Source organism: Megalops cyprinoides, chromosome 1, assembly GCF_013368585.1.
Source record: "Megalops cyprinoides isolate fMegCyp1 chromosome 1, fMegCyp1.pri, whole genome shotgun sequence".
Lineage (NCBI taxonomy): Eukaryota > Metazoa > Chordata > Actinopteri > Elopiformes > Megalopidae > Megalops > Megalops cyprinoides.
Window position 1 is genome coordinate 63,188,089 of NC_050583.1, and position 72,089 is coordinate 63,260,177.

Sequence of the window (72,089 nt, forward strand, 5' to 3'; positions counted from 1 at the left end):
TAATGAGGGATGTGTGTTCACAAGAAAGAAATCATGATTGAGTGTGTGTGTGTGTGTATATATATATATATATATATATATATTCTGCAGCTTATTATGAAAATTTGGCTTCACTACAGTAACAACAATACTATGCTAAGAGACATTGTTGTCATTCCTTTTCCTCTTCCAGGCCCTTGCAAACACACACACACACACGCACACGCACACGCACACGCACACGCACACACACCAACATGCATGCATGGACACACACAGACACACACACAAGCACACTATTCACCCCACTACAGGTTAAGTGTCTTAGGTGAATAAAAGTTCTTGTTTTCTTTGTTTTAAAGGCCGGGAGGCGGGGTTGGTTGTTTTGGGGGTTTGTGTGTGACGGTAAATTTAAGTGCCTCTGCTCACAAGAGAGAACCAGCTTGATCTTCAATTGGCAAGCCATGGCAGAAAAAAAACACAAAATTCAAACTTCAAAGAAAAAAAAAAAAGATGCCCACATCGACCACACGCAACATTGAAAAAAAAAATTCAAGTTCTTAAAACAAATCAGTGTAAAAATATAAAGTACCTGTTATATATATAAATGAATAATCATTGGTTAGTCTTTCTGACGCACAACATGGAGGCTGCGATTCACCCCGACAGGGAGGGGGGGGGGGGGTGGGGGGAGGGAGAGGGAGGTTTCTTCCACTAGGAACTGAGAGAAACATCTGAACAGAGGGGAAAAAAAAAGTACAAAGTCAAGCCACTGAACAGCTTGTATAGTCCCCCCCACCCCCCAATCTGGAATTTGAAGAGACAAAACAAAAGGAAAGGAAAGCAAAGGGCCCGCCCCCTCCTCGTCCCCGTCCCCCGTTCCCCGTCCCCCGTTCCCCGACCTCAGCCCACGGCCTTGTGCTTGCCCCCGCAGCAGCGGCAGGCCACCCCGCAGCGGTAGCAGGCGCGGAGCGGGGCGTAGCAGCACATGCAGGGGGCGAGCACCGACAGGCTGACCAGCGCCAGCCAGCGCAGGCAGAATCGCTCGTCGCTGGTGTCGCACGAGCAGGGGTCCGAGTAGTCCCCCTCGGGGTCCGACATGCAGTGGTACAGCAGGCTGTCCGCGCACCACATGAAGCTGACCCGGTGGATGCAGGTCCGGATGGGGTCGGGCGCGTCCTGGCACTGGCCGCGCCGGTTCTCCTCGTGGTTGAACATGTCCCGGCAGTAGACGCAGCGCGAGCGCTCGCCGTCCTCCTTCCGCCGCTTCCACTTGGGCTGGAGGGCGCGGGGCTGGGTGCTGACCACGCCCCCGCCCGGGCCCCCGACCCCCGCCTTCAGGTCCCTGTGGCCGAAGTCCGAGTTGGGCACGTAGGGGTAGCTGTAGTCGTGCTTGGGGGGCTCGCTCTTGGCGAAGTGCACGTAGGAGTCCGCGTCCTCGGGCCGGATGAACTTGTCGCGGGCGGCGGCATGGCGGTAGTCCTCGTAGCCCGTCAGCCAGGTCCGCTCCCGCGGGTTGATGCGCACGATCTCCTCCTCCTCGTCCTGGAAGCTGACGTGACGGGGGAACTTGGGCACCGGCTGCGAGGGAGAGGGCAGGGATGAGGACGTGACACGGAGCACCGCGGCACAATTAGATGGTGATGATACGAGATTGACTGGAAAGCCCTCATTGTGCGTTTCTGGCAATTCAATTTCAATTCAACGGGGGAATGAGAAGGGCGACTATTACTGTTGCATAAGTCCTGCAAATACAACACAATCACAGCAAATGAGCTAATGCTATAGACAAAACAGGCAAAAAAAATGCAGGACTGGGCAAAGATTAGCATGGAGGCATATGAGGTTTCCTTGAGCCTATTCATGGCCCTCATCCATATTTAGAATGATACTGGATATTAACCCAGACAGCTTTTTGCGGCCAACAGAACATTCGAAATGGCTCAAATCCACATTTTTAAGTCCTAACCATTGCATGTGGCCTCTGGAAACATATTCATGCCAAAATGAACAAACACTGGCACAGATTAAGGCAGAATATTTGCCAAAAAACACATTACCAATATATGTGACCTTTGACCCAATGAAGTAGTATAATAGCGTCAAGGCCTGTGTGTGCTGTTTATAGGAGGTTATCTTTTAATACCAGTGTATGCGTAACTTAGTATCTACGTAGAAAAAAAAAGTATAAATAGATGTCTCACCTTTTACCCAATAATGTTTTTCTCATTTGGCAGACTACAAATACTGTCCAACAGAGAGCTGAACAGCACTATGAAACTGTTCTCAAGCTGTTTCTCCACACCCCCCCGCCCCTGCCACCCACCTGTTCCAGGAAGTAGTGATCCGAGGACCGGTACTGGTCGTGGAGGTGGCCCAGGATGCAGTGGTGCCTGCGTGGCTCACAAAGGCTGGGGGAGGCCAGCGGCTGCATAGAGTGCTCCTTCCTCTGGGAGGAGTTGGACGAGCTGTCGGTGGCATTCTGAGGAGGGGGGGGGGGTAAAGACACAAAACCGAATCAGTACTGCGCAAGTCCACGCTGGTGAGCGGAGGCAACTACAGTATGACCCAAAACCCCTCTCCCCACGGGAGGATGCAGCCCGAGTCTGTGCGCCTGCACTCATTAATGGACCACAGAACGCTGGCCGAGACCGGCCTCTGCAGTCTTCTCCAGGGTGTGGCAGACAAGTCGCCGGGAAATCACACAGAGATATGGGGGCTGTTGAGCTAGCTAGGCAAATTCTGATGGAAGGGTGAACTTGAGGAAAGCCTGTCCACATTAACCATTAAATGTGAGAGGGTGGGATACCCACAGGATGGTAAGAAAGGGATGAGTCACTCTCGCAAGCACTGGGGACATACAGCAGCTCTGGTCAAGATAAGGCAGCCAGTTAAAGCCCGGGTCTGTGGAGTGGCATTTTTCCACTGACTCATTGTCAGCTTGCGCTGTGCATACTGGCCCCTGCTCTGAAGGTACAAGCGCAATGTGGCTCTGACTCAACGCAGCCCTCCCGCCCCCTCCTGCGCTCAATTAAAAAATTTAAGACCAAAAGATTTGTAAAGCTGTTCTGAAGTCTCACAGTTATTAACAGGGGGGGGGGGGGGGGGGGTTAAATTAATCCAGCATGACTTACAACTGGCTATGGTTACAGACGACTTAGAAATGCGGTTGATGACATCACCAGGAAAGCGGCCACAGAACATCTCTGTAGTCAAGCGCTTGCAGCGCACCGGGTTCAAATGAGTTTAAGCAGTTTTATAAGAACTCCATCACGGCGTTTTTCTGGGAATCAATCAAAACGTTACAATAGGGTTACAACCGTTGTGATGATACTTTTTTTTAAGGCAGACGCAAGACCTTGAAATTATTTGCACTTTTTACAAGTTGCTCTAAGTACAATCACCTGCCACATGAGTAAATGTAAATATAAATTTGAAATCCAGATGCAAACCTCTCCCATTACTCTTACCCCTAACCAGGCACCAGGGCTGACACCAGCCCTGCTTCATGGCTGTGTGATAATTACCATATTAATTAATCCTTCTTTCTCTATCCACAGAGCTGCCAAACGGCACCGCCTTCCTCTGATTCGGCTCAAAGGCAGTGCGGACGCTGTGCGACGGTGCGGGTTTGTGGTGTGCTGGTGCCAGGTGAGGCCTGACACGGCCGTATTTAAGCCCGGGGTGAGATCGCGCCGAGACCAGCCACTCCACAGCTCGCAAAAGGCCTCCACGGTCATCATCACGGACCTTATTATCATCTGGGCCTGGCTCAACTCTCAGTACAAGGGCTGTGCTAGTGAGCGCTCGCCTCAGGTGCAGATTTTACATTTTCCTGTCTGTCCTCTGTGTCTGTGCTCAGCCGACACACAGCGGTGCACATACACGTGTAGTCACACGTATCCAGAGTGACTTACAGGAAAAAGAGAACAAAGTGCATCTAATGAGGCTGGGCCGGTGCTGGGCGATACAGCTGCGCTCTGGACTGCGTGTGATAAGGGAACAATAGCCCGCGTAGGGTTAACACGTCTGACTCGCAGACCCCAGATCAGTGACAGCGCCGCGCCCGTTTGCCCCCTGTTGGCTCCAGCGGCTTGGGAAGGTGCAGCTGGGGTTGCGTGGGCGGGAGCAGGCGCCGCGTCCTCCCGAGGAGAGCGCCCGGGGCCTGGGTGGTAGCAGTGCTACGGGGGGGGGGGGGGGGGGGTGCTGCCCGTGATGCTCCCCTTTCATGCGCCCGCTGAGGCTTCGGAGGGACCGGCCAAAAATAATACGGTCGTCCCCCCGAGCGCAGCCAAGAGCCCCGGCCAATATGATTCAAAAATATGTTTAGGGAGGCTGGTCGGGCCCTGTCTGCTGGAGATAATTAAAAACACAGACCCTTTTGAATGTTTACACTGCAGGCCTCTTAAAGAACTGGCCCCCGAAAGCTCTGAAAGCACGGCTGACCACGGCATGAAGGACCCCCCCCCCTTTCCCCCCCCCCCCCCGCCAAAAAAAAAATAAAAAGAACAAAATTGCACACTATCAAAAACTTCTGAAGTTTACAGCATGGAGATAAGGAACCTTTGTAGCCGTTTGGCCAATTCTGCATCTTAAATGACTCCGAATTTGCTTCTGAATCAAGGAAGGTAATTTAGGATAATGAGGGAGGAAAGCAGTGGGGGTGGTAATTACCCAAATAGCCACCCCCCCCCCCCCCCCTTCCTCCTTCATCAGACCCACTGGCCACACCGCACAGCACTCAGAGGTAATGGAGCACCGTGGCTGGAGAGACTCTGGGACCGATGGTGACCAACTAAGCTGCTCAAACCCTCTTGTGTAGGAGTCCCCTCCCTCAGGACTGCACATGGGTGCAAGAACATCGTCCCTCATGTCCTTAGCGTACCAACGTAGCCCCCCCACCTACCCTGGCTCACTGAAATACTGCGCTTGTGGACTTAGAACCAACAAAAAGGAAATTAGATGCTGGCTAAATCTGACTGGTCCCGCAAATAGTCCCACAGCATCAGTTAATCCACTCCGAAATCAAACGGAGCTGCAGATGAAAAGTTTCCAAAATGGAACAAAGGACCAGGCTGCTCCCCTCCCACCCCCCCCCCCCCTTTTGGAGACATCTGAGAGACAGAGTCATGTGCGTGCCTTTGTGTCTGAGTGTGGGGGATCTCAGTAATTATCGGTATTACTTTGGCCACCGCACCAGATGTAAGTGTGGTGCTCGCAGCAGCTATCGGTTCCGAGAAGGGTGCCTCGCCTAGTGGTCCCCCCCGAATCTGCCCCCGCCCCTCTGCTGACGGGAGGGTGGTGTGAGAGGGGTAGAGTGGACCCCAGGGCCTTGTCGCTGTCGGCTTTGAGGAAGCGGAGGCGGGGGTTTGGGGGGGGGGGGGGGGGGGGGCAGCACTGTGGGATGGGCTGCAGCTGGACTGTGTGGAGTCCAGAGACCAAGGGAATCGCCCCTCCCCGCACCCCCACCCCGCCTCCCCCCTGAAAGGCAGACGCTAAAGCCGTCCAAAGAAGCGGAAGCGTTGCAACACCGCAGGGAATACAAGAAAATGATTAAAAAAGTGAGCCAACCAGGAATTTGCCAATCCACAACTGGGCTTCTTCTAAGCCCGGCCAGCTATGTAAACACTGAGGCAGCAACGGATTTGTGTCGGCCCTGTTCTCAGTACAGAATATCCTGTGGAAATGACTCGCTAACCCTTCCTTTTCCTCCGTGAGGCTGAGAGAAGAGCCGGGGGGTGGGGGGTACGATGGCATGCCAGGTTGCGATCAGAGTTGGGTTCCATCACCCGTGGGACAGCTGGCAGGTGGCAGGGGTGCCTGATCCTGTTTGCCGGAGGGCTGCGGTCCAGGAAGTTCCCGTTCCACCTGGAAGACCCGATTCGATAAAGCAGGGGCAGCCTTAATTGAACTGACTGCATCGCTCCTCCTGGTCTGAAGTTATCAGTCATTTAAAGAGGGCTGGAAGGGCTAGAGGGGGCTGCTGGTAAGCCCTCTATAGAGCATAGAGGGGTGTGCATTTCCCCTACCTGCTCCCCCCCTCTCTCTTTCTTTCTCTCTCTCTCTCTCCCTCCTCCCCTGAGGGCTGTTCATCTCTTACATCCCTCTCCCCTCTGACGTGCTCCTGGGTCCAAGCTGCGAGCTCTGCAAGGCCCTTCACTGCATCCTTCTTCAGATTTGTACAGGAAGTTGTCAATCATCCACCCTCACCCCTCCCCCCTCCTGTCAGTCAGCCAGCAACGCTGCTCTCTCTCTCTCTCTCTCTCAAACAACATAATGTTTCCAAGCTGAGCCTGGCCCGCTCCGTGTGCGAGGGCTGGGGAGAGAGCCTCATGCGCACATGTGCGCAGGCACACACAGCTCCACCGTGCAGACGGAGGCGCACACACACAGTTCAAGCGCACAGCTCACACACACACACGCAAACAAGCACACACAGGTCGTGCACACGCAGAACCAAAAAAAAAAGGAACGTACACACGTGCACGCACAATCATATTTCGACAGTCCGACCTAGTTTCTCGCAGGCCCACATGAACAAAGCCAAAGGCGCTACAATGCGCTAGAAGGCCCTTCTTACACTTTTCCGTGAGTAAACATATTAAACATATGTTAACCGCATTCCCATTCACTGACAACTAGATTAGCCTAATTGAATAGGGTCTGGGTCATAACAGACAGAAACGCCGAAAAGGGTGAAAGGTGCAGTGCATGACCACAGTACTCGGGCAAAGGTGGGGGCGGACCTTCCTGTCAGACATGAGCAGCAAGACTGCACCTCCATCAGTGAAAGGGGTTTATCCTGGGAGAATGGTGAGGCACAGCCAGTCCTCACTGAGGGAGTGCTGCGGTGGGTGGGGATGATTTTAAAGGAAGTGGGCAGCTGCTTTCACTTTGTAGTGTTTCCCAAAATGTGACCCTACAAACTGAGCTGCAGTGTACTGTAATCCAACACTCTAAACTCTTCTGTGATCCAGCACACTGTGAGCTACACTGTGCTCTGTGATACAGCACACTGTGAGCTACACTGTGCTCTGTGATACAGCACACTGTGAGCTACACTGTGCTCTGTATGATCCAGCACACTGTGAGCTACACTGTGCTCTGTGATACAGCACACTGTGAGCTACACTGTGCTCTGTATGATCCAGTATACTGTGAGCTACACTGTGCTCTGTGATACAACACACTGTGAGCTACACTGTGCTCTGTATGATCCAGCACACTGTGAGCTACACTGTGCTCTGTATGATCCAGCACACTGTGAGCTACACTGTGCTCTGTGATCCAGCACACTGTGAACTACACTGTGCTCTGTGATACAGCACACTGTGAGCTACACTGTGCTCTGTGATCCAGCACACTGTGAGCTACAGCATTCTCTCTCTCTGCCGCAGTCGTGGTGCTGGGCTGAGTCTCCACCGCAGATGCACCAGGATGACTCATGGAGAGCTCTCTCCTCTGTGAAATTAGGCCTATTTAAATGTGTGATGTAACAGCCCCACACAGTACAGTCATGTCTGTGAATCTGGAGGAACATGCTGTATATATCTGAGGACAGAACTCTCCCTGAGAAATTTCAACAGCGTGAGAGGAATAAAATGCCTCCCCTTCTCTCAGGTGACAAATAAACAGGCGTAACCCTTGTCCCAATACATGACAGTATTTGTCTTTAAAAAAAAAAAAAACAGGATTCATTGTTCATCAAAGTATTACCTTGCAGTCGAATTTTCAATGCCCCATACGAGGCTTTCCCTCACTGCCCGTCAGAAGTGCAATATGAGAAACACCCCTTCTCTCCTCCATATATTAACGCAGGGCGTAGATTTTTAATGACAGCCCCCTCCAGGAGGCTGAATGCAACGGAGTGTTTGCTGGGGTTAAGTATAGGGAAGGTTGTGTGGAATAATTTGGGAGGAATGCACCTCCCCTCTCTGCTCTCCCGGGTTGTAAATCCGCTCCGGCGTTTTGGCTGTCTGCGGCTGCCCGCCTTGCACGGGCGGATTCTGGAAAGGTCACTCCCGCGAGCGTGGGGCAGACTGCAGCCGGCGGCGGCTGTGCCCGCGCCCGCCGTGTCCCCTGGCCTTCTGTGCGCGTCTGCGAGAGAGTGTGCGTGTGAGTGTGAGTGTGTGCGTGTGCGTGTGTGTGTGAGAGAGTCTGTAGGACTCTCAGGAGGTTCACCGGAACAGCAGCTGAATTTCCTCCGCAGTCCTATGTGTGAGAGTATGACACTCGCCTGTTTCTGGCCTGTATCCGTTTGCTTACAGAGGCCACCACCTTGGCAACGCCGGGCTGTGTCTCCCGCTGCAACAGTGCAAGGGGTAGCGCCACGATTCCCTTTACCAGCCAAGTCAAACCCACAGCAATCTGTGGGTAACTTCTCCACTACACTGTTACTTCAAGCCTTCAAAAGTTCCATATTTCAATACATACATGGCTATTAAAAACCAAATATTATGTGGTATTTTTTATTTTTTTACTCCAAAGCTTATTTTCCCATTTTCCACACCAGTCTAGTGATAGAAATCTATCTGCAAAACCCATCATCAAAAAAAAAAAAACAACAAAAAAAACACAAGCCGTTCAAAACACAACTGGCGCATCAATTCAGACACACATGGGCCCCCTTCCCCATTGGCTCAAAGCATGGCTCGCTCCCACTTTGGGTGAGGGGCCAGCAGGACCGGCCGAGTGCCCAGCTCTCCAGACAGTTTGTGGAGAGCCATGAGGCTTCCCCCACGCCCCCCCCCCCCCTCCCCAACCCTCCCTGCAGCCGTAAATCACAGTGGCGGTTAGCTAGGAAGCAGCTGCTAATGATAGCTTTACTGAGGAGCGCAGGAAGTCACCTCTCGACCCCGCCTGCTGCTCCTCATCTCCTGTGACTGTGACAAAAGGACGGAAACCGACCAAATGCCAAGTGTCGGAGGAGTCTGGTCAAAACACTGCAGGAAACCTGCCCCCCCCCTCCTCGCCCCCTGCCATTATCATGCTGGCCATCCCCGCCAAACAAAGGCCCATCACTTCCAGACCCCCAGCCAAACAAAAACAACACAGCCTGCCTGCTTTCTCAGTGACGTTCACACACACTTAGGAAAAAAAAGACGAAAAGACACAGTATGACTCAAAAGAATAATAAAAAAAAAAGAAACCACACAACTATAATGAGAGAGGGATTCCCATAAGGAAACATCCAACATCCAAGATGCAGGGTGACCAGGATACGTCTGGAGCCTCTGCTTGCATGGCACCCAGTCTGACGTTAGCAGTCTTAAACTGTCACAGGCTATGTTTTCGTGCTTTGTGTAGCCGTACTGGAATGGTGTAACGATGCAAGCGATTTCACAACGGTGAGGGGCAGTGTTCACACGGATGGTTTTCCACCATACTCTAAAGTACGCAGAAAGTCGCCAACCAGTATGACAAAAAAGAAAATCAAACTAATCTTTGCCATTATGACACTGGAAAAAAGTCAGGTACCAACAACTGAGACAATGTGGTGAAACTCCACTGCCTGCAAAGGTCCCCTTAACGGAATGGGATTTTTTTTTTTTAAACTTTTTTATTACCACCAACTGAAAATTACCTGTTGATGTGGGAGTCCTGTTAACAGCTCATTCACGACGGCATTTGCTGCAGCGACTTGTTTATATAGATATCTGATAAACATACTGAGAAGCGACATTAAATTCCACTTTAAGAAATACACGCGCTTTTTACTTCGAATCTTGAATTCCTTCAGTTAAGAGCTGCAGCTGGTTCGGGGAGGCATCCAAAATTCTGTAGCTCATTAATGCTTTATTTAGTAATCACGTACTCAGTCTCACAAACGAACTCATTGACCTACAACCGGTGCCATTCAGACCTGCTGTGATGTAAGCATGACAGAGTACTGTGGGAGCCCATATCGGACCAATAAAAACAGGACTTACTGTGAAGACGTCATCGTCACCCAGCTCAGCTTCGTTCTGGATTGTGGAAGAGGAAGTCGTGGATCCTAGAAAACAGAACAATTAGAATACTCCGCCCGGTTCTGTTCAGAGTCATTACACTCACACCGTTCAGCGCTGTTCGGAGAATAGAGATGCGAATAGGCCGTTGGAGGTGCGATTGGAGGGTGTGGCGTAAGGGGGAGGGCTCAGGCGTGGGCTGGGGCTTGGCCTCAGGTGTAAAGGGTTTGGGTCTGGTCCTTTTGGGCTTGGTTCGCATGATTCTGGCAACAGATGGATGAATCTGGGCCCCAGGCTGACTTTCTGCTACAAGATATTTTAAACGAGTGGCTTCCATGCTTGTACAATGATGATCCGCCGCAAGAAATCACATCCCAAAGGCGTTACATCTGGCGACAATGGGGGGGGGGGGGGTCTTCTAAAAGACACATTTAAACACTACAGTATTTGTTCAACCCCTTGCTTATGAGAACCTGAGCAACTGAGCTGCGATTTGGGCAGGGAGGGGACGGGTCTGCCGGTTTTTGAGGCCTCTGCATTTCCACTTGGGGGGGGGGGGGGGGGGGGGGGGTGACACACCCCCAAACTAGGAACAGAGCAGCCGCAGGAGCCTGCATGGTACCCGACACGCTCCAAACAGGTCAGAAGAAAAGAAGCGGTAATGGAATTAAATCCACTAATGATCCTCTGGTGGCGGAACACATACTAACGCTCTGATGATTATGTGCCGGGGAGAATCGAAAACAGATTGGAGCGAAGGGCCTCGCCTTTACTGCAGACCCAAACGGTAGTGATGGTGCAGATGTGCGCCTGAGAGGACTTAGGGAGATGGCTGCGGGACTTCCCGCTGGACAAGGCTTTCGGGAACTGGCCACCGGGAGAAGCAAAGCGCTAATTGCAAGAGACTCCAGTTGCCCTCAGCTGTATTGGGTGTTAATGCTGAATAAGCAAAAAGGAAGCAGTCCAGGTTCACAAGACTCTGCTGAAGGAACCAATAAAGTGCAAATGTGAGTCACCATGGCTGCAAAGAGACCTGCCATTGCCTACAGGGGCTAGGCTCAAACAGTCTTCCAAGTCAGCCATGGGGGAAAAGGAAAAAATTAAAGAAAAATAAGCTTTTCTGGATAGCAACCACGGCTAACCACCCAGTGTATAGCACCAAGGGCTGCTTTGAAAAAAATATCAATAATTTACCTTACAATTATCATTTGAAATGTACATATAACCTCAGTTCAAAGTTAGTCTAAACTTTTCAAGTAAATTTCAACAGTTTAAAATTCACCTCATGGGCAGGGTACACCACAAAATACTGGCCAGTGAGGGTCAAATTTAGTTCATCCAACCAACCACTTTGCTTTATCTTGTAATTGCCCTTGATGCACTTTAACAGCTAGCAGGGTGCTTTGTGCACCGTGTACGGTTAAAAACATCCTGCGTCTGTTTGGTGCTGCAGGATTACCTTCTGTCAGGTCCTCGATGGCTTTCCTCACGCCCCTGTCAAAGGCGCGGGCGTCAGCCGGGCTCTGGAACGTCAGGCCGCACTTCTTGTTGTCGACCTTCCAGTGGTGAAATGTGGGCGTGGCCTTGGTGTAGATGAGGTCTTTCTTCAGGTAACATTCCAGAATCACCTGCAATGGCACGCAGTCGCAAACTGGAGCATTAATGAAAAACGCCACCTTGTCTTTTCTTCCTATTTTGTGTTTTCTGGAATCCATTTACTCAACTGGATATCCTGTACAGGAGGACCTCAGTTCAGGACACAATGTTCAGGAATGCCGCCTTTGTTATATCTTGGGATCTGAATCTAGAACTCATGGACCTGGTGCCCTGAACTGCTTCCCTGATTGGAAATGCCAGTGCATGTGTGGCAACACAAATTTTATTCATATCAATTAAGCAAAGAACTGCCAAGCAATGTTATTATTACATCAGACAGGTCCTACAAGTGATGTTTAACAGCACACTTGCTAAATATTGTTCAGATTTAATATAATTCCTTGCTAACAAATACTTGGACAGATCAATTTGCCAGATTATATATAAAAAAAAAAACAAACAAAAAACTGTTATAACCGCACAAGCTTAGACCTTAATGATGCAAGACCTAAAAGGGAGATGTTCCATGTTTCTCCAGTGATACAGCAAAAAAAGATAATGGACTGTATGCCAACAAAAGTTTAAAATAAGTTATAAGTATGACCTTAAGACACCCGTGGCTCAGTAACACTGCGCACTTTAACACTAATCAGTCCTGTCAACCGCTCACCAGCGGAGTGGTTGTACAAAAACACACACAACCTTTAGTGTTGCATCCATAAGTACCCGGCTTCCTGTTTTCAGCCAGAAGAAAGAGGTGTTCAACAATGCCTCACCACATGGAAAAAAACCCCCCAAAACACCAACAACACATGTGGAAGTTACAAAAGTTACATACACGACTTATGAAATGAAATGGAAGCTATGATCAGGCAAAAATTAAGACGAAAGAAAATTAATTGGAGGGCTGCTGCCAGGGAATACCCTATCACAAATAGCCAAGTGGAGTTCTCCTGATTATCAGCTTACCTGACTGGGAAAAGACACAAGCGATGACCACACTTAACAGGGAGACATGTAGAAGTAGACTGCGTGTTCTGACTGCACGATTTTGGGGTGGGGGCCTCACCTGTTTGTCTTTCAGCCTCTCCCCGTGGATGAGGAAGTCGCTTCGCCCCATCAGCTCGTTGGGCAGCACCTTGCAGACGCCCACCCTGCTCAGCCCCCCGCCCTCCTGGGCCAGCCAGCCCCCGCTCGAGTCATCTCGGGTCATGACCACCGCTTTGACGCGCACAATGTAGCTGTCACTGTGAGAGAGAGAGAGAGAGAGGGAGAGGGGGAGAGAGAGAAGACAGAGGAGAGAGAGGGAGAGGGGAAGAGAGAGAGAGAGAGAGGGAGAGAGAGGGAGAGGGAGAGAGAGGGAGAGGGAGAGAGAGGGAGAGGGAGAGAGAGGGGGGGGAGAGGGGAGAGGGAGAGAGAGAGGGAGAGAGGGGGAGAGAGAGAGAGGGAGAGAGAGAGAGGGGGAGGGGGAGAGAGAGAGAGGGAGGGGGAGAAAGAGAGAGAGCAGGAGAGAGAGAGAGAGGGGGAGAGAGAGAGAGAGAGGGGGAGAGAAAGAGAGAGAGGGGGAGAGAGAGAGAGGGGGAGAGAAAGAGAGAGAGAGAGAAGGGGAGAGAGACAGAGAGAGAGCAGGAGAGACAGAGAGAGAGAGGAGGGGAGAGAGAGAGAGAGAGAGAGAGAGAGAGAGGGAGGAGTTAGGATGGAGGGTGCAGGTTCATAGTGACTCAGCATTCCTTAAAACAATCTTTCATTCGGTGTTATTTACCTGACATTGCTTGCTTGGTAGCCCATGACAGAGACAGAAAGAAAGAAAGAAAGAAAGAAAAAGAACGAAGAAAGGAAGAGAAAGAAAGAACAAACTTTTTTGGTCTAATGTATGGTAAGCGTAAGAATTGTCTCCAAACAATCACTTCCAACAAAGGATAAAAATTTACCGAAGCTGGGTGAGTCACTGCAGGTTTTCCCCAGCTGCAGGCCTTTCGAGAAGCCCCCCCCCCCACCCCCCTGCTGGGATGCAGGGTCTTCCCTGAAGTCGCCCTCAGACCACTCAAAGGAACACAGTCGGAGCATGACACAGAAACCTCCACTCATCAGCACATTCACATGCCGGCAGACTCCACCTCGGGAAACCCCCGCCACACTTTCGGAAGTTTTCTTCCCATTCATACAAGACCATCATCCCATGATTTCACACTTAAATATTAAATAAAATATTTTTTTTACACTGTGAGTCAAAGGTTCAGAAAGAATTACATTTAACGTACAATACCCCACTCGGTATTCTTACATCTATCAATGCATTTGTGAACGGTGATTTAAATCGATGCATTGACACAAAACGATGAGACTGCTGTTTCAATGTTGCGGGTGAGAACCTGATCCTACCGTTGATTTTTTTTAAATGTATTGATTTTTATTTGTATTAATGCAGCAATCTGTATTAAACTAGAGCTCTTGCAACTCTCTACATGCCTTTACTCCTAAACGCACGGGATGATTTTATGATTAGACTGAATCATATTGTCCTGTATTGTACCAACTCGTATCTCATCGTATCAAAGAGAATTCTTAGATATAATCTGATACAATGGATACCTACACAACAGGTACAGGGTATAATGTAGTTGTTAAGCCAGAGGTTTACATCCCTGTGCATGACCCGGTATTTCATCATCTATCAAAAGACTAGCGTGCGAACAAAGGCACAATGTCCTTGGTGAGAGTATTTGCACACGCAGGTCACAAGCTGAAGAGTGGTTTCCCCCTGAATTTGCTTTACACTGCTATACTAACACCTTTTCTGTTTTTTTTCTTCCTCTGTGGTGCCTACTAAGCAGGAAGTCAGCCATATAAAGTAACCTGATTTTCGTGATAAATAATTAACCAAGGAGGGGACGGGCGAGGTGCTGTCTCAGGACAGGACCGTCACTAAATCGATTGGCCCACCGTCGCCAGGAGAGGGCTGCCCTTTGGCTCAGGTCCCTTGTCCTTCTGGGTCACACAGAGGTGTCCAAGGCTGAGGGACGGGCCGAGAAAATTGCGCTTGCATTCGACCAGCCACGTAGCTCGAGACAGCTGAGAGGAGTTTTAACCATGGACTGTTAGAAACAGTTGAAACAGCCAGGGAGACAGCCCGGTTGAAATGCTAGTGTGGGTTTTTGGGGTGTGACAAACCCTGGTGCTTCAGAGACAAACAAAACATGACAGTTAGCCACAGACCAGGCAACAGACCGGAAGCCAATCAGCCACTCTTCACTCTCCTGCCCTGGTCCCTGGGCAGGTATTGTGACTAATCAAGCATTTTATGACATGTGCGATTAACATACAGGAGGACAATATTCACAGAGGGGCTGCTATCCAGTGCTTATAGGCTGCCTTGGCGTGGTGGTGACTGAGCTTGTGGGAGAGATCAGCGTGCTGTTGCATGCACTGGTGTTTTTGAAGGCGCAGGACAACCTACCAAATTCTCATTGGACTCAGGGGGGGGGGTTCGTCTGAATGCTGACCTCATCTGATGTTGATCCCAGATTTAAACGGGGGGGAGGGGGGCAGAAACAAAAGTACCTCTTCTTCCCCTAATTCCGTGAGGACTTACGAGAGCCCATCTGTGCTGGAGTGGGATGCTTCTACTGCAGCTGACAGTGCATTTAACCATGACATCATGCACCCCCCGTCCCACAGGAGCGTACTCTGATTTGGGAGGTGGGAAGGCGGTTCAGGTGTGTGCTGACTGCTGACTGACCGACAGGTGACCTCTCGGCTTCACGTCAGTCAAGCACGCCTAACCTCGCTTCTACTAGCCTTTAATGCCAGCTGTGTCGGGCCTGCCTCCTTTGGTCGGGCTTAAGTACGTCCGGTGACAACCAAGTGCCAAGCATAGTGCACAGAGGGGAGCGTCCCTTCATGGAATAAGAAACACTGTGTGCTGATTGGTGGAGGTGAAACACCCACTGTGTGCTCATTGGTGGAGCTGAAACACCCACTGTGTGCTCATTGGTGGAGGTGAAACACCAACTGCTTTGGATTGCTCAGCATTTGTGCATACATTACCTCAGTTTGCAGCACGGTTGTCACCAGATGTGCTGTTAAGCCTGACAAATGTCTGGTAAGCCAGGTCGTGCTCCTTCATGACAATATGCGCAAACGCCGCTGGCACCGGAAGTTCACTCCTCAGCTAGGCTTTCACACAGATGCAGGATAACCGCAGAACGACCGCTGACCTTCATACCAGCCACATACACACATTCCCCCCACCCTCCTACATGACCATACACCAGCATACTGCTAGGGTTCCAGCACATAAAGCATTACATTCAAAGCCTAATAAAATAACTGTGCAGCCATGAGTCACAGGAAGGAGACATTTCGGTTGTGGATGCTGTCCATCTTCCACAGCAAAAGTGACTAAATAAATCTTAGCAAATCCTCTTGACAATATGAACATTTGAAGCCCATGAAAGAGAGCGTGTTCTGTGCGTCCAAACTACACGTGCACACCCATGGCCTGTGAGGCCAAAATGGACAGGTCAGAAACCTATTGCTGTGATGGATAATCAAGAGAACACCTTGCACTGAAAAGCAGCAAACCTACACAGTCTTAAGCTCCTATGTAGCATATCCTGCTGCATGTGCTCCTGGTTGGATATGCATTTTTCCCCCCTTCAGAATTTTTTTTTTTTAGTGAGTCACTTCATCCATCTGTGACACGAAAATGCACCAAAGCTCTCTCTTCGTTTTGAGAAAGCTCACCCCCTCACCTTCTGCCGTCTGCAAACGCGCGCGGCCAACACAAGCTACCGGCTGGGAGGACTCGCTTTCCCCTCTGCGAAAGCGGTGTGTCCGTGCCGGAATTAATTCTCAAACAGTCCTGACAGCTAAAACATCGGGAGCACCTGCAAAGCCGGAGACATTCCCCGCGTGACTTTAATCGCTGAGCTTCTCGCACAGGTGACGTTAAGAAAATGGGTGTGACCACTAAGGCGGCTGCTTTATAGAGCCGCATTATAATGGCACGGATTGGGTGTTGAACCCCTGTCATGGCTACTTTGCCCAGGTTGGATCACCACCAAACTGGGGGAAACACAGGTCTGTTTTTAGGTGGATGCACAAACATGTCTTCAGCTCGTCTCAACATGTGCAATAGGCAAAGCGGAGATGTATGGACTAGAGATGTATCCACAGCATGGTGACAAATGAATAAAATAAAACGCAAAAATAAAAAGCAGGCTTCCATAGGGGGACGTGACTCCCTCGTAACAGATTATGAGAAACAGAAGACAAGGATCTTTCTCACGGTCTGCCCTGCAGTACGTATTCGAGGGCCAACTTCGCGATGAATTCGGTCCAAGCCCCAACAATCAACATGTGATAAATCAAACGCGCTCACTGTGGAATGCAACAGAGGGCCTGCTGCACTCTCTTTAATAACAGCGTGTGACAATGGCCTGTTCAGCACGACAGCGGCGTGTGTGTGTGTGTGTGTGTGTGTGTGTGTGTGTGTGTTGCCGGCTAGTGTCCACCGTCGGGAGAGCAGACACGCCACTGCATGGTGGAGCTGGCTGCTGGAGTTACATAAACGATCCAGGGCCGGAATCACAGCAGCGGAAGTGCTGCGGCAAAGCTGATGATTCATATGCTGGAGCAGAGCCGTCCGTCACAGCATCCACTACCTGCACACCCTGCCTACCTCACACTGTGATATGCACAGCATCCGCTGCCTGCACACCCTGCCTACCTCACACTGTGATATACACAGCATCTTTTACCCAGCAATACCGTCTACCTCACACGATGATATACACAGCACCTTTTACCAGAAATACCATCTACCTCACACGATGATATAGACAGCACCTTTTACCAGAAATACCGTCTACCTCACACTGTGATATACCCAGCATCTTTTACCAGCAATACCGTCTACCTCACACGATGATATAGACAGCACCTTTTACCAGCAATACCGTCTACCTCACACGATGATATACACAGCACCTTTTACCAGAAATACCGTCTACCTCACACGATGATATACACAGCACCTTTTACCAGAAATACCGTCTACCTCACACTATGATATAGACAGCATCTTTTACCAGCAATACCGTCTACCTCACACAGTGAAATACAAAGCATCTTTTACCAGAATTACCGTCTACCTCACACTATGATATACACAGCACCTTTTACCAGCAATATCACCCATCTCACTCTAGGATTCAGGATCTTTTACCAGAAATACGGTCTACCTTACACTATGACACATACAGCACATATCATCTACCTCACACTAAGATGGAACACAGGAAGTGCACAGTCTGGACACACTTTCTACTTCAGACTGTGATACACTCAGCATCTTTTACCTGTACACAGCACTTACCAAAAACTTTGTGATTTGCACAGTATCTATTACCTGCACAGTCTACTGCAAACTAGGCTACACACAACATTCACCATCTACTCACAGCATTTTTACCTGCACACAACAACTTTACAGACTAACACACCACGCCATCATGACCAAAGCACAGAACTCAAACACAGAGATCACAGAGATCACACACACACACACACACACACACACACACACACACACACACACACGCAATAACTCAGGTTTGCAAACACTCTGCTTTCTCTACATTCTCTGGCCTAATAGTGCAGTCCCGGCCTACACTCCCTCTCCACCCCCACAATGCTGTGCCTTCCTCTGTGCCTGGCCATGATTAAAACAGAGGCATTCACTCTTTCTCTTCTGATCTGTTGGGAGGAATTCTGAAGTTATAGGCCCGTTTCCTTATGTACAGCACATTTTTGCGTTCGGTCCACGAGGACCGCCGACTTCAAAGCGAACCGAGAGATTTGAAATTAAAATTTTTATGTATCCCCTCAGCATATTAGGCCGGCCATCTGGCTTGCGCGGGGAGGAGGAGGAGGAGGGGAAAAAAAACAAAAAAAAAAAAAAAAAACAACAAGAGTGATAGTTCCAGGCTTTTGGCAGAGTTTTGACTTCCACATAAATAACATACAAAACGAACGACAGAATGTACAAAGGCGTCTGAAGCCACCGGTCCTTCTGCCACCTCGGTCTGGCTGGGAGGTGTCTCGCTGTGGCCTCGTTCCCATCTGTCCTCCCCGCCGCTTTCGGCCGTGGGCCGGCGGCGTCTCGGCGAATCGGCCGCGCTGTCGGGCGTGTACCGGTGTGCGTGCGCTCCCGTTCAGACGCTGTGGGACGGCCCGGTGGCGGCGAGATCGAAACGCGGATAAAAGGAAAGGTGACGTGTACGGACACGTCAAGGAAGTAACACATTTATGAGTGACAAACCAAGCGACCCTTTTATCTGTGAGGTGGTTAACTGACAGAGCCTTTTGTGAAGGCTTTCTGGCCACCCAATGTAACCACATCCAGGGAAGGATCAATGAAGAAAGATTTCTTTGCTGCAAAAAAGCACGTACATTTATAACGTATCTGTATCGTGCTTAAGTGGTCGGAAAGGGTTACACCTACAGCTTGCTTTTAGGTGGAAACGTATTGCAACCAAGTCCCAAGGCATTAAGAAACAGCTGGTTAATTCGATATTCGCGCTATTCAGGGATATTTTGTGCCTGTTTGAGCGCTTGACAGGGCTCTGAGTAGAACCCTTGAGGGGCAGAGATGCATATGCAAATTACATAATAAATTCACACTTTTTTGAAACTGTGCTTTTTCTTTAATATTCTCCATTCACCTCAAACCCAGTGGGTCACAGAGGAAAGAAAAACAAAACCCTGAGAATGGCTACAACGAATGAGAAGACCCGACCTGCTGGGCGGGAAGCTGACACACTGAAATCAGCGCACAGCATAGCCCACCAGAGTAACCTCATTTGGGGCTTGTAGCGTTGGTTAATTCTGGCCAATTAGAAACAGAAGACTGGCTGCGGAGCCAGGGTGTGGGAAAAAAATGGAGAGGCGGAATGATGTCAGCTTGCAATGGGCGACAGAGAAACCGCAGGATTGGGGATTGGAAATTAACACTCAAGATATTTTCACCAGCAACGTTTAGTCTGCTCGACGGAGATCACAGGGCACCCCGGTTACAACACAAAAACAACGGTCACAATGCACGCCGCGTCCGTTTGCAGTGATGTGGACAGGGGCCGCCCACTCCTTAGCAACTTATAAACTCTGAGCGGGCGAGGGCCCCACAGTGGGCTGCATGAAAAATAAACCTCGACCTTCTACCAATCCCAGCTTTTTACGGAGGGCTACAGAGGCACAATCAGGCTTTAAACTGGTGCTGTGTTTTATGAAAAGACCTACCAGGTGGATGTTTCCACTGAACCATGCTGTTGCCCCAATGTGGCTGTGCACATGTAGGCCTAATGGGGCTCAGAGGGGGCCTCGGTTGACTCTTGAGGTGTGCACTCAGTGCATTTGGGGTCAGGAGATAAGCGCTCACTGCTCCTACTGAGAGTAATAGCACTGTGCTGGACAATCTTCTTGTTGGTTCTGTGTCCTTTTGAATTTCATCAAAAAACCCTTGTGTTCATTATAGAAATGCAAAAGCTACATTGACAGCTACTGTGAAGTGTCTTTCCAGAGAATGTCACGAACTGAGCGCTGCATTCTGAGTATAAAGATATGGCTGTCCCCATGGTCCCACAACTGCAAATGGAAAATGTAGACTGCATTAGGTGATAGGGCACTGTTCCTCAGTGGCATATTGTTTGGAGCACTCTTTGGTGTCAGACAGCAAGGTGGAGAGAACGTCCTAACAATCAAGATTTTGCTATCACACTCAAGGTCAAGGTTTTATCATGTCAAGGTCACTCCACGTGGGAACCAACAGCCAATTGGCCACACCCATTTCAAAACTGTCAGTGCATGAAATGGTTAACGTGAAAAAGTTGGTCCGAATTCACTGCTCATGGAGAAGAAACAGGTAAATGATTTATAACTGTGACAGTATCTACTTTGTTAGCTATTACCGCTTTGTAATATTTAAATGAATGTCGCCGTGCCTAATAAAGGGCTGCGTTTCAGCTAACTAGCTAGCTCACCTCGACTATCACTACCAATATCAGTTAATAAGCACCGGCTACAAGCAATGATACAATCACAACAGGAGCTCTGGCATGGTTTGGGAGCCCATAGAAAAACAAAAGAAAAATCAAGGAGCTTTGAATGTACCTTCCCTCGAACAGCTGACTGTCTCCACAACTCCGGTGGGTGTCACCATGACAACTGCTCTGCACTGCACTCAATTCCACATCTGTCCTCAGAAATATGAACTCATCGTGTTCTTGGATGGGAATGTATGCACGCACGCTTTTTTGATATGTAAATATTAATACGCCGCTAAATGTTTGTAATTCCACATTTTCTCTCCACCAGAGCCGTGAAAATTATAAAACCTATAAAAATTTCACAAAATCACACATGGTTACTTGTTAAAAAACTCTCTTTCACTCACTCGCACTTGAAACATTACCTGATGTTTGCTAGTTTAATGGAGGTGGTAGTGCTTCAGGATCTTAACAGCCCTTGGGAGATAGATGTAAAGGGTAGTATTACATTTTAATTATCTGGAATTTCAAATCTGGTAGCTATACAGAAAGTGCTCAGCACTATCTTGCAGCCATATCCTTATAAAGCAGCCTTATAAACAGTGTCAGCCTGACTTAATTTTAATTAAAGTAACCGATTATCTTTCTTTCCTACAATACATATATATATATATATATATATATATGCAAAGGCACATGGGAGAGTTCAGAATTCAAGAAAACCACTGATGTGTCTCTGTATCTACCATTCCATGTGTTTTTGCTTTTGCTTTTATATTTGCATACATATGAAAGTATGTGCAGGTACACTGAACAACATTTCCATACAAGTCAAATATTGGTCATGTTTCAATGTTTTGGAGACTAGACGTCTCCTAAAAATGCCACATATTAATGGGTAGCATTCTAAAGCTAAATATTTCAGGGAGAATGTTTGAACATGTGCTTGCACCAAAATAGCCCAGAATGAAATACTGCATAATATTTATGCAAAGGATAAAGAAGCATTGTTAAGACTCGTGAAAAGTAACAAAACACGTTTTCTGTATGTGTGGAAAAAATACAGTTCTGAGAGATATGGGCCCAAGAAAAATCCTTTCCTAAAGCGACATAATCCCAAAAACAAACCAGAATCAAATAAGTGAGTGATAACACATCTACTACACACACCTAACTACTATGAGCCCTACATACCTCTGTGCCAAAACTGTAAAAACGTCTTGCATTTTTATACCTCAACAATAAGCTATTCTTGACTCAATGGTTGTTTATACTCTACAAGTAGAAGTATCAAACGACCTCCCAACACCCTGAGTTCTATGACTACTGTGAATTGCAGTCCTATGCCACTGCTCAAGGCCAATATCAGTTTTAATAAATAAAAAAAATAGGAACAGAAAAAGCTTTATTTTTGTCCTAGCTGATGGTTCGTGATTGCAGTTATTTTCACACACATTTACATCCAATCTGAAACAATGATGTGGTTTCTTAAACAGCACAATAAAACAAATTTGACTGAAAATTAACATTTATTTTTTCACCTGCAAATTTGCTGCGTGTTGGCTGCTGCAACCTATGGTGGTGGAGGGTTCCGTAAAAAAACAACACTCCACCTTGGCCGTCATTCCTACAGCTGGCATTAAATTTAGGCTATTTGTGCTCCCCCACACTCAGAAATAGGTCATTTTGTGAGATAAACCATCAAGCTAATATCCACTGTGTCAGTGAGTGGTAATGAGTGTTAAGATGCAGTCTTTATACACTTCAGTGGAGTTGTGAATTGTTCCTCAGAAATTACGCCCGTTATTAATAGGGAAAACAAACAAATCCAGACCATGATTAGGCGGTAAGAATTTGGTGAGAATAAAGCAAAACATGATTTCCAGATGGGTCGAGAACATTGACTAATTTGCTGGACGTGGTGATCTCGCTGATTTCAGAGCAGCTGTTAGTGTAGTCGGTAATTCTTACATAATTGGCTGAGTTTGGGCTTTGATGACACCCACGGAGCACAGCGGTGAGGGGGCAGGCTGGAAGACGGCTGAACGGGCTCACAGGCCCGGGGGCTACCGGCACTGCCACACAAGAGCCCACCATCACCGCAGCGATTCACCAACCTGCTGCAAATCGCTGTATCCCTGCAGAGGTGACCCTTTCTCCTTGGTCTCCCTCTCTCACTCGCAGACATACACATGCGCATGCACAGACAGACACACACACACAGACACACACACACACACACACACACACACACACACACACACAGACACACACACAGACAGACACACAGGCAGACACACAGGCAGACACACAGGCAGACACACAGGCAGACACAGACACCCACACACACAAGCATGCACTCACATATGTACACACACATACACACACACACTCTTACACGATTACACACTAGCTCACACACACAAGCTTTCTCTCTCTCTCTCTCTCTCTCACACACACACACACACACACACACCTCTCTCTGACAAAATGGTATTTTTTTTTAGGTAATTACCATGACGCACTTGTGAGGCACTTCCCTATTCAGGGATAAACCAGCATTAATTCTCCCCGTTCCTCTGGAAATCAGCCCTTTTCAAAGAAGACAGACATAAAGCCACAGTTCAGAGAGGATACCTCTGCTGACAGGAAATGGGCTTTATTACCCTCAAACCGAGAGACAGAGAGAGAGAGAGCCGCACGGTATTTACAGAGGGCAGGATTACACGGTCGATCCTACATGACCTTACGCAGGTAAAGCAGATCTAACCCCCTCTGCATTTACAAATCAGCCACGACCTGGCCGAATATGGAAGCACAGCCCACCGTGCCCCACCAGCCAGCCCCTTGTCTGCATTTTCATCAGTTCACCCACCACACAACGACCCTGTAATTCAAAACCGTCAGGAGTCTGTCTGACCGCATCCCAACGCCACGTATGTAAGGAGACACTGCGGCGTGAAGGGGGAGAATTAAAAAAAACAAAGCAATCATGGGAGGAGGAGAGGGGGGAGGAGGATGGAGGGATGGATGATAGGGAAGCTTTTCAATGTGACACCGGGCTTACCTCCTGGAATCTGACATGTCTCTACATTCCGGGGTGGCGGTCACACGAGCGGGAGAACGGCGTTGGCCGGGGCGCTCCGGCGGTCGGCACGACGCGGCTCCCCCGTCAGCTCCACCATCTCCGCGGCCGCGCTCGCTTTCCAGGCTGTTTGCTCGGAGCACTTCCCCACATATGATTCAGTCTCCTTGACAAACACACGGCGCTGTGGAGTATGAGTCATCAGCGAGCAGCCATTCCGCATTCACCGGCGGCCTGCAGTGCCTCAGCCCTCCCATCCTGCCCCTCAGACGGAGAGGGAGGGGGTGTGGGGAGGGTGTGTGTGTGTGTGTGTGTGTGTGTGTGTGGGGGGGGGGGGGGGGGGGGGTTACGTGGTCTGAGCCACACGCCACCCCAGCACCAGGGGAGTGTGGGGGGTGTCTGTACCCTACAGCCATACCCCTTACTCCCGCCCAGTCTCTGACACACACTAGCGCATGGAGGAGCTCTGACAATGAAAACCGAACACCAAGATAAAGGAGCTCCGTTTTGGGACATGTGTGTGTTGCAGCACTGACCAATGTGCTCTTAAGGCCTTCCCATGCCATGAGAGTTTAGAGCCAGTGATTATCCCCATAGGCCCGCACTTGGGCACCGGGTGTTCTGATTTAGATTTTGTCGGTTGTAAAAAGGTAAGCTCATGGATTTTAAGTAAAAAGCCAAGCCCGCAGGAACAAGGGTGTCAGGAGGCCGGGGGGGGGGGGTGGGGGGGGAGTCATTCGCTGACCAGGACACGTGCGCACACACAAATATATACGCACACACACGTCAAGCCAAGTCACTTATTTATATAACACATTTAAATACAACAGGAGTTGACCCAAAGCGCTTTCCAGTCAAGGCAGATGGATTATTAAGATGTATGGATTATCACAAGCACGCACGCACATTCACACACACATGCGCACACAAGCATTTCGTTTGCTCCTTGTGCTTTTTTATCACCCCGGTCACACGTTCTCACACCTGCTTCTCGCTGGGGCGGCCATGCCACTTTCCGGCACATTCAGAGCCCTGTTCCCTTCCTGAACAATGGCAATCAAAGACCAAGTCGCTTCAAAGAAAAACTTATCACAGGTTTTTTTTTATGGAAATACCAGAGCTTAGTCTGGCTAGTCAGCAAAATTCTATAGAGAAATTTAATAGCTTAACACTGTACAGCACGCAACTTCCTCTTGACTCTATGACTAGTACAGTTTTGGGGATTTCTGTGGAACTTCTTGGGTCTCATACCACAGTTATCTTTGTGTATAAGATGGCGCTCAAATGTACAACCCCAATGTGCTACAACATTATTGTAGAAGGGTGGCAAAAACCTACACGTGGCATCCTACATCATGTCAGAGAGTCAAAAAGTGTCTACTGCAGCCACGGACAGGAGTTTCACTTCCACAAAAGTCACAGAGCGACACAGAGCAGATACTGATACATAAACACGGACGGTCATGTCACAGCTGCATCTACGTTGAAAACACCCGGTGTCTAGAGCCGACCATAAAGCTAGAAATATCTGCAGATGCCTCAGCTCACTGGACTGGGCCTTACAGATATATCTACATTCAGCTAGGGGGAAGACCACTGCTCCGAATTGAACCTGTGCCAACCACCACGCCGTTTCATGCGTGCTGGTTTCGGTTTTGTTAGAGGATCCTCCATTTTCTCGGACGCTCCTCCTCCTCCACATTTTCCCAGCGGACCACAGAGTTCTTCCTCGGTGAAAAGCGAAAGAGGACAACCGAAATGAAAGGTCATTTGCGTCAAGCCTTGGGTGATAGGTGCAAGGGACGGGAGAGTGACATTGTCACAGTGAGGGTGGCAGTTGACACTGTGAAGAAAAAAAAAAATACACAGCCTGCAAAGACAGGCATATAATCTGTGGCCACAGAACACATGCCTGGTGGTTACCCAGTGGGGACGATGCAGCGTTGCACTTTATTAAGACAGTCCTGATGCAAAGGCCGCCTGCTTCTGGCACCCTGGAGGAAACACTGTGCTGACCGCCTTCACGGCGATACCACAGCAGGACCGGTTCAGATGAAACGCGATCGTCGCGTTTCGCGAAGAGGGAAATGAATATTTCGAATCGAATATTTCCAAATATGTTCTAGATGGAAAACATCTGGCCGGGAGGGGGAAAAAAAAAAGCAAAAACAAAGGCCTTGCCTTTTTTTTCCCTGGCTTTTCCAACACCAACTTTTGTGGTTTCAAAAGAAAAGATGAATTCCAGTTTCTTTCAGATTAGGCCATGGAAGCCATTAATCTCACTGTCATTAATATGAGAACATGCTTCAACGGAGCCACTAAGTTCTATTTTATATGAGAGAAGCGGAGCTCAAATGTGTGGGCGATTAATCCACCCCCACCCACCCCCCGCGCCTCCCGTTTTGTTTTCACTTTGAAATCTGAGCAAAAACAGAACCTCTCTCAAAAGGTAAATGGCTGCTGGCCCCCCCAACCCCCCAAAGAAACACATGAAAGAAAGACGCAGAGATCAAAAGATCGTCTGTCCAAGTGGCACCAACACTTTAACCAATTCTCTGATAATTGCAGTCGGTTACTTCCTTTGTGATAAGGGCCCTTCTCACCCTACCTAGCCTGTCCAAACTCCAAACCCAAACATAAAAAAAAATTGCGAGAAAACATATGGGTTTCATTAAAAATGTTAAATGCGCATGCTTGCAAATTTACAGAATCATCTCCATAAATTAAAAAAAATACAGCGAGGTAAATCAATTCCGGGTGAAAGCTCCACTGAATCGACTGTGAGGAGGTCTGGAGTTTGGTCAACTGACTTCTTTGGGTCCAACTTTAAAGCTGCAGCCATCTCCGCCTGCAACTGTAAAAACAATGGGCCAATTTTCCCCACGCCGAGACAGTGAGAGAGCTATACCTCGTGGCTTGATTTGTTTTTTACCCGTATGTACAGTGCCTCTCTTGCAGCATTTGCAGTTAGTGAAGGCTCACATGTACGCAGCCTATGACCTGCAGGATAAGGTCACTCCACTCCTTCCACACGAACGCATACACTTACACACGCAAACACACACACAGGCATGACAACACACGCGCACACACACCAAAGTGGGAGTGCCCAAAGTGCCATGTACATACAGAAGCTCCTACACTCCGGTTCATTAAAATTGTTCTTAACGAAATGCATATGTAGGCAATGAAACAGCCTTTTTACGTGCATATGTAATGAAACGCCCAAGCGTGTGTAGAAGGAAAAGGAGCGGCGTGCCTCTTCCATGTCGGTCAAACGAACATCAGGCAATACCGGAAGATATTGTCAGCACGGCACAACTATAAATAAATGCATGGTGTTTATCGTTTCTGCTGCCCAGGCATTAAAAATGGCACATGAGCGGGGGGGGGGGGGGGATTTTTAGATATCGCTGTGATACTAGTGAGCCAGCGTGTCGGCCATTCAAAACGAAAGTTGCATCCTTGTACAAATTTAGAGCACCCAATTTTACCCCCTACCCACTCCCCCCTGCATTTCTCTGCTCTAGCACCTCCCCATCCCCCACCATTGTCTTAGAGCAGCGACTGAAAGCCACCCCGAAGAGGTGCGTGTTTTTTTTGAAGAACTCGTACCGGCTGACGACTTGCTAGGGAAATCCTCAGAGCTTCATGTTTTTATGTTTGGCAGCAGAGATTGAGCCACATATATGAGAAGCAGTTGGGGGAGCCCTTGTGATGTGGCCAGGGATAACTCAAATGCAGACCTTGCACATACCGAGTCTGGATGAATCACACAGTTACAAAACACCGAGTGTTCTTCTCTGCAGTAAGGTTGGAAGTACAGCACATAATAGTGTAGGCCTGTTCCTTCCATTCAAGAAACTTCAACAGCGAGGCTGTTGTTCAATTACCAAAACCTATAGTCATCTCAAAAAAAATAACATGCAGGACTTCATCGTTCACAGCAAATAAGCAACAAAGCAACAAATAATTAATGAATCATTACAATAATATAGCTGATGCATCCGAGTGACTCACGTCACCGTCATACTTTTGTTATCTACTACAATGAATTGCACCAATGATAGGAAGCAGGGGTTAACGGCAATGGACAGAACTATACACAACATTCCAGGGTGACATTAAAAAGCCATTAGGAAGAAAACTTGCAGGCAAAAAGAAACAACCTGAACCATAAAACTCAAAGATAGCTTCCTGTTCAGAAGTTTGGCTGTTGACCTAAATCCCATCATGCACAGCATTCCTCCTTGGCAGGAGCGGGAGGGAGCAGCCAGCTCAGCTGTCTGAAGACGGACCGAAGGCCTTGTTTGAACAGCGCAGTTTACAGTAGTGGAGTGGCTTAGGCAAATAAACGATTCCGTTTTACGACATCTTGGGCTGACGGAAAAAGAAATAAAATTCTAGGGAACAATCCAATTAAATATTAACAACCTAGCAGGTGAAGCTGAGGCAGAGTTGACACTGAGCTACAGAACACACAACACCTTTTATTTAAACTGACCTGAAGGACTGCAGAGAAAGGTTTTTTTTTTTCCTGACACAATGTAGACCCCTGAAATTCATGGGATCTGGCCTGAACTTGCTTATAACCATGTGGAGGGGATGGAGGTCAGTGTGACAAACTGGAAATGGAAGATGGGGAAAGGGCAGCAGCTGGAGACCTGCACGGGATGTATCTCTCTCTGTAGTAGAAGGAACATTTTTTCCCATGAGCACCTCCTGTCTGAGTGAAGGAATTGAAAGAAATTTTTTGATGACTCTCCAGCTTCTGAGGCTCAGTAACAAGGGAGCCCTCTGCAGTCAGGAGACCTCCCAATACAAGCTATTGTGACGGCATGGTAACGTTGCAATATGTAACTTCCTCATTATTAATTTGCCAAACATCCTTTCAGTTCAAATTTTAAATTTAAGACTTTCCCCGCCATTTTATTTTGAATCCTATGATTCCAAATGACGTGAACACGGGGGTACTGTGGTGGATAATGCATGAATTTTCACAGCCGAAGCAAAGATCCTAGCAAACACAGAGGAAACTTGAGGAAACTGTGGCATTAGTCAAAGTAAAAATCACTGGGTGCAAGGTTGACCAGAGCTGGGATGACCGGGTCTACAGGCCGGGCATGAAGGCTGACAAACACTAGCTTCCTTTCTCAACACAGCATCTTCCGATTTCACTTTACCGTTTTAGCAGCGCAGCAGCGTGGTAGCAGTCGAACTCACTTCAGTACACTCACGAAAGACTGTATTATCTCCCCTCCTTTCAGGGTACATAATGCACTTTTGCGACGGGGCTCTGTGCCGTTGGCCCGAGAGCACCACGGGGACAAAAAAAAAAAAAAGCGCTTTGACCTTGCGTGTGCTTCGCACACTCCTTGTTGACAGCAATCCGAAACGTGCTGCGTTTCGAGGTGGAGTCGATACCGCAGCGGAGCGCGGGGCAGCCGATGTCACTATCGAGTGGAAGTAAAGGAAATCCATCCTCCATTAGCCCTGTCACATTGCCATTTGGCTGAGCCCTCTGCAACGTGCTGTGACAATACGCCCAACGTCACAGACTCATGTAAACAAAATACATGTGTAATGTTAGGATTAGCGCTTGGGAAAAAAAAAGAGAGGCATGGGGTTACTTTCAGTTCCCCAGGCCATCTTCATGAAAAGGGACATATGACCCATATTAGATATAAGCTGATTTGTGTAAGCCCTTGTTGGGAGCTGAGGGTTGAGGGAAAGCCATATACACCCCGGACATCCTCTTATGTGGATTCAAATGAACAACATTAGAAATATTAGAACAAAATTAAAGTGCAGGGTTTAACCACTCGTGACAGCTTACCGGCTGTCTTCTGTGTCAATATTTGTCAGACAAGAGCCTGTGAACACTGCTCCTCAGAACAAATGGTCAGGGATTTATCTCACAATTATCATTACCACATTCAGCTTGATCTTGGAATATTACGTTGCCATGGCTGTTCCAAAGACTAGGCCTGTTTAGAAAAGCCATATTGCATGAAACCCAGGGAAAGCATTCAGCTGGATGCAGCAAGCACAAAATGAGTCAATAGCCCCTTACAAGGCTGATTTACACTTGGTGCGTTCAACCAAAGACTTTAATTTGGTTTTACGTGCTTGTAAAACTTCCCTTGGTGCCTTTTGCATTTTAAACTTGTCAAATATTTATTTCACTCCAGCCCAGGCATCGGAAGGCCTGCACAGCATCTGGAGCTCCGGGGGCACCTGGGCAGGAGTCCTCCGCTGTGTGGAGCAGAGCCATAAACCCGTGTGTGGGCAGGCCTCACCCCTCCCCCCCCCCCCCCCCCTCACACACACACACACACACACACACACTCCCCGCCACCAATCTCTGCTCTCGCAGCTTGGACCTGGCAGGCCGACTCAAAGGACTGGATGCTTTTGCCATCTAAAGCAACCTGCCAGGTTTTTGTCTACTCTTTAACACGAGTAAAGTGAAGAGATCTGGATGACTTATTTTTTAAAAGACAACTTAAGATGATAAAAGGAAAAAAAAAAACGAAACCCTTTATGCTCACAATGTGTGCATTTCTCCATGTTATGCATTTACGGTGCTCTCACTGGGCAGCGAAGAGCCAGCACGTCGTAGCCTTTAACCAGCTTGTGTTAGTTTGTTCTGCAATTCTTGGATGCTGTTAAGCAACACAATTTTGGAAAACGGTCTCCTCTTGTACCTGCAAACTCCATTGGGGATGTGCAGGGAGATGTGGCCTAACTGGCCCATTCCAGGAATGGCCAAAAAGCCTCCGAGAAGGGTGCAGCAAACCCCTTCTTTGCTGCCTCTTGGACACGTGTTACACAAGTAGAGGAGTTATCGGCTCTGTGCATAACAGAATGCCCCTCCTCGCTGAAGTCCAAATCAACAAACAAACCTGAGGGGGTATAATTCACTTGCAGCATGTGTGCTCCTGCGGGTCTGCCCCATTGCTGGGTCCCACACCCCGCCACCCCCCCCCCCCCTCCACACCTACAGTGCCCTGATACCCAGGCGAAAAAACTGACACACTAACTCATAACGAGGGGGCTGATATGAAATCGATCCTTACTGTATGAGGCTGGGAAGCAGAGACGGTTGCTGGTGACCTTTCCTGAATGTCATTTTCCACTGTTGTTCCCCCGTGCCATTATTGACAGACCCTGGTTCAGTGGTTGTGGGGCATCATTACTGTGATCAATGAAGCTACCGCTGACCCTGCCCCCCCTTTTTTCAGGAAGCGAGGGGGAATTGCTGCGGAGAGGGGAAGTTTAACTTCCATTCTGGCACTTTATGTAAGAGGACAACCATGTTTTTGGAGGGTGTAGAGGTTTCAATTTTCTAGGCAGGATATCACTGCTGTTCCAATCCTTAAAGTAATAACCCAGTTTCCTCCAATAGGTGGTAGACTATTCAGGACCTGTCTTTCCTTGGAGCTGACTGGCAACACCAACACCGAACACACCATTCTGTCATGCCGATACACTAGATTCCGCAGACGGGGAGGAAAGGAGTTCAGTGCCTTGTGGCTTATGACTTTCTAGTTGTGACTCACCTCATTCACAATTATTGAAATGTCCCCGAAGGTGGATAACTAATGACACAATTTCAGCACAAACTAAGATGACCAGCCAGTGAGAAGCAGAGATGCAGGGCAGTGAGGTGATGAAACTAGCACTGAGCATCAGTCAAACCTGGCCACTCATATTCTGTATAGAGTGAAATGTAAGCCAACAGAATAAACTTAATTTTATGTGCAGAGTGAAGTAATTCCACCAAAGTAAGAGTACACAGCCTAAGGTAAATGTAAAAAATGTGGAAGGCTGACACAGTACGCAAGTCATTCAAAGCCCAGACATGAAACTTGAGTCAATCATTTCAATCCACATCAAACGCAGAACTGTACTGGCATTATGACTTTTTGAGGTCAAAATCATCTCACAACTTGGCCTACGTTTCCCTGCCTTCATTCCTCGTGAGACCTATCCTGAAAGTAAACATTTCATAACCTCTATTATACTGCTACTATTCGCATTCCCCTAGAGTCATTTGTGTATCCAAGAGGGTGTGACAGAGAATGCCATAAACTCCAAAGACATAAGGTGCTCACATCTTGTGACAAGGATTTGCCATATCTCTACATTTCAAGATAAAGACCTAGGACATAATCAGATACAAACAAGTACAGGGATTAAAAAAAATAATTTAATCAAAGAAAGCAAACCTTAAAGCAAAAGGCCAACAAAAAAGTAAAGGCCTAACACAAATGTCACAGGCTTCAAATAAAGAACTTTAAAGACATCACGAACATTATCTACAATGATGACGCTTAACATTACATATCTTTACTATTAGGACAAGTCGGGGAGACTTAATTCCTAGCCCCATGAGTGTAAACCTGGCTAATGTCTCCTGTAATCCTAATGCCATTAGTGTGTAACATTGATCCTCGCGTGGGGATATTCAGTATCCTTTCTAAATCTGTGTGAGTTCACTCATGAACTGCAGGCTGTTGGTTACGACATTTATTACAGGCTCGCTGTTCTGCGACCCTGACGGATCAGAATTTACGGTACTTCTCCACTGTCAACATAATATTTGTTAACGAACATTATGTCATGCATTTGTCGCTTGTGAGACAATCTTTGCAGCATGGTAACATCGGTTATCTCGACAGCTAACGTTAACCCGTAACCATGCCATTAGGTCTTATATATAGAAGGCTACTGCCACAAAGCGTCGTGCACAACGCACGCAGAGAATCAAGACATTTTGAAAATTGTGCCCGCTGCATTTATTTTGATTCTCTGAACAGCAGTGTGTCCATTTCACCATATTGTATCGCTTCCAGATGACTGCAGACAAATGCGGTAGCTACGCCACTACCCAACTGTCTATCTGGATCGTCTGACTTTACAGGCCAATAAACGTTCAGCTGTTCCAAAATTATATTACGCTCTAATGATCAAACTATAATGACCTAAATGTTTTGTTGGTTGAAAATGTGTCCAGCTTTGCCAGCTACGTGCGCGGCACCCCCAGCCTCCCCCATTGGTGTTTTTATGAATGAAGTGCGGTATGCAAATTGGAACGATTCAAGAAAAGAAATGGCGGATATTACATATCACTTGATTCAGGTCCACAAAGAAAGCCTCTCTCGCAGTCTTACCTAGCTAAACAAATTACACCAACGCTCCAGCGCCATAAGCAAAACTTAAACATTTCAATGCATCGTGCGAATGCCAAAATCGGGAAGGAAATCGAGCTAACTGCATTCGTTCGCTACGTAACTAATGTCCGGGGACGTACGCCACATTTTAAAAGATCTATTCACTGTAAATCCCTTTACAAAATGTTTCCGATCCACCCCCACCCCTCGGCCCTCCCCCTCCCCCTGCCTTCTCAAGACTGAATCCGTGGAGCAAGGAGGGGGCCCAGCCACCCCTCGCTCAGTCCACTGTCAATTACATATTGCAACAAAGCGTTTTCAAGTGCGAAAACAGTGCCGCAACTTGACGAAACCTCGTTACCTCGCTAACTTCTTAACGGCGCACGTATCTCACCTGTTAGCGTACAAAGAAACAACTTCCACACACGCACGAATTCCGCACAACTGATAGCAATCAAATATGGGAAAAGGACCATTTTTAAAAGTCTAGCAACTTACTCGTCTGGGTGTGTTTCTTCGGTCATTTTTTTCGTTTCACCTACGATGAATTCCCACGGCGGGTATACATTCTGCACTCTTCATTTTTGTCGCAGCCTCTGGTCTTTCACATACTGTAGCACCGTTTTTCCAATAGTTTTTTTTTTCGATGTTTGCCTTTGTTCTCTCTCCCTGCTTCGTCTTGCCGCTTTTTGTTCTTTTTTTATAATTAATTAGAGGAGTGTATCCATCGAAAGTGTAAATCCCCTGGGTAGGAGCCCTCTGGTTTAGTTGTTCTTACGTGCCGTGCAAGGATAAACTTGACTGCCGAAATCCCGTGGTTTAGAGTGTGCGCGGATGTTGCTGAGGGTGGCCCCGTACGAGCCCCATCTCCTGTTACTCCATGTTGGATTCTGTAGGCAGCGGCCAGCGCCACCGACACAGAGGAGGAGGGGGGGAGAGAGAGAGAGAGAGAGAGAGAGAGAGAGAGAGAGAGCAGGGCGGAAGCGATGACGTCATGTCAGACTGACTGCAGCCCATGTGGGACCCGGAGTGGAAGTGGTAGAGAGACCACTGAGCGCTAAAATATCAGACCAGCGGTGGAGACTGGAAGGCAGCTGTCCGCCCTAACGCTTCCTCTCTTTTTCAGAAGTACCACAAACTGGCAGCTTGTGAAGATAGAGCCTCTTTCGCTAATTTGGTGGTCACCCTTGACCGACAAAAGCTTTTAAACATAACAGTTTGGGACATGATCGAGGTAAACGCCACTAAACACAAGCGGTAGTCTACTCTTATTATTCCAGTTGCTTATTAGATGCTGTTGAACTCTTTGCACACATTTAGTGTGGTTATTGGGATAAAAAGGGAAAACAGTCAATGCACACGATTGATTTCGCGTCTTCATTCTGAGTGAGGGTACATAACAGAACATGTTAACGCGCCACCGCAGCAAGATAAGATTTATGTCAGGTGCATATGATGACCACGACAGTAACATACAAGACTGGGCTAACCAGGCTGTCAAACAACAGACGTGTCACGTTGACAACCGTCGGTCAGTGCGTTGTATTGATGTGTTTGCCCACAAGTTACTTGGGATTTATCTTCTGATTCCGTGATTCAGAGGCCAATGTGGTAAGCTAGACATTGGCAACAAAACATGAAATGGCAGATTTAGTGTGTAAGTCTGTGGACAGAGCAGCCTTTGGCAAGCCTTACCATTTAAGTTTATTAGCTTAGCTGTGGCTGGCTCAGAATAATTCCATACATGTTGGATACATTCATTCTGCTTGATATTTACTGCCAGAAAGGTTTTAAATTATACTAGTAAAATGTGTCCTCACCAATCATTTAAAAACCGAAAGCAACATGGTAATACACTACTGTACCACAACTGAAACATTTTAATAACATAACAATAACCCTTAAAGTTAACTTGCTTTTATTTTGAAAAATTGTGACGTGTGTTCCCACAAAACAATATGCAGCCTGTCACTTAATTCTTATTATTCGAGATGCGTGACGTCATCCCCCACTGCGTCTCATTATAACTTTGTGGCTGTGGATGTTTCATATCAGTTAGCGCTTTAACATAGTCTTGTTTAAAACATCCCATGAAATATCTTGTGGCAACTCAGTGGGCAATATGACGATATATCTGGGCTAAATGCCTCCATATTGCACGTTGAAGTACACAGTATATTAGAAGTCTCATAAAAATTGAAATTATGTCTATATACTATATTTACTACAAACAGTATGATGCCATTGTGGAATTGATGAAGATGTTTATCCTAGGACCTCTCTGGCGTTATTTGAGGACCTGTAGCCTATATATTCCTCAATCCATGCTTGAAAGCCCCTGCTTTAAATCATAGATGGCCAACGTAACTGAGACTCCAGTGTTGCGTTTTTCGTTTTTAAATGATCATCTATCAGACATGGACATTGTTTGGATTTAGTTTTCTATTGGCTCGATTTGGGTGTTCCATTGCGGGTTAGAATGCTGGAAATAAATGGAAAAGAAATCCTGACTATAATGTTTCCTTCATCTAAACATGCACTATATTTTGAATTCAGCAGGAATGACTAGTTTCTGTTTTAATTTCGCCAATTATATTTTGCCATTTTACCTCCTCTACTGACAACTCCGTTATAACTAGGGATGAAATTAGGCTTTTGGAAACATGTATTTGCTTGTATTTTTTGACTAAACTAACAGTTTGTCAAACACATGTATATGTCACTCCTGTAAACGTTTGATTGTTTTTCTTTACAGCGATTTGACATATAAATTGAACATACTGCATCATTGAATAGCAGAGGCGCCACTTAACTTTTCTCAAATGTTTGGCTTCTATTGCCATCTAGTGGTGATTTGATGTTACAAGACATATCCTTTCTGAGTAAAAACGTGGTAAACTGAGGAAAGGTGCGGCGTTGACTTGAGTAAATTCAGATAGGTAGGGCAAGTTATACAAAAACAAGTACTCTTGTGATGCCAGTCCCAGATTCTATGTCATAGAAATCATAGCTGAGGATGTCATAACGCTAGGTGTAACTTTGTAGTCATTCTAGTTTTCAATAAGGTTACTGCCCAAGTTTTCAATGAGGATACTGCCCAAATGACAAAGAAGAGAATTTGTTTTTGTAGGAACAGGGATGAGAGTTCATGACTCAGAATAACTTTTTATATGATGTCCAATTATTGAGCTTTGACCTGAAGTTGTCAAAATCAACAACTAATTGCTCCCTGTGCAGCACCTATAAATACTATAATAACATCACATAAATGTATTACATTATATTACAATAATAGTTATTAAATGATACATTTATTAAGTTTATTATTTGCACATATTATTCCCCACATCACATAATTATCCTCAGCGGATGAGAATTTTGCTGCTGTCACAATGTTACAATGCTTTTGCACAACTTCACCATGATTACATCTGGGGGACCATTTGTGGATAAGCTTTCTATAATTCAGTGGCTTTCAAAACCATTGAATTTATTAGTAGTTCTAAGTTCCCTGTTTACAAATGTGTACATTAAAACTCAGCCCAGAAGAAACATTAAAGCTAAAAGCCATGCTGAAGCATCTTTTAAAAATAGAATTGCCATGTCTTTCAAAATTGAAAGCCTGGTAAACATCAGAGTTTTGGATATATTGTGATATTGTAATGTTATTACCAGCATTTTATAACGAACAGAAACCTTTTGCTTACCTTTTGCTAACATCTTTTATAAAATATTGAATGTTTAATGGTTGAATGGTTAAATTCTATTAAAACATGTATGAATAAGGAGCAGGGCTGTAACACAAGTGGCGCTAGTTTGAACACTAATGTGAAACGGTAACTTTGCTTGCCAGGGGTTATGCCTTACTTATCGCTGACACTGCCTGTAGTTACACTCGTGACCACTGGGAGCATCACATGCATCAGCCTCCACAGCATTGTAAGATGTAGGCTTGTTTTAGTAATATTGTTGTTTGCAAACATTCACAGATACAGCTTTAAATCGTCAGAAAATAGCATCTCATCTCTTAAAATCCAGTGACCTGTCAGTGAACAACATGCAAGTTATATTAATCAGTCTGGCTTGTTATGTTTACATTTATTTTACATTTGTACATATTTACAAACCTTGATATTTCCATTTGTTTGATGTAAATGATTTCTTATGATTTCATATAAATGTTTCTCATGGTTCTTTGATTCACCTGCAATTTATAATAATATAAATATATAATACTGTAATATATAATAAAACTTTATTAGTGACAAAATTGATAGAGAAAAGGCAAATCTCACACAATTTAGATATATTTCAGATTTTTTTGTTCAGGTGATGAGATTTAGAGGAACTAACCTATTTTTTTCAAAAATGAGTGCATTCCATGTGAGATAGTAGCTTTATTAATATCCTGGTAATTGTAACAATTTTAATTTTGTGACCACTAGTGACATTTTTTTAATGATGTTTGGTTGTAGCAAAGATGAAGACAGTTCTTTCTCAAATAAAAGAAATTTATACAGAGACAGATAATGTTTTGTGCTGTCTTGGAGAAATCATCTGATTTAAATTAGACCATGGCAGACGGACATCAAGCAATTTTTTATTATTATTCCAGAATTCAGGTGACATAAAGCTCATACGAGCTACATCCAGAAATTAATGTTTTGATGAAGTGCTTCATGCTTGGTCATCTAGTGAGAAATCTATCTACAATATGACATTTCTTATTTATTTGGAAACAAAGTACAAGTCAACTGCCAATATATAGCAGACATTTTTACACAGGAAAAACTTTTTCAAACAGTCCTCTCAGATCGGTGAAATCCAATTACATCATTTTTTCCTCAACTGAAGGATATATTTCTCAAATTATTGTTCAAGCCTCATTGTCCTTGAACATTCAAGCCTTAAGACTCTGAGTAGACGTCACTCATCAATGTGGTCTCAGGTCTATAAAATTGAATTAAGTGCCATATTAATGACTCAGCTTTGGTCATTTGTAGGATTAATACACGCAGAATAAGATCAGAATGATCTCTTTACATAAGCTTACAATTTCTTAGGCATTTTGTTCGGTCCTGCATTGGTCAGCTGTTATGTGTTCACTGCCCAAGACAATTGTTACATAGCTGCTTTATTGAACTACAGTTCCCAACTTGCAAGCATGCTGTTCAAAACTGAGTATTGTAATTCCTATGGTTACTCAGCTCAATAAAGGCACCTTGATTATTTTGTTGAAAAAAAATGGGCCTGACTGAGCCCAAAATACAGAAGAATCACACTCTGATGAGTTACTCTAAGAGATGATTTGGACTTTGGCTTTTGAGATATTGAATGGAAAGGTATATTATTTTTTCCTTTTTGAAATGCATATTAGTAATTATTTATTATGTGTTTCTAGCTTGGACAGCCATGAATGAAAAACTGAATACTTGTTAAATTGCTTGTTATTTCATGTTATGCTATTTATTGCCAACATTTTCTCCAATCTCTCACACTGGAATGCAACTTGTAATGACATGTGGAAGATAAATCTCATTGAGAAGGTTTATGCAAATGCCATCTGATATAAATTTACTCTGAATGGAATCTGTAATCTCTTTATCTGTAACATGGGCAAAATTACAGTGGATTGCTAGCAATACCCTGTTGGACAGTCTCAGAGGTACTGTATATGAGTTATTGTATTGCATGTTGGATGCAGATGCTGCATTGACTTGAGGGATTAAAAGCATGACATACATGTTCGTAGGTACATTATTTTATGTTTTTATTAGGACGCATATCTAAGACAAACGTACTGCTACATTTTTATTGACAACAAAACAAAAAAAACAGACACAATCACTATAATTATTGGAATGTTTAACAAATGGAAATTTCTAGTTGTATGCATTGTTTTATAAACTTTTATAAACCAAAAATGCAGTATATGTAATACATACAAATACATAGTTCGTAAAATGGGCCTTAACTACCTTGATTACAGCCTCTGTCTGTTGCTTTTCAAAAATAACAAAAGTTCAGTCTATGGTTTCATGCACTTATATGTCTACCAGCTAGCCTGTATCTTGTCTGTACAACTGTTGAAACTTGGTCATGCTGCACTACTAATATTGTTGGCTCCTCATGCGGCTTTTTTGCTTGTGTTGTGCTCTGCTTCACTCATAAGTCGCTTTGGATAAATGTGTCTGCCAAATGAATAAATGCGAATGTAAATGTACCTATGTCAAAGGACACCTGAGAACAGAAAATGCATTTAATATTAAATTGTTGACATACAGTAGCTGCCAATGGGTACAGACCAGCTCAGTTTGTGTTTTCACGAGCATTGCGCTTAAATGTTCTGTTTTTATAGTGAATGATCAGTCAAAATACATCAGAGTTGCTAAGCTTCAAGTTTCATTTTAGTTTTAGCCTGTCCTTAATAAGTAAGAGGCATGGAGCACTTGCATTATAAACCTCTTATGTGTAATATTGCATTGTATGTAACAACCACGGAGAAGCAACATAATTTGCTGTTTTTACCATGTTACATCTCTGTAAATATTACATTTTTTCCTGTAATTTAAATATACTGCTATTACATATAGGCTAGGTGCCAATGGAGGGTGTGGATGGGGTTTGCCTGCCTGGGGCCATCCTCATTACCTCCTTGCTACATTAACTGCCTAGTCACGCCTGTAGGTGAAATGGATTGGACTGGGCTTGGATCGCTTGGTGCAACTACTTGAATTTTAACATTTAATAAGTCTGTACCTTACAATGCATAAAAAGTGCAATTAATGGCTAGCTAAAAAGACTAAATTAGCTGTCTAGCCAGTTAGCATGAGCAGACTTGAATTGTCATGATATAGCTTGTAACAGCTAGAAAACTAGCTGGCTAGCTAAAACTATTTACCTTTTACCAGATCGGTAGGACTCAGAACAGTTGGAAGGGCAAAAATTGGAATTTAGCTTGCTACTTTGAGGCAAAATCGAGACTCAACTCTTGGTGCTTCTTGAAGGAGGAAAATGTGCACACTGTTTTCTTAGGTAACCGTCTGTAACAGTTATCTTAGGTAACTGTTACACTTACCTAAGAGGTACCTGTTAGGTACCTGTGATCCAAGCTTAGCTTCAGAGAGCAGATGAACTACCATGCTACTGTCACAAACTTGTGTACTGCTGTGAGAGTTCAGTCAGTGAACTCACTACAGGAAGCAAGTGTATGCCTGGCTAACTAGCTAGTAATGCATCATGGGCCCTTAGTTTTTAAAGTGTTGAGACACCTCAGGCTGGGAAGTGTTGGGCTATAGGGTTTGGTGTGCTGCACTCCCCGCCTATATTTATGGGTGGTGGCACACATGCCTCAAGGCATTGGCAGGGAAAGCCAGAAATGGACAAAATGGACACTAGCAGCTATATTGAACAGAAAGCTGTAGGGGGGGGGGGGGGGGGGGGGGGGTCATTTCAACTATGGCTAAATGGTCTACCATACTTTCTGAGCTGTGTGTCAATTCTTTCACATTGCTGTGCCTCTCCCCTAAGTGTGATACAGACATTTGAACATTAGTTGTCTGCACCTTTGATAAAATCTTAACCTCAGGACCTGGACCTCAGAACCCACCGTGTATGCTGGTTCGATTGATTAAACTGTTCTCTTTTTGACTTCTCCTAAATGTATGCAGTCAGTTCTGTGCAACAGATATGGGGTTTTAAAAATTAAGTTCACTCTAACAGAAGTATGCATGTGGGACATTTCTGTAAGTTATTTCTATTTGTTTGAAGAGAAACAAATTAGTAATACAAACAAGTATTCACCTTAATTAATTAAGAGTGATTGAGAGTGATTAGCTGTTCAATGAGGCCTAGAACAAGAAATTGAACAAGTAATTATAACAAATTATATTTGATTGATATTTGTTAAAAGGGCAGTTATTCAATGACATTGACATTTATACATTTGGCAGATACTTTTATCCAAAGTGACTTACAAGTGAGGTACAATACAACACAAGCTAAAAGCCATACGGAGTCAGCAATATTAGAAGCACTGCATGACAAGGTTCCAAAGGTTGGCCAGGCAAGGTGCAAACTACCAGGTAAAGCTAACGAGTGTGTTAAACCATTACAATCATTTATTATTTTTTATTTTATAGTTTAGTAGGATGTAATTTTGGTCATGAGAAGTTCCTTTGGGAGGGGGGGGGGTGTTTCAGGTGCTCAGGTGAGAGTGGAAGTGTCTTCAGATGTTTCTTGAAGACAGAGAGGGACTCAGCAGAATGGATGAGGTGTGGAAGTTCATTCCATCACAGGGAGACAACGGCGGAGAAAGTCCTGGATAGTGATTTAATGCCACGATGTGATGGGACCACCAGGCGCCGTTTGGTGGCAGAGCGTAGCAGTTGGGAGGGAACATAGGGTTGCAGCAGTGAGTTCAGGTACTTAGGTGCAGTTTTTTTTGGTCACTCTGTACGTGAGCATCAAGGCCTTGAACATGATGCGGGCAGCAACAGGGAGCCAGTGGAGTGAGGCCAAGAGAAGTGTAACGTGAGCCTTTTTTGGTTGGTTGAAAACCAGACATGCAGCCGCATTCTGTCTCAACTGCAGAGGTTTAATAGTGCATGCAGGTAGGCTGGCCAAAAGAGCATTGCAGTAGTCCAGTCTTGAGATGACCAGTGCCTGGACAAGGAGCTGCACAGCATACTCAGATAGGTAGGGCCTGATTTTCCTGGTGCTGTACAGTGCAAATCTGAATGATCTGGTAATAAATACCAATGTGGTCGGTTTATTTTAGCTGGTCATCAATCACTACCGCCCAGGTTCCATGCAGACCTGGATGCAGTTAGTGTTGTTGAGCCTAGCTGAACGGTGATGTCGTGCTGGATCAACGGGCTGGCTGGGATGACTAGGAGCTCAGTTTTGGATAAGTTGAGTTGAAGGTGGCGCTCCTTCATCCAGGCTGAGATATCTGAAAGACAGGCAGAGATCCGTGCTGAGACAGTGAGGTCATCAGATTGGAGTGAGAGGTAGAGCTGGGTGTCATCGGCATAGCAGTGATTGGAGAAGCCATGTGCCTGTATGATCAGATCCAGTGCAGTTGTGTATAGAGAGAAGAGGAGGGGGCCAATCACCGATCCCTGAGGTACCCCAGTGGTTAGCCGGTGAGACTTAGACTCTCCACCCCTCCAGGGGTGAACAATGGTGAACAAACAACTTTCCTTTTTCATATAAGTACAAACACATCTGCAATTGCCTATTTTGTTCACAAAGAATTCATATATGACATATATGAATAAGTTAGCGAATAACATAGCGATATAAATGGTGAATGGTGTTCAGCTAACAGCTCAATGAAACCCAAACAGGGATGAATGAAAGGAATGAAAACCAGCACACACAGTGGATCAAGTCTGCAGGACCAGAGCTGGGAAACGCTGTGATACAGTGTAATGTATTAAACTTGTCACATTGAAAGGAGAAAGTGAAATGTTGATTCCATTTTCCATTTAAGAATCTTCCATTTGGCTCAACTGTCCTGGATCAGTTGGGAAGAAGTCAAAAGAAGTGTCACGAAAATCTTTCATTATTAGCTTTCAAAACAAATAAATGAACAAACAAACATCAAACAAGAAAGTTCAGGTTCATAAGTGGTCACTTATGAAACCCAGACATAACAAATGCCATCTTTATGGGGATTTAGCCGTGAGAACATAACATGAGAACATAAATGGGGCTAATAACAACACAATGCAAAGCCTGCTTTTTGTTTGGGTGACCTTTGACAGGAGACAAGTCTGTGACATTCATTCACTCATTCATGAAGCAATGATCCAATCAGGACTGTCTTCACTGAGCACACATTAAGGCTCATTGTACACAGTGATGAAAGTAATCCATGCATGTAGCAGCTTCCATGATGCTTGTGCTGAAGAGTTTCATTTCTCCTGCAATAGTGATGGTGTTCAAGAATGGGGACTTTCTATACAAAATACATGTGATTTGAACAGTTGTATAATCACAGCTTTATGGACCATGAGAGCAGAGACTTTTCAAACTGCAATTTGTTAATATCAGTGATGTCAGTGTGCAGGTCATTGATAGGACTCTAGATAGCACAGGGACAGGCCTCAGGGAAGGCCTAATGTCAGACACCTTGAATGCAAGTGATGCCATTTAATGACATTTACAATGGACGAGAGGCTGTTACAGTTACACTATATAATGCATCTGCATATAATAAGCCTTAAAGCCTGATTTACAAATGTCTTTCTGGTCTGGACAAAAGACTGTTATGATTTCACCATACAGTGCATCTGGTAATTTTTAAAACCTGATTTAGAAACAGATTCCTGGCCTGTCTTATCAATAGTAACTGTTATGCAAATAAGTAAATATTTGTTTAATACCAGTAAAACCACACACCAGTAAAACTGGTGTGTGGTTTGACGTATTTACTCTTTAACATAACATGCAATACTAAATAAGAAGGCTGAAAGTTTTCCATGATAGGAACTGGAATTTAAACAATATAACCAATGGATGTTATGGAGATGTCAGCTTGACCCTACGTGAATTTCTGTGATAATATGTTTAAGTAGTGCACCTCCCCCATAGGGAGGATAATTTACATGCAAATGGACACCCCTTCCTCATGTATATGGTCTCCTGTGCCTATAGATTCAATGGTTATTCCTTTTGTCTCATCATCACGCTCTGAAAAGACCAGGAAAGGTCATCCTAGAAACTAAGATGTCCTTTGTTCTTTGTTGTGCTATTTGTTGCTAGCCAAGCATGGGGTCAATAAATGCATTTAAACTCAATTAATGGATTGAAAATTGTTTATCATTTTCTATGAATATTTTTCAATTATGCTCTTCGCTGTGAGTTAAGATTGCTAGTGCTCTCTTGCGGCTAGTGCTACTTGCTATGAGTTAAGCTGAAATATTTACATTAAATGATGGTTTTGAGAGAAAGCACACAATAACAAATGCCCCCAGGCTTTATTAACTATGAATGCTAATAGCTGTACGGAAAAACAACAGTGGTAACTTGCAGGGTCAATGAAGAATTTACATTTACACATTTTAAAGGTTTAAGTTGGTTGTTAAGAATTATACATTGCCTATACATGTGTTTTTTATTTGATTTTGCATATGTGTTTCTGTGTGCATGTGTTTGTGTGTGCGTTGGTGAGGGTGTGTGCACATGCATACGCATGCGTCTATATGAGTCTGTTCTTGCTGTTGATGGTTTTTTTGAGCAATGACCTCACTGCTCTTTTTTTCATAACAGTGCAAGAGCAGTGAATACTAACATGTTTTACTACTCCATGTTTAGAACTTCCCTTTCCATAGCTTAGTGTTTGATTGTGGACTTTTGGGAGCGAAATCATAAAAATAAACATATCCAGCCCTAGACGAATACTAGATCAGTTCATAATCAGAACTACTTAACAGCAGCGCTCAGAACAGGAACTTATTACAGTGACAGATCAAAGACCCTTTCTGTCTTGTTGTCTCCTCGATACGTGTGGTCTATGGGAATTATTTGAATCATTTCCTGACTTTGTGACTTTGTGACTAAGGCATGTTCACCTCTACTTTGCCTGTCGCCATGTCTAACTACTCTTTTTAAGCTATAGTGTGTTATAAACATATACACTGCTTGACATTTACATTTTGTCTCTCGTCCAGAATGACTTTCAATGAACAAATAAAAGGTGCATTTAACAAAGCAGCATGAAATGTTGCACAAGAACAAGGACATGTACATGATTCAACACATCAAGTGAAATATCTCCATTATTGTCAGAATGGAAAACTCCAAAACTACAAGAAACTACAAGTAACAAAACTGCAACATGTAAAAGTTACATAAATGGATAAAAAGATCACGCTAGTGATTTATTTGCTTTAAATATAACAAAACCTGAAGGTTAGTGGAATAGAAAACTTTGACAATGCAGACCCACCTGTGTAGTTGAAACTAGTTTATTAATACATTCCATTACTATTTTATTTGTTGTTGTACTGTGTTAAAGTTTTTCAAATGATACTCTACAGTTTCAAACCGTACCATTTTGTTTAGGAAAGGTTTATCCGTTTTATCACTACAGTAGTGTTTGTATTGCAATATTATATTATTTTCACCAGGGGGAGCCAAAGATTTTTGAACACAATATTTCCCTGTTTGTTGTGAGTGGGAAAATGCATGGTGAACACATTATTCTGTGGTTTTGTTTTAATCTTAGGCAGATGACATTGCATTTGAACCAACTCTGAAACAATGGCCATTTTACAGCATAATTAAATGAAAGATGTTTTACTGTTCATTGGACAAATCTTGTTAAATTGGAAATTGTGGCTGAATAACAAAGGAGGTAGTCATGTTGCAAATGCAGATACTCAAACGGAAACTTGTCATATATTATACCCAGTTAGTTCTGTATATAATCTGTTTTGACAATAGTGTATGAATTGAGACTGGGTGTAGGCCTCTGTTCCAGCTGTCATTTGCTTACATTGCCAAAGGGGCTGGCAAATCTTGCAGGGCGCTCTAAAGACTCAAAACGGTTCTCTAATTGAGCGGCAAAGCCAATGGGGCAAACCACTTGGGACGCTCGGGTCCAAAACAGACACAGCCACCAGCAAGAATACCAGGCCTGCTCTCAGCTGTCTGTGTCAAGTTAAAGTCAGAGATAATTGTGGCTATAACCTTTTGTGTTGCCCCCCCCCCCCCCCCCACCCCCACCTCAGTCTTTTCAAATTCCAAAGCAAACGCAATCATCCCACGCTGTAATTTTAACACAATGGACACCGTAGACTCCTGACCCTCCCTTTCTGCTGTGCATAACTTGGGCGTCGCTGCCTCTATCCACCCTGGGCCTCTGTTGAAGAGCTGATCTCCAGGGGCATCGCCCAGGCCTCTTGCACAAGACTAATCGTGTCACATCTGTTAAATAACAGAGGGGAGATTGGAGATGTGTGTGAAGAGAGCATGCAACTCATACCAAAAACATGCCTGGCAAACAGTAATTTGACTGCTTTAAATACTACTTATATTTAGTCCAAACCTCATTTATGTTAGCACAGGTATATGGATGCAGCCTTGCTACATCGTGTAACCTTTTAACTAAACATTTAAATGAATGAATGCAGAGGTTTAAAACAATCCTTACAATTAACACATAGGGTGCAATGTTGTAGAAATGGGTAGGGGACTGCACAGATTGAGCACTCCTGTCTGTGGACACTTAGCCCTTCTCTGACCCTTCCTGTTTTTTTGGGAAGGTGAACCCTGTCCTGTTTGACTTGGGTCTCTGTTTACTGTGGCCCAGCCCCTAATAGCTGCCTGCAGGTCAGCCTTGACCCGGGTGCAGTGTTTGCTTTCTGAACTCTTTCCCCTCCTCCCCTCAATGTGGGGGTTCTCCTGGGACCCACCAGGGGCCCTCCCCCGGAGTGCTCTGATGTTTAACGCCCCCCCAGGGACCCCTGGTGCTTCCAGGAGACTTGGCCAGCACGGCTCCCCTGATTGGCAGACATGCTTCTTGGCTGACCCCACAGGACAGATGAGGTGGGGGCACGTCCTGTCCCTCGCTGTAGTTCTCATACAGTGTATGTGTGTGGGGGGTCATACCGGGGGTCTAAACCAAGGTCTGCTGGGTTTTCATAAAATTAGTACCACTCTCAACCAAAATGGCATTTCTAACTTTTACGGTTTCACATATTAAAGCTCACAGTCATCTTAAGGCTACTCGGCTAACAGATGATCTTTGAGTCCTGGCGTGGTGCAATGCCATGGAATTGAAAGATGTTGGTGTTTGGTTGATTCCCAACTTCAACAACCTATACAAAACCAGCCTTTACCTTTCAACCATCCAGCCAGTCCATTTGCATGTAGCTCTGTGCTCTCAAGCAGTTTCAGGGGCTCTGGCCCAGGTTAAAAATCTGACCTTCAGTATCGAAACAATACAATCAAAAATATACCAGAACTGCTTTCCATGCTTTCCATTGCTTTCCATGTAGAATGTTCTTGACAAGGGAATCAGAATTCTGCGTTAAACCCATTCTGAAGTGTAAGAAATGGATTTAGTTACTGACGTTCTGTTGATTGCAAATGAAGTCATTCCTGGTTATGATGCAATGTGCCTCTCTTGATATTAAAATAAGCTTATACGATAAACATGCTAAAACAGCCCAGCGCAATTCTGTGAGGAATGTGACTTGGCCTGCTACCTCTGCTTTGCTTTCAGCAGTTTATGGCTTGTGTGAAGTAAGTCCCATGTGTAAAAGAGTCAAGGGTACAGAATGCCACTTTTGACAACAGAACAAGTGGAGGGTGACAACCGAAATCTCAAACGATGAGGCAGAGCCGCAAGCATTTCCAAGGAATGGGGACTATGAAACGTCTTGCACGCCCTTGCACTGTGTAAATAAACGATACCTTTAAGCAAAGCCCTGCTTTTTTTTCTTGTTCTAAACTTGTTTCAGTCACACCCCTTTCTCTTTGGCATTGTTCAAGCACAATTTATAAAATCTGGCAGCAGACGGAGGGCTTTGGTCAGAGACCCGATTCGCTTGAGGCCCTTAGCAGGAATATGGGGCCTGCAAGTTTGCTCATAAGTCACTCCATGGTAACTGCTATTTGTTTTCATACGGCTTTGTATTTCATTTATTAATGCCTTTCTCTCAGGTCTCTATGGCCAGACTTGGTTAATTCAAGCTTCAGTCTGTCAGATTGATTTGTTGAAATGTAAATACTCTTTCCAGCAAGGAACTATCTGACATTGAGAACCACTAAAGAAAAATGATTCCATTGAAAGTGTGTCTTTAACAAGATGGAATGAAGACTGTAAGCAACCGTGATAAATAACATGATTTTAAAGACACTCCAAATACATTGAAAGTCATGAAATATGTTGAGATTATTTGCCAGGGCGTCTAAACCTTTTGCATACAGATGTGCAATAAATGCTCACAACAACACAATGCTATCACTATGTAATATATGCACCAGTGCTGCTCTGGTCTTGACCAAATACTAGCATCTGAGAAACCCTTGTATAAACTCTGCAGCAGCCAAGCACACATAAAAATAGCTTGGTTCAGAGCCCTGCTGTGTAATATTTTACTCTATCTCTGTTTAACCTAATTTCCACAGCATGAAGGTGCAGAGGTGACTGATACCTGCTCCTTTGTAGCAAAATTAGCCAGGATGAAGACTGAATTACCTGCTGCAGTCCTCTCAATTTTCCACTACTTCCAGATGTTCCACACAAAGAATGGTTCTCCACCACACAGTCGCAACGGCACAGATCCTGCATCCCCATGTAATATTTGACAGTGCTCACCTCTGTTAGCTCTCTGTATTATTCTGCATATAGCTACCCCTCCGGTCCAGCCTTGTGATAGAAGGCATTCATCTCTATTTTAAACACCAGATGCTTTGGTATCTATTTAGCTTGCTTCTTCTCAAATTTGCGTCATATCGTAATTTCAAACCGCACCCCGTCCTTAGAGAAGCCCTTGTAGTTTATCACCGGCTCAGAGGAAGGCAATACATGGTCAGTGTCGCCAGTTGCTTCACTGCTTCAGTCTTGCCATTCATATTGCCCGTTCCATACTTCAGTACTGCTGTCAGAAATTCACAGCCAAACGGGAGTTCATTAAGAAAAGCCAGTGAGAGAATGGCCGCACTTTAACTCTGGGTTTTCTATTGATTGCTTGGTCTTTTCCTTGGAAGAGGAATACTTATCCCTCCATTCCTTTGCCTCTCCTCAACTGTTTTAAAACAGCCCTAAAAAGAAAAGAAATTCTTGCCAGTTCTTATTTTCATCTCTTATTTTTGGGCAGCCTTCCCCCAAACCCAAAACCAATATTCGCCTTGTATTCATTTTGTTGGTTTTTTTTTTGTCATCATTATCTCTGCTGTGCGAGGGAGGAAACTACTGCCAAAAGCACTTTGTATTTTTTCCACCCCTAATTGTTTCTTGCACATAAAAGAGGTTTTATTGTCCTGGAAGCTGCTCCCCAGAAATAAAGTGCATATGCGTGTCCCGATGGTGAGTTTACAGAGGCATGCGAAACATCAACAGTATTATGTCTTTAACGAAGAAATCACTGTGTTATCGCAGCCACAATCAGTCGGAAGCCGGCCTTTGGACTGCTGATCAGACTTGGCAATTGCTGTTTACAGGGATGACGTTAACCTGACAGCAGCATCAACAAATCATGGCCTGTTTACAGAGTAATTAGGCCGGATCCTGGCTGTTGCCTCCTGACCTGCGTTCGAGTGACCACAGAGGAGACGAGAGGCCAGCGCCTCCGTTTTTAGACATGACAGCAAGTGGCCGGAGAGAGGCTCAGAGGGACGATGCAAACGCCCCCTCAAGACAACAACTGTCTGCTCAGATCTGCGAAGGCTTTGATGCTGTTGTTTTTTCTGCCAACTGCATTACAGTCAATCTTGGTCTTCCACAACATGTGTTGTGATTGGGAACACAGGCATTGATGTTTGGATGTGGACAGCAGCGAAACATTACGGGGGCCATTTTTTCCAGTCTGCTTTTTAGAGTAGCCTTTAAGTGATTGTCTATTCATTAAATGGTGAATCCATCCAGAATACATTAAAGGGCGCCCAGGCCTTTTCTCTGAAAGGTAACCAGTAGTTTCCCTCAAAATATTCATTTAACATGAATACTTAATTAGAGACTAAAATAAATTTCAACAGTTTGCCAAAAAAAGGTAAGTATTATAACATCAGCCCCAGGGAGTGTGCTGGTATTATAGCATGGCTGCTTCAGCAGCAACTAATTAATTCACAGGTTTGAAAAAAAATGGGTGCTTAGGCCATGTAATAGTCTAATTACCTCCCTAAATTCAAATATGCTCAAAGATCCACAAAATGCTGACTAGTTTTGGGTCACTGGTCCTTCATCAAAGCACTGGGAATGTATTACTTGGATGCACCAAGTATACAATAAGTGTGGACAATGAGTTCCCAAATGTTTCACAAATCCAGCCTGAAACTTTTCCTTCTTTTAAACTTTGCTCTTATCGGGCACAGAAGTTTTTACCCTTCCGATGCATAACTATCACTGTATGATATGCAATTTACATGGGTAGAGAGGATATTTATGGCTCACAATGATTATGAATAGCTTACTGCCCACAGCTTCTTCCCTCTACCTTGAGAACAGTGGTGTTAGACATGAGGAGACTGCTCTCAGCATCAGCATCAGAGGATTCCTCTGAACCTCAATGCTCAGGATCTGCAGCCATACAAGGAGAGTTAGAAGTGGCAAAAGGGTGGATTAGCTGCATGTTCATGTAGCATACACTGGCCTTAGAATTACCGGAAGATGCCATCCACTCTAAGGAACAAAGAATAGGTGTCTGCAAGACAACTGGTCTTGCATGACACGTCAAACAACTGCAAAGAAGTCAGTTCCACAAATGACGGTTCTATGGAGAGACACTGAAAGGCTAGTTATATACCTCTCTTCCTCTGCATCGTTGTTAAACACGGGATGAAGACATTCCCTCGTATCAAGGGAACAATGGCAGGCTGATTTTCGTGTTGCAAGATGCGCTGGAAGCTTTCTGCAAGGTAACTGCCACGGGACTGTGTTCCATTGACGTCTTTGTGACACGCTAAACAAAGCAACTCGCTGAATATGAAGATGGAAGACAGTGTGAAATTTAACTGTTATCATATGAAATTTAACCCCAGCATGCAGTCCCTAGAGTAATCGATGCTGTTATCAGAAATGGTAGCTGGAGATTTACCTATTGTCAAACTTTATAATCTTCACCATTTTGAATACCGCTTCTTAAATGAGAGCGGCGACAGAAGGCAGTCCGATCGGCGTCAAACAACACAATACCCGGGTTTGAACATGTCAATTTTGACGCATGTTGCGAAACTAATCCTGAAAGTACACGGTGACATTTTAAAAGTTATTTTAATGTTTCGTAAACCTGGGGCTGTCCAGATCACGTCTCACGCTCTCTCACTCAAAACTGATAATCTCACTGTTTCGTTTGTGGATTTGTTTTCTTTCATAATTTTATCTCAATTCTAGAGTGTTTATTATTTTATATAAAGCGGATATTGGCTTCAAGGATACATGGTTTGCAGCGTTAATCCTTGAGAGACCTTTTTAGTGATTTAATAAACAATGGCTCCAGGTGCTTGCGTGCCCAGTCCTGCACCAGCTTTTATAAGTTTATTCTTTAATAAACTTCTGGATCCTAGATGAGCTGTACTATCAAGATTCAAGTACACATTTGTCTTTCACAAGCAAGAGAGCTAGCAAGCCAAACACAACTGTTCACTTGGTCTATTTCTGGTCCACTGTCCATCCATATTTATGACACATACAGTAGATAATATCATCAGGGTTATTTTGCTATTACTAGTGGGGCAAAACCACTCAGTTATACGTGCCTCAGTTGTTAACTGTATGGAATCTAATGTTATGCATCAGTTCATTTACTCATCCATGCAGTGCTAAATTAGAATTGCATTACTATTTTGAATCCACCTCACATCTTGTGCTGCCAGAAAATTCTTCAATTCTGTTCTGCTGTCAGACAGCAAATAACTGAACTGTACTAATTTTGCTGTAATTCTGAATGATAAAGAGTTTTGAATTACAGTTTATCTGAAACAGTGTTACGCATCCTTTTCACCTCACTTGAATTGTTTGGCAGATGCAAATCTCGAATAGTGTGGTAGATGCAAATCTCAAGAGAGTGAGATTGAATTGATAGCAAGCCATGATGAAATGGTGCTGGTTCCATATTTGGGTGTAAACGGTATTCCTGTTACAACCTAAAATTATGCAGAGAACTAAAATTTCACATCTTCATAATTACACAAAATACTAGAAGAATACATTTGAAAGTGCATGAATGTTTATACATTGCTAATTGCATTTGTCAGCACATGAACCTCCATTTTGGGTGAGCCCTATTAAAATCAGCAGATTTTTCAATGCACACACCGAGCTGAATATTTGTGCAGTAAATAGATAGATCTCCTCCTTGTTAAGATGGCAGTCATTTTGCAGTGCATGAATGCTTTAGGTTTTCTGATGTGTGCATTGCACATGCCTTGTTTTGCTCAAAGGTGTGGTGGGAAATGTTGGCTGTGAAAATCTTTGTGAATGCAAACCAAAGGAGGAGATCATGCTTTCACGTGAAGAAATACAAGACTGCCTGTGATTTGTGTAGAGTAGGGTTATAGAAGGAAAGGGCAGATAGGGAAACAGAGCTATCTATGAGTTCAGATTTCAGCGTGTTAGTTGCTTGCTCAGAGGGGTAGCATTCAGAGTAACGTCAACGAATATTTATTTTCAGTGACCTGATCACGGACCACTTACATAACACCACAAATGTCCCAACTGGGAGAGAAGTGATAAAATTATATGACCCCGTTGAGACTTTCGGGTTTATGTACTGTAAGGGGAGTGGCTAGAAATTTCATGTTGCTCTTGTGCAAGATCCAAAAAGAACGAGATACAGTAGTAAAACATATGGATGTCCAGGACCAAAAGAGTACATGGACATTTTCAAGACTAAACAAAGCAACTATGAGTGTTCCTAAGCTTAGCTTTATGTCATAATTGCTTCATTATTCAATTCAATGCAAATTTTTTTTTTTCCATAAATGTTCAGTGGTTGGCTTTAGACTCTCACACTGAAACGGAGTAAAGGCTGGTGTGGTAAAGTTGACCTGCGTCAGGTGAAGCGAGCCGTTCTAATCCAAAATGGACAGAATGGACTGTTACCCAGAGACCGTTAACGATCACGCGCACAGGATCAGGACCAAGCACACCGGTGAAGATCCCTGCTCCTGCAGTCCTATTTAGAGGGGAGCTTGCGAGGATTAAAGGGTGTTTCCATTGTTTTTGTCTAGTGCTTGAGCACTTGATCACATAGCCGTGCCTTAATGCAAACATCAATGGAGGCCTATCAGTGCGGTGACTCAAAGCTGTCCTGAGACTGTGTTCCCTTTATTAAGGTCACAGACTTGTCACTTTGATACTTGACGCTGGGAGTTTAGGCCGGTAAACATCATCTCCGTGTTTTCTGAACTAACGCCTATGGCCATTAAAAAAAGAACCTGAAGATTTAGAAGAAAGAAGAAAACAGATAGTATACTGACCATAATAGTGCTCACACAAGGCACAGCTCTGATGTATTGCAAAGCCCTCCTTTCCCCCTCAAGTGTAACATTTGATAAAACAACGGTTATGGCTTCGACTGAAATTCTTAACCCTTTGTAGTATCTCACATGAATATCTGAAGCAGCGTTAGAATTGAGGCCTTGCGCTGAACAATAACGCCCAGAATGTCTGTGTGTGTGTGTGTGTGTGCGCGCGCATGCACGCGTACGTGCACTGTGGGAAACGAGAAGGCTGAGATGAGCTCTTGTCTGACTGCCTGATTCAGAGCCAGGTCAGCAGTGTCTTCTCCAGCACAGCCTGACTTCAGAGAGTACAAGGCTGGAGTGATGTGGCTAGCAGCCTCAGGGCCCTTACAGAGTGTGTCAGTGACTACGCGTCAGCATGCACCCCTGCTGGTATGACTCACAATAGCCAAGGTATCATGGATCATCGAGGGGGGGCGGTGGGTCAGTAATGGGGAACGGCAGTTTATATTCCTGGATGCGTTGTAATTGCAAGTGAGTGTGCTCAGCTTTCCGGGGTGGGGGAGGTAGAGGTTTGGGGGGGGAGGGGGGGAATAAACATGAAAGGAGGGGCCACCTTTTCTCAGAATTCTCAAGGAAATGACTCTCATACACAAAAGGTGGGGGTCTGGCAGGGCTGTGATGACAGAGGCTGGCTTTGAGGGCCATTACCCTCGGCCGGGGAAGGGGGGGCGGGGGCGACGGTGAGGGGAGGGCAGAGCTGGAGAGACGGGCGCTCTTGACCCTGGGCACGCTCTTGTGGGACTGACCTCAGGTCAGCACAGGGGGTTAGCTTTGTTTAGTCTGTGGGTTCCCCTGCAGGGCGGGAGACTCCAGCTTTCCGCTCAGGGCTCCACTGAGCTGGCGTGATTTATGGACAGGCACTTTAATCTGCACGGTGACTCAGACAGCGGTGTTTCAGGACCACAGGCTGACAGACTGCCTCTTACCTTACCAGTAACCTTCATATTAGACATCCCCCCGCTCGCCTCCTTCCAGCTCTATTCCAATTATATAAGAGGGCACACTGCAGCGAAAAGTTCACTGAATACCGACTGACAACTTATTTTATCTTGTGCAGAAATGCAGATGCATATCATATAAGGCAATGAGCATTCTGGTATTGTTTATAAATAAAGGGAGTGTCTTCAACAATAAAATGACGAATAATAGAACAATCAAACAAGATAAAATCTCATAAGTCACTCAGCACATTCATGCAGGTTAACCACACCAGAGCATGTGCCCATTTTTGCATCTGTGCAGTAAGTGTTGACAGGGGCTTACATGAAACAGATGCATGTTGATTACTGGAGATTTTTTCTTTAGATACATTAGGATTACATGCATTTTGGATTGTAAATTTTTAATACCTTGACAAGTATGCAAACATAGATGATATGACACAGCGTTAGACTTTTCATTCAAGATCAAACAACGGCCAGGTAGCTGGGCCTTCTTTTTATTTTGTTCCTGCCCTATGGGGGAAAACAATGGATAGCAGAAAAAACAGCAGTGCTGTGCGTCTGCCAGTTCTTAATCACGCAGAAAATGCTGAATTTAAAACAGCTCTTAGCATAATTGGTAATGCGGTCTCCAGAGAGGGAGATAGAGAGGGGAAGAGTGAGGCTGCCAAACTTGGGGTCCTTAACTGAAAGCCATCCAGGCTGCCAGGCTTTCTCATCTGATCCGGGGGAACCCGCTGCCTCGCTGCAGTGAACGCCCTGTGGGACAGGAAAGCGACGAAATTGCGATGCGGATACCGATGCGGTCGGAAACAAGGCCATCTGACGTGTCTGACCTGAGAATGGGGGAGGGGGGGAGGGTTCAAATCCAAGGTGTAAAAGGCATATCACTGCTGTGCATCTTAGCACGTAACCTTGACCTGGCTGCGGGAGTGTGAATCAAAACAATTCGGTATCAGCCAACTGGATATACGCTGAAGTGATTCGGTCTTGCTGCGGGGTGCAACACAGGTATCTGCCACATGGGATTTGAACTAGCAGCCCTCTGCTTACAAAATCCTAGTCTAAAACTGCCATTGATCGCCTCATCGCGGACAGAATGTTATCGTATGAAATAAAAAAGGCTGCATATTAATCAGAGGCGTATGCACAGCGAGCTACTTTTAGGTGCATTATAGCTTTAAAGTGAACACCTTACTCACTCACTCTCCTTTCCACCTTACAGTTCAGTAACAGAAGTGGAGCGAAGGCATGATGAATGAGCTTCACGTCACAACATGTCAGTTACAGCAGAAGTGTGAAAAGGTAATTTAGAAATACGTGGGCAATTTTTCTTAACCGAGCACGTTTCCTTTGATGCAGATCGTGGGCCTGTTCAAACTCTGTGACATTGGTGCAAATTGAAATGGCTTTAACACTCAATTAAGAATTGTTATACTGTGCCGTGTGGAATGCGGTGCAAATGCGAACTAATTTGATTTATATGCAGCATGAAAATAGAACCAATTTTTCCTTGCGTTCCTGATACCTGGAGACACTCCAAACAGAGGCTGGCAGAGGGGGTACTGGGCAATTCAACTGTTCAATGCTTTCCTTCCATCAGCACTCCACAGCTGCTGTTGCAGACAACTCCCAATAGCTGCTAGTTGGATAACTTTTTTTGCATAGTATGCAGGCTATCCCCCTTTGATCCCTTTGACTTTTCCTCCTGTTGTGCGCAATACTGTGGTTTAAGTACACAATGTCACATGCACATCCAGATCAACTGCAGCTATCAGGGGTCGACTGTATTCTGGCCTCGCAGATTTAACAATTTTCCCCTTCTTCCTATTTTTCTCTCACACATAAATGGCATAATTGCAACAGTGGTTACAGAAAATGTACCCCAAATGGGTGAGCAATATATCAGCAAGTTCCTATGCCATGATGGGCAGGAGATAGTATTACACTTTTCTTGTTGTGCCTGTCAACTCAGACACAGCAGAAGGTTCTAGAAGAAAAATTCAGCTCAGATTGGATAGGATTCCCAGCAACATAACCCAAATTGTTTTGCCATACGTAGCCATCCTCTTCGCCCTTTCACTGTGAGTACGGGGCAAATGAGACTTATGCACCGAAGTACATGCGCTTCTCACGCAGTTAGGCCCAGACAGTCAGAGATATCTCTGAACTCAGTCCAGACTGGGCTTTCATCCTGTGCCTCAATCACATCGTGGAAAGAAACAAAAGTCCTGCCAGCTCTGAGGCTGGCAGAGATCAGGATATAGAAGTTTAAAATATCAACAGCTGCTGGTGTTCTCACCCTTTATCAATCCACAGTAATTGACTGCTCCCAGTGGCCTGTTGTGAATGACTTGTGTTGTGTTTTTTTCAATATCGTGTTGTCAAGCTCCGCAGTAAATATTGGACATGCGGAGAAAGACCTGAAATGTAATTAAGGTACTTGGAATGGGAGAAGCGTTGCTTGTGCCTGGGCCCAACACTGCACATTGATGTCGGCTGTGTTATTGAAATAGTTCTATAATCGGGTCAAAGGACATACTGTGGCGGGGAGCGAATGGGGGGAAACCCACATGAATGGAACAGATCAGACTCGCTTCTTTAAAGCAGCATCCCTACTTGTGTAAGTGGATTTGGTCTTCTAGCCCAGTTCATCATCACCTGTTTAAAAATGTGGCAGTCTGAGACAGGAACCCTGAAATGTGCTGCAGGTCACTGTTCAGGTCTGGGGTCTACATCAGAGTTTTCGAGCATCCAATCCCCTTAGGCAGCCCCTGCAGGTGTACTGTTGGCAAGAGTCCCATGCTACAGCAATTTCTAAACTCAACCTAGCCCCACTCACCTTTCCTACAGGTAATATCATACAAAACACTCTTAACTATCATATACATATACATAAAAATACACATATACATATACATATACTGTACATATACATATACATATATAAAAAGCACAAGCATGCAATTTCTTGATAATTTCAGCAATAACATTTCAAACACACCCAAATATTGTGAATGTAGAAGGATTCCTATACCCACATGTAAAATGGGACATTTGCCAGCCTTACTCTGGCTTGTGAGCCAGCTACTTTCCTGTGAATTTCCATCGCACACATACAACTTCTAATTAGTTATATCTACTCTAATCTAGTTGCTTATTTTCTAGCTATTACGACCATATTTGGGCCTGAACCATGGCCACATAAGGAAAAACACGAGGAACTGCTTATTACAGTCATCGAGTCCATTGGCAGAAAACCATATCGCCAAGTCAAGACTCTTGATACTGTTACAGTACAGTTTTTTAAAAAATCTATATGAGAGTATTAAGGAGAACAGTTTGCAAACAAGGCAATTACCATCTCAGATAAAATGGGACAGTGAGGGGGTGATTATGCATGCATCTCCCTTGTTAAATGGTAACAAGACATTCCCCAGCAGAATGAAGACTGATTAACTCATTAAAATTCAAGGTACAAATTGAGGAAGGGTTATCCTATTTTTCCCAAGCTCCAGTAACGTAAATACAGTACATAAAACTTTGTTTCCCTGGCGTCAGCACAATTAAAACACAACTCTCTGTAGTCTTTGCCTTTTTAATTGTACAAACTGGGTGAATTAGTGCTCCATTTAGATGAAACATACAGCTATTTTTGCAGAACACAGAGGCAACCATTCCCTAGGGCTGCACAAGGAAAGCATGCCATCCTCAGTACTATCCTTTGCCGTCTTGTGGTGAGGCTCATTTGATGATGTCACATAAGTGGCTAAATCATCTCGTCTGGTCATCCGATTGGGCTGGAGCGGGGGTCCCGTAGGTCATCTGACACCTCACTGGCTGACTTTTTGGGGCCGGTTGATGGTCTGTTATTGTTAGCACTCCCATCTTGGAAATATTTGTTTTTCTTCATCAGCAGCCAGGTGACTTCCTCCAAGTCTCACCTTTTACATGGCAGGCCGTGTCTTGTTACATGAATGCAGACCGTGGCTGCTCTCAGGGTCAATCCAGTCCACGCGGTCGGTCGAGGCAAAGTTGTTTCTTCTTCATTTCGTGATGGGACTAGAACATGCTAAGTCAGTACTCACCACCCGCTTGGCGGGTAACAGAGGGCTTTAACAGAGTCCCTCAGGGTGTAGGTAGCTAACATTGAATTGAATAACATTGAATTAATATAGGGTTGGGCGTCACAGATCCAGGATCAGCGCTTGGGGATGCTCTATATGGAGAGTTTCACTCAGACGGAGTCTTCCTTGTGTTCTTCAGTTGTAACTCCACTATGCTGATTCTTGTCACATTGCAGCATTTTGGTGGGCCTGCTAAGACTTCCCATTCGTTGACTGATTTTTCTGTTTACATAAAAATCCTCCTATTTTTGTTCTTGCTCACGCACCACAATTTCCCTTTGTCTATCTCCTTCCCAGAAAGGCATCGCAATTCCCTATTTTTGCTCTTCTCTCTCTCCAGATGGTTTGGTTTGTGTTCCGTTCCCCTCCAAAGCTCAGTGTGTGAGACCCTCCTCACTGCGGCTGAATCCAGATCATGCTGATTCTCTTCTCACCGTGAGAAGCGCACGTTACATTCGCACATCCGAACAGTTTACTCTGCACTTTGTTTGTTGGCATGGCACTCACTGACGAATTTTCTCTCCGGTAATAATGCTCAGCAGCCCGGCTTCTCCCCCCCTGCAGTCTATGTGACGCGGGGCGGGGCGGAGGGGGAACAGGCCTGCATCCTACGCTGCAGCCTCCTGCGTTGTGCGACATCACAAATCGCTATTTCACCACGGTGACGTCGTTATTCGCATGTTCTAAGCCATGAATCTTTAGACTCAAAGGTAAGATTTTCGCCTCACATACTTACAAGCTCACAAGCAACTTCTGTTTGAACTGGCATCAGGCGTTTGGTTTACTTGCCGGGTGTTACTGCGGGCCAGAGACTCCAGCAGGGTCGTGACATCTAGCGCACAGACAGGGCAGCACGTTAGCCTGGCTTTCCATTGCACTGTGTGCCGCTGTCAGACAGTGAGAAGTGTTGCTGTGTGGGGGAGGGCACTCCCATCCTTCTGTTCTACCCTCAGTGAGATAAGGTGATGCTCTCCACACCTGTTACCTGCAGCAGACCATGTTTCACAGCTTTTTGAAAACATTTCCTTTTCGGAAGTGGGTGACCAGCGCTGTAAAAGAGATCAGTCATTGTTCAAACATGCATCAACATGATAGCCTACAGTGGTACATCTGAGAGAAGTCACTGACCTCTGCAGTCTGTGATGTAGATGGAAACAGTAGCCATCGTGTTTTGTGCAGATCACATGCTGAATTCACTGTTTCTTACAGTGTCTCCTACTGATATCTGGTTTGAGAGCAGCATGCGTGGAAATTTGCATGAGCAAAAAAAAACCTCTGTAACAAGAAATAGAATTTGAATTGAAACAGTGCTTTAGGTGTGCATTTCGACATCCTTATGTTAAAACGTCCATCCACAAACTTTGTTGTAGTAGGCAGTGTTGAAAGAAATGTCTCAAAAGCTCACTTCAGTTTCGGTCTTTGTGAGCATTTGACACAAATCACACGTTAACACAAGCAACAGTATTGTAAGTTTGTTCGCCCTGAGAAATGCCGGTTTTACCTGCAGATATTGTTAGTGATGAGGAATGCTATTTGTCATCGGTGGGTGACATGGCGTGGGTCACTGGCCTGCTTGGAATTTTAGTTTGGCCGGTGGGTGGAGGGTTCCGAAAAAAACCTGCTCTCTGCGCATTACTCAGTGTCACTGAGGCTTAAACGGCTGTCTCACTCTGAGCGCGGAGCCCCGAGGACACCCGGCAACAGGAGGGAGCACTTTCTGAAGGTATCGGCTTTCCCTCTTTAGCCAAAAGTGCAGAGCAGCGTCACATTTTAATGTCCTGACCTCTCTGTGTTCCCCCCCAAGAGAACTTCCTGCCACTGTCATGCCAATGAAAGAGCCAGAGGGCATGCTGAAAGAGGTACTAAAAATTTCTTCAGTTTGAATAATATTCAGATTACGCAAAATAACTAACAGTGCTGTGGAAATGTACAATGCTGATCAAATGCAATGAATAATTTTTAGACCATATTTTTCAACAGGGTTTGATACATACCAACATTTTGGTAAATTGATATTTTTAATTATAACTACACAATACCTATATACCTCTGTAGGACTGTATACAAGCCAATGACCTATGACCAATCAGTGGCTTGCTATATTCAGTAAACGTGAATTCTACCAAACATGAGCAAGACAACTTGAAGTGAAGACTAAAATAGTTAGATAAAGGAATAAGTGAATCTTTATGCACAGCATTGAAGAGAAATTTCTTCCAGCTTGTATCCAATCTGTAGGAGAATTCTCCCTCACCAAGCACCCAGCCCGCAGGGGATGCTTTACTCCAGCCGGCCACTAGATGGCAGTAGGAGACTGAAGGTGAGCCAGGAAGCGCCCTCTGTTTTGCCAAAGCCCGGCTCATAGAGGGCAGCCTGGGACACGGGAGCAGGGGGGAGCCGGTGTTCCTGCTCGCACATGGGGAGGGTTTGGAGCGTGTCAGGGACTGTCCGGGCTGGTGACCCAGGATATGAGTAAGGAAACATACGCCCACACGCACGCAGGACTGCAGTGGGAGATGTTTCCTCACTGCGGTGACGCCAGAAGGCGATGATACTTCTGTTTGATTAATAAAGTGGATTTTGTGATATTTGTTTTTTTGTTTCATTGTTTTTATGTTCACATTTTCCTTGCGTATACAATGTAACAATTTCAGACATCACGATCAAGATTATTCAACATAATTTCTGGCCCGACAATTTATCTTTTAAATTATGTCTTGACAGCCAAACATTCTTCAGTTCTGAAATTCTTCAGTTATTAGAGAAACCAAATTTTTTGAGCAGCCTGTGGTTACTTCTGTGTATCTGCATTTTTGTGTGTGTGTACACACTACATGTTTGTGCTCCCTGTGCATACAAACAGTCTCACCCACCCATCACCTTCCACGGTATGTTCCTGAGTTTGAGGCTCTGTCTAATTATATATGCATATATTCATGATCAATAGCTTGGTGTGGAATATGAAGCGCTCTTATGTTAGCCACGCCGCATTGTTTGGGAACGGCAGGCGGGGAAGAGGCAGGGGAGACCCTTGTTGCCTTTCGTCCCAAACAATGAGGTGCTGCATGGTTAAGCCTGATAAATTAATAAAGCAGACACAGATGGGTCCCTGGAGCGCGGTGCGCTCAGAGGAGCGCACTGACACCCGAGATTAACACCCACTCCACACCCACACGCCCCCTCTTTAGAGAGGCGTGGAGGGGGGAATTAGGAAATGGCAAGGTGTGTTGTTCAGGGCCGCTGCATGAATAAAATATCAACGCTGATTCGCAGCCACCGCTGAAGGGGTCATTATGATCACGTTACATGCCTCGATCTGGCCCAGATTACTCTCCTCAGAGCCCCAGCGACTCTAGAAATAACACGTTCAAAAGGTCTTTTGCATAAAAATCACTTAAACCAATACTCTGTTTTAGGTGGTGCGTCATAGACATGTCTTATTTTGTTCATGAGGTGGTGAAGCGTTTTTTTTTTTTATTGCAACTGGGCATTTTTCCTTTCCCGACTCAGATCAGGTATCTGAGTTAGGGCACCAGTGCCTTTGGCCCAACCTGTGACCCCCCCTTGGATAGTAAGCACCGCTTAGTGGCACGTTTTTGACCCACAGCTGAGAGGCCTTTAAACTGCAGGACAAGGTGCCAGAGGCGCGGAGTGTACCATTCACAATTAGTCAGAGGGGTCTACAGTTAAATTTGGTCGCAGTCCTCGGCCACCAGACGGCAAGTGAATGGCGTAGAGAGCATCAGTCGAAGATTGTGGCACAGGGGACATTCCCCTGCTAAGACACAGCTCTTCTCGGCCCTGGTTAGCTTACACCAGGCAGTCACTGACTATGTCCCTCTTGGTCTCTGCATACCACATCATCACTTCATGCCACCCTGCGAACAAACCGGGGATTCTGAGAAGGCTTTGTCAGCACTCTGATGATGAATCAGAAACAAAATATTTATGTTTCATTCCACTCGGTTTGGGTATTTAACTGTGTCACAATGCATCATGTTCAAAAGGCCCTCTCTCTGTTGGTTTTGGCATTACTCAAGTAAGGTTTCTGAGTAAACAATATAAAATGTTGTTCTAACTGCAGGGGCCATATGTAATAAGTCTAGCTGCCTCTTTTATGCACTTTGACATAATACATTTAAGTGCCAATTAAACAGCTCAAAAGGTTGCACTATGAAATATGACACCCATAGAAAGTGTGTGTGTGCGCGCTTACATTACTTGTGTACTGAATGTCCTTGTATGTACTATACCATACACTCAAAAACACAGTCAAAGTGAAACAACAGGGACTAAGTGGATCTGTTTACGGTGCCAGCTGCTGTCAGTCTGTTCAGATACGAAATACTCTCGAGGTGGTCTTCTCTCGAAGCAGCCCCAAATCATCACACCAGATTCAGCTACGTCTGCATGCTTAAAAAGGCTGCGCCTTTCACGTGTTTCTTTCCACAAAGAGCAGGAGGCATGGCTTGGACCATGGTCTTTTCTCCTCACGCGAGCTCGCTGCCAGAAACGGGAGTCAGTGGGTTGGCTAAATTGCATTTTGACTTCGCATACCTGTCTCAGGGCTGAAATTCATTTTGCACAAGTCCATCTGTCACACCAGGCTAGATTATCGTGTCATTATGTCCCTCTGTCAAGACAACGTTCATAAATTCATGCGAGGTTTCGCCAAAGGCTCTTCCTTGTCAGCTGAAGAGGGGGTGGGCAAGGGGTCAGAATGACAAAGTACAGACAATTTTCTTAGAGCCATCGACCATCAGGAATATAAGGGGCGCTCCCTTATAACTGAAAAGTATACAGTTTTAAACAAAATCCTACAGTTTGCACGAACACCATGAAAGATCTTGATGAGGGCGCATTCTTCAGGTGCAAAAGCAGAATGACTGGAAGTTGGAATGGAAAGTAAGTAAAAGACAAGTTGGAAAGGAATAAAAGACAAGCCCTGGCTAAACTAATCCAGCTTATCACGGGTGATGTCCAGTCTTTTGATATCCCGCCACATTTTCTGCGATGTGTAATTTACCCATGGAGTTCAGGGGCAGACGCAGCTGAGTGCTTCGTTTCAAGCCTTGAGAAATGAGCCTCGTCTCCGCGGTCCCATCCTATTCGCGCCTCGTATGCAACACCCATCTGACAGACACAACAATGCCGTCCCCAACTCCCTCGGAAACATCTCCCGGCGCGGATCGCCTCATCGTTACCCAATGTGATGACTGCTCAAAGTCTTAATCGGAAACAGGTTTCCCTGCACTAGGAGATTGTGTTTTTTCAGTCTGAGCCTTTTTAAAAGAGGACAAATGTTGAAAGGCATGTTATTATGGTTGTTTATTATTTCACCTGCACTGAAATATGCTCAAAACAGTGTTTTGAATCAACAAATGACCCAGTGCTTCCATCTGCACTAAAGACTTGTTTTAATGACATACAGCAAGTACAGTGCATTGTCAGATGTCACTTGAATAGCAGAGGTTATGTCTGACCACTGTGAATACAGTTTAAAAGACTGGCTGGACATTTTGCTCTGTCCCTGATGTATTTGGTTGACATTGTAATACAGAATCCTTAGGGCCATGATGGGAACCATATGCAAGGGCTGTGTATATACATATAGATATAAAACTAATATTAAAAAAAAACTCTCAAATGCGTTTGCTAATGCTTTCAGATGTGTAGTTGGTAGAGGGCCTTATCAATATTTAAACCAGGCTGAATCTCTTACCCACTTACCTGCAGGTCATTCTGAATTCAAATGTCTGACAGAAATATCTCTGGATTTTTTTTTCAGTCATTATACATATTTTAAAGACCTAAGTGGTAAAGAATCCAAGCCTGTTTTTTTTTTTTTTTTTTTTTTGTGCGAGTGTATTTGCAGGGCTTATTGAAATGTGTACAGGCTTCTCCAAGCTGTCAGCTTGCCCAGGATTTTTTGGCTTTGGAGACGCGTGCAGGCAATAGCTTTATTTGGCTGCGAGGGGAAACTGTTTGTCTGCTAATAGTCTAACCTCCAGTCCTTGCCAATCAATGGCAGACTCTGGGGCCCGCGGTCCATCTCTGAGATCACAGCCACTCTGCACGCGCTCATTGGCCTCCTTGCCGGACTTTGGTAATCAGCTCAAAGTTGAAGCCATCGATTTACAAAAGCCAGACAAAGGCAAACACAAAGTGCCTTTTTTTTCCACCATCTCCTGCGTGATGTTCAGATCCACGGGGGGATCAATTGCGCGGGGATTGATTCTCCGTCCACCCCAGAGACATCAGATTGGACACGGGTGAGGACTCAACCCACTTGGCAAGGCCGCGGCGTTATGAAAGGAAGCCGCCTGACTGCTGCTTCAGAGCTTATGGATTCGCTGTCAATAGGCCCATTCAGATCTGAGGCGGTCGGTGCTCTTGCCTTTCACAGAATCCGGTCAGCCTCATCGGGCCTGTGGCGCCGCCATCGCCATCACAAGCACTGTGACTCTTGCCCCATTTTGTTTCTCTCGCCTTGAGACTTAAGGGAAAACGTCATTCACAAATGGAAACTTTCCGAACTCGGGAGGCCCCGCTATTACGGTAGTATATGGAATTACTTGTTCTTATTTTTCTTTTTGGTACTGAAAAAATAATTAGTCACAATTTCAAAGCTCCACTGTCAGACAGCAGAATAAATACTTGTCAAAAGGATGATATATTTTGACTCAAAATAGTTTTTTTCTTTTTTTTGTTTTTTATGAATGACTCATTGGATAGAAAAAGAGCATAGTAAAAAAACATGAAGTTAACTATGTCAAAATGAAAACAAAATAAAAGGAAAGCTGCAAACATTCAAGTCAAATGCAAGAGTAATCATGCACTCCAGTCTGCACAAATGATTTATTTCCAAGCAGAAATTGAGCCGATTGCCAAACCATGATTATCTGGAGATATTTTCTCTAATCCCTCTTTGTTGAAGTGAAGTTGATGTCGGTTTCCTTTGCTGTGGAGTTGGGAATTTATTTTAGAATTTGCCAAGTCATTGCTGGTTCTCCTGGTGCTCTGTCACCTGATTGGCAGAGATCTTCACTTTAAGTTGCTTTGCTGCAGTACCAAGGCAGCCAGTTGGAGAAAGGTATCATGTGCCAATCACAACAGTCAGAATTACAGAACCTGTGCATACCAGAGACAACGGTCAGATTGTGTGGTTGATCCTATGGTATGGGTGTACAAGGACTATGCACCAATGTGTGGAGGTTGAAATTAATTAGAACTCTTCTTTGAAAAGCCAGTAGGTATTTAAAAACTGGGAAAGAGATTACTTGGACGAACCAGGAAAACACAATGTCAACAGCCCTCACAATCTGATTTATATAGCGTTTCCATCCATGCATTTTCTCTGGGTTTTATTTTCACACCGAACTACAATGGAAGGTGAAATGTTACGGACGTGACAAAACTAGACAAACAGGAGCAGTAATCATGCTAGCAGAGACACAACTGACTGGAAAATTTGCTCAGAAATCTGCCAATATTCACCCCGTGTGTGGGGCACGAGGAAAAGAGTGGAATCTGTCCTGGCCCATACAACTGCGTAGTGTTCCTGTGAGGTCATCGCCACCAGTAACTAGCCTCTGCTGCCCACAGTACTTACAGACCCAGAAATGCACATTGTGCTCAAATCAGTTTCACTTGACCCTCCATCATGGTCTTACAGCATCCACACACCAAGGCACCCCTCTGTCCAAGTTTTCCATGATGAAAAAGCCAGGTGCTGCCTGGCACACTTGCATTTAGACATAGGCCACTCACAAACCCACTTGCTTCAGACTCCCCCCCCCCCCCCCCCCCCCCAGGTAATGGTGCAAAAAGCCTTGGTTGCTCAGGTTTACTGTAAATACTTTTCTCTGCTGCTAATCGTGCCATTGGGCAAGTTGACCTCAGTTTTCCTCTCGTCAAAAGCTTTAAATGATTAATTGACCAATAAAATGCACTGGACCTCTAATGTGCTGGGTCCTGTTCACTTCGTTTGTGCTTTGCTACTGTGAAGAGAATAAAGAAAAAAATAAGTAAGGAAGGGAAAAAAAACGAAAGGAGTGGGAAGAAAACAAAAGTATGAAACTTTAATCGAGACAGAGAAACTATGTTATACTATGAAAAACATTTGAAATGGGCTTTGCAGGGCTGCCAGTGGAGAATGTACATGAGGAGGTGGGAAGTGTTAACATGAAAAGCACATCAGAGAGCTGGAGCTTGCCTCACACACAATCATTGGCCTGGATGAAAATGGCCATTGTTCCACAGCCATTCACACATAACTGCTCATACAGAAAAACCTGCATACAACTGCTCATACAAAGCCACTCACACAACCTCTCATACGCAACTGCTCATACAGAGAAACCTGCATACAACTGCTCATACAAAGCCACTCACACAACCTCTCATACACAGCTGCTCATAGAGAGCCACTCACACAACCTCTCATACACAACTGCTCATACAGAGCAACTCACACAACTGCTTGTACACTACTAGTTCTATGCAGCTGCTCATCCACAGTAGAACTCACCCTATATCACATTGTGGTGCAGTAATATGACTCATGACTCACATTAATTACGTTAATGTCACCTGTGCAGATTGCTGGCGCTGTTAGAGCTACAATGCTCATTCAGTGACCTGAAGTAGATTAAAACATAAAGTCATAGTCTGACTGCGGTTATCTTTTAATAATTGGCTTATCATTTAATAATAAGATAATTGGCACTATGTCTTCTTAGTTTTTGACAGAATTTTAGACAGTGTAGGTTGCAGAGTTTGAATAGTTCATCTGAATTTATTCCATTTGTTTTAAGACTACCGAAGCCACGTTTTTCCTCTGTAGAATTATTCCTACAATGTCAACTAGCAACCAGGCACGTATCTAAACAGCATTTTTCTTAACATCTTTGACATGCTAGGTGCTTAGGTAATTAGCACAAGATACATTATAGGGACGCATTGTAAGACATCCACCGTCGTTGTGGGAAAGAGGTCCTTTTGTTTTCAGGACACAGAAAACATCATTCTTTTAATTTAAGTGGAGCAAAGGTTAGCGATATTTGCTTGAAAACATCCTCACTCCGAGCGTGTTGAGGCGCATTGAGAGGGGGCGCTTGCGTGCGCCTGGGACGCCCGTGTCGCTGGAGGCTTTCTTCGCGACTCTGATGATTCAGCTCTTTGATGAACCCCTTCCTTCCCCACTCTTTGTCTTTTCTCCCTCTTTCTTATGCGATATCCTTTTTTCCACATAACGTTTGTTTTTCTGCCACGGTGAGGAAAGCAGCTGTGAGGGGAAAAAAGAGACAACAATAAGAATTTGAGAATTAGTTTTAATTAATCGCACGTCCCGGAGAAATCTCGATCTCTCTCCCTGAACATGCCGTTCCAGTTGTGGTACAAAACCGTTTTGGAGGCATTTCAGGGTAAACACCAGCGATGTTGACAGGAACGGCCTCTGGCCATGTTTCTCACAGAAAGAGCGGTAACAAGTAAACATTCGAGTTGCGGGGACGCCATGGAAACGGCACACAACCATGCCGTTTAGATGTGTTGCAGGGACATTTCCAGTCCCATGTTAAAGTTTTAAGTCGTCATCATATCTTGCTTGTTTATTATAGTTTGGCAAGCACACAGCTGCCTGTTGGAAAGTTTTTTTTTCCCACTCGTTTGCCGATAGAAAGGATTGTGGAGCTTATAAATGCTTTGCTGAAAGATGTATTGATCTGGTTTTGTAAATACTCTCTTTAGGAGTGCTTTTGAAGCAGGGCTCAAATTGAGATGGTAGAAGAAAGCTAGTGACCATGAGTCAGGTCTCTGAGTGTCTATGTGATGTACTAGCCATGTATATCTGCCGCCATTTGTGCTTTTTCCCTTAACAAAAGCTTTCATTCTTCAGAAAGAGAGGCTTCCTTTTTCTTCAAAGAGTGAACATGCTCCAAAAGCTTTCTTTCCATGAAACAAATGAAATTAGCTTCGCAGATTGCGAACCATGATCAAAAGTGAATGCATAAATAGATACAGTCTCTTTAATATGTCTTTGCCCAGAGGTGGGGATATTCCTTTAATTTGAATGGCAGGTTATTGATCTTGTTTTTCAGGACTGATAAGTGAAGTCTTCCTTAAGGGAAGTCAGACAAACCCCACTGTGCCATGACCCCCAGACCCTGTATCTGATTAAGCCTCTGTAATTCTTCGCTTGATCTTAAAGCCATGCTATTCATTTCAACTAAATAACCAAACCAATCAACACAACCGAGTTTCTACTGTATATCTTTGTAAAGAAAACTGCTGGATCCAATTACACAGTATGTGTTCTGTGGTGTTGTTAGAATTCATTATGATACGATTGATTGTGTTTGAATTTGTACGCATAGGCACAGATGATATATTGTTGTTGGGGAACTGGACGCTTGACCAGAAGGTAATAGGTTTGATCCTCAATCCCATGGTGTTCTTGCTGTATTGATAGTAACAATGCATCCGTAAATGTTGATCTGTATGAATGGAAATTGTGTAAAATGCAAGTCCTCAAATACAGTATTTAAAAAAAGGGCAGCAATGAGTCTGTTGTCTCTATTGATATGTTACTGTGAGGTTGACTACTATTGCTCACATGATTAACAGGTTTAACCATATTCACAGAGTCAGTGATCAGTAATGTGTTTATCATTAAACTTTAATAGAATACCGACTTATGTAACTCCTAATAACATGAGCAGTGTCTGCAAACCTCCGGCTCTCTGTCTTAATATGTGCTTGTTTCAGTAAACACTCAGCTTGACAGACAGTGTGTGGTCATCATTAAAGTAAGGCAGGGAGGTTATAACACTGCGTTTAAATGGCTGAGATGACTATGGCTGTGGGCTGCAAAGAGGGGTTATTGGAAGTGTATTTTTTTGTTGCTTGCAATTAACTTAACACTCATTTGTTTTATGTATGTATTTTTGTTTTAGTGCGGACTCCTTGACTCCAAGGGCCTCTGTTACGACTATCTCCCTCCAGGTTTATTACAAACAGGAAAGGCTTTCACTGCAAATTGCCTCTTGCACTTCTAAAGAACAGGACACTCCAGATAACTGGTTGTGATGGCCGCGAGAGGGTCCATGCTGTGCCGGCCAGAGCAGACTTGGCGAAACATCTAATCACCTCATCATTGGAGTAAATGCCTGGACAGGGTCAGCACCCCCTGACCTTGGAACCCCCGTAGGTGGCACGGAGCTCGGCCCATTAGCTAGGGCGCATAAGCAGAATGTTCCGGAGGCATGATCACAGCTCATTGTGGGAAGCGATAATTTGATTGGCGCTGGAGAACGCAGGCAGCTCTTGGTGGTGAATTAAGGGTGCTCCTCTAGGGCCATTTTAGCCCACTTCCTCCATAATTCTCAGCTTGATTAAAAATTGATCCACAGCCTTAATGTGAATATATTATTGGGGCGATTTGTCTTCGGTGACAGATAATTGGGAGTACACAAATCCAATTTCTTAGAAATATACCACCCTTTTGTTATTCAGACCTGGCCGCCTTCCCTCCTCCCCCTGACTTGAAATTGATGGTTATTCTGATGCAGCATCTTTAGATGGCTTGTGCATCTGTGGCGCCTGTTAAACAATACTAAACCCCACCTCCTCTTTTCCAATACTTGCACACACAAACACAATAACAGGCACACACACACGCACACACACATACACACGCGCGCGTGTGTCCTCCAATTTGTAGATGTCCCTGGTCTGCTTCAATGCAAACAGCCGCCAAGATTTGCCTTCTATTTCATACTCATATGTTACCACAGTGATGACTTATAGAGGAGATGGGAGGAGATATTAATAAACATTAAAGAATTCATCCATCATCTCAAAACAGACAGATTTAGAAAAAAAGTAGAGGCGCACAAGGTTTACAATGAACATGGTGGTAGCTGGAATCCCTCAAGTGCCCGCCAAATCCCTTTTTTTCAAATACATTGGTACTGATTTCTAAAAGAAGTTAAAAGGCGTGGAATTGCGAATATAAGTCCTGCTGATAGCAGCAGCGGCAATAGTGGTGCTCTGGGACTCCGCTAAGGGAAAAGAGACAATGTCTGCCCAGCTCGCCTGGCCAATAATGCCATCTCCATTCGTGCAGGGGCTTAGAATATTGCCATTTTCATGGGTTCTTAATGTCCCCAAATCCCCGGCAAGAAGATGGGTTATGAAACATCCAAAAATGCCGCTCGGAGGGGCCATTTCAATAAGCTAACAGAGGGAGACCTCTGTTACAGGATGTTCCAAATGTTGCAGAGAGCGGGATGAGAGGCTGTGGGCCTCTCGCTGTTAGCACATCGAAGAAAGTTCCGGACTCTTAGGTGGCTGGGCGTGGGGGTAGGGGTGTCGTCTAGCTGCCACCCGCAGCAGTGCGCTGGCAAGAGCTGTGTCTGTGTTTCCATTGCAGGTTTGGAGGAACACACGTCCCGGCTTGCCGTCTGCACAGACCACGGGGTGTGAAAGCAGCGCCTGGCATCCAGGCTCAGAGCGTGGGACGCCAGTCGCTGCTTTACACCAGAACATCATCACAGAGGGGTCTTCACCCAGGCGGCTTGGGACCACCTCAGTGAATGGACACACAGTCCTCCCTTCAAACACCATTGTCCTGCTTGTGTTGACCCAGGATTGTTGAATTAAGCATAATTTTACAGACAGTGATCTCTCTTCTCATTCAGCATTCAGGGTTGGTGTTTTCTTTTCTAAGAAAGGGCTTTGTAACGCCAACGGAAATTACAGGTTAAGATTAATAGCAGCATTAGGCTGTAATGACGGTATAGTAAATTAAATATTTATGAAACCTACTGCTCCATGCAATTAGGAAAGGCATGCGTTCTTTCAGACATATAACTTGAGATGGTTGCAGTTTCACCAAACCCATGCTAATCCTCCACCTCCACAGACACCTAAACACTACAATACCAGCCAGAGGCTAGAGGTGGCTGAGATGAGTATATAAAGATCAGAGAGAGATTAAAAAGATAAGACTTATTTTCTTACCCAGTAATATAGTCCCTGAAAGTCCCTGAAATGGAATGGTTGAAATATTTTATTTTGAAGTGCTTTAGGGCTACCATTCTGGATCCACACGTATTCAACCCACAATGATATTTTTTACCATTGTCTTTGTAATCGAATCTCATCCATGTACATACTATATACCTCTTTGAAATCATGGAATGATACACATATGTATGAATATAAATGAAATATGAATTCTGAAATTCATATATATTTTAGATATATGGATATGAATTTAGATGTGAAATCCTTATCCATGTCTTACAATGTTTGTTTCATCTCTGGTGGTCGCAAAATACATTCCTCCATACACCTCTCCCTGCTGGCTGCAGTCCTGTGATCTGTGTATGTGAGGCTGTTTCTGAGTGTGACATCAACTTTAACATGTGCCAGAAGAGACAGCTCAGGGGTGTACAGGAAGGGCGGGGGGGCGGAGGGTCAGAGGTCAAACAATCAAAAGTGTCCGTTTATTGCATAGATCATCAAACAGCAAACCCATCAATGGAGCCGGTGGAGCGTGGGCGAGATTAATCAGCTCTAGGGCCGGTGTTTAGCCATGCTGATTCTATCCGACAGAGAGGAGAAGAAGAGAAAGAGAGGGGGAGCGGGAGATGACAAGCCAGAGAGCGCTAATGTAATGGGAGTTCATCGCCGACAAAAGGTGACAGGGAAGACAGATCAATTTGCAATGTTCTGTTTGGCACCCGCGCAACAAAGCAGAGACATGAAAGCGGAACATTAAGGGGCGCTCTCTGTGAACCCGCGAATCAATAAACATCAGTGGCCAAAAAAAACAACAACAACGGAAAAAAAAAAAAAAAACCACGCTCCTCATTTTGTTGAGTACCCCGGGGGCCTTTGAGGAGAGCATGGCGCTGATGAGCAGAGCTGGCCCCTGGTCATATCTCTCTTTCACCTGTTTGGTGTCATTTATCAGGCCGCCCT

General features: G+C 45.0%; 1 protein-coding gene across 1 annotated transcript; it reads right to left on the reverse strand.

Moving 5' to 3' along the window:
- Window positions 1-664: 664 nt before the first annotated feature.
- spred2a (sprouty related EVH1 domain containing 2a) lies at window positions 665-33,722 on the reverse strand. Its single transcript, XM_036532315.1, has 6 exons — window positions 33,329-33,722; window positions 12,592-12,769; window positions 11,386-11,554; window positions 9,909-9,973; window positions 2,306-2,461; window positions 665-1,560 (listed from the first exon to the last, which is right to left on the reverse strand). The coding sequence occupies exons 1-6, from the start codon at window positions 33,352-33,354 to the stop codon at window positions 883-885; spliced, it is 1,272 nt and encodes a 423-aa protein (XP_036388208.1). The 5' UTR covers window positions 33,355-33,722; the 3' UTR covers window positions 665-882.
- Window positions 33,723-72,089: the final 38,367 nt, after the last annotated feature.

Excerpts from the sequence above, each read along its gene's own strand:
- spred2a (XM_036532315.1), bottom strand. The coding sequence starts at position 33,354 with ATGACCGAAGAAACACACCCAGACGA. Across the intron at positions 12,770-33,328 it reads GAAGAAACACACCCAGACGA|TGACAGCTACATTGTGCGCG; the intron begins GTAAGTTGCTAG and ends TCTCTCTCACAG. Across the intron at positions 2,462-9,908 it reads GTGACGATGACGTCTTCACA|AATGCCACCGACAGCTCGTC; the intron begins GTAAGTCCTGTT and ends CCCCCTCCTCAG.